This window comes from Pan troglodytes, chromosome X (assembly GCF_028858775.2).
Source record: "Pan troglodytes isolate AG18354 chromosome X, NHGRI_mPanTro3-v2.0_pri, whole genome shotgun sequence".
In the NCBI taxonomy this organism is placed as follows: Eukaryota; Metazoa; Chordata; class Mammalia; order Primates; family Hominidae; genus Pan; species Pan troglodytes.
This window is the reverse complement of record NC_072421.2, coordinates 133197613-133269000: the sequence shown is the minus strand read 5'-3', so window position 1 is coordinate 133269000 and position 71388 is coordinate 133197613. Positions and strand designations below refer to the sequence as shown.

General features: G+C 42.6%; 3 protein-coding genes across 12 annotated transcripts; 1 reads left to right on the top strand and 2 right to left on the bottom strand.

Moving 5' to 3' along the window:
• Positions 1–2084: 2084 nt before the first annotated feature.
• Positions 2085–10170, bottom strand: LOC129138625 (cancer/testis antigen family 45 member A6). Of its 3 annotated transcripts, none has more exons than XM_054676336.2 (5): positions 9894–10170; positions 6215–6389; positions 4050–4298; positions 3577–3670; positions 2085–2359 (listed from the first exon to the last, which is right to left on the bottom strand). In XM_054676336.2, the coding sequence occupies exons 2-5, from the start codon at positions 6381–6383 to the stop codon at positions 2302–2304; spliced, it is 570 nt and encodes a 189-aa protein (XP_054532311.1). In that variant the 5' UTR covers positions 6384–6389; positions 9894–10170; the 3' UTR covers positions 2085–2301. The 3 variants fall into 3 exon arrangements, with proteins under 3 accessions (XP_054532311.1, XP_054532313.1, XP_054532312.1); XM_054676338.2 differs by having other exon boundaries at positions 9877–10131; XM_054676337.2 differs by having other exon boundaries at positions 10049–10131.
• A 9182-nt stretch (positions 10171–19352) lies between these two features.
• LOC738391 (cancer/testis antigen family 45 member A10) lies at positions 19353–31894 on the bottom strand. 5 transcript variants are annotated; one of them, XM_063804878.1, is made up of 5 exons: positions 31712–31894; positions 23505–23679; positions 21320–21568; positions 20849–20942; positions 19353–19626 (listed from the first exon to the last, which is right to left on the bottom strand). In XM_063804878.1, the coding sequence occupies exons 1-5, from the start codon at positions 31763–31765 to the stop codon at positions 19569–19571; spliced, it is 630 nt and encodes a 209-aa protein (XP_063660948.1). In that variant the 5' UTR covers positions 31766–31894; the 3' UTR covers positions 19353–19568. The 5 variants fall into 5 exon arrangements, with proteins under 5 accessions (XP_063660948.1, XP_024208900.1, XP_024208901.1 ...); XM_024353132.3 differs by lacking the exon at positions 31712–31894 and adding an exon at positions 31626–31705; XM_024353133.2 differs by lacking the exon at positions 31712–31894 and adding an exon at positions 27132–27398.
• LOC129135417 (sarcoma antigen 1) lies at positions 28506–51366 on the top strand. Of its 4 annotated transcripts, none has more exons than XM_054676334.2 (20): positions 28506–28758; positions 34525–34611; positions 39863–39995; positions 42768–42908; positions 43545–43685; positions 44317–44457; positions 44704–44844; positions 45219–45359; positions 45606–45746; positions 45994–46134; positions 46393–46533; positions 46781–46921; positions 47168–47308; positions 47943–48083; positions 48334–48474; positions 48720–48860; positions 49497–49637; positions 49884–50258; positions 50628–50721; positions 51105–51366. In XM_054676334.2, the coding sequence occupies exons 2-20, from the start codon at positions 34525–34527 to the stop codon at positions 51202–51204; spliced, it is 2763 nt and encodes a 920-aa protein (XP_054532309.1). In that variant the 5' UTR covers positions 28506–28758; the 3' UTR covers positions 51205–51366. The 4 variants fall into 4 exon arrangements, with proteins under 4 accessions (XP_054532309.1, XP_063660947.1, XP_063660946.1 ...); XM_063804877.1 differs by lacking the exon at positions 28506–28758 and adding an exon at positions 31988–32064 and having other exon boundaries at positions 42768–42860; XM_063804876.1 differs by lacking the exon at positions 28506–28758 and adding an exon at positions 31988–32064.
• The last annotated feature ends 20022 nt before the right edge of the window (positions 51367–71388 follow it).

The following is a 71388-nucleotide window of genomic DNA, read 5'->3' as shown; positions in this document are numbered from 1 at the left end:
CTTCTCAAAAGAAGACATTTATGCAGCCAACAGACACATGAAAAAATACTCATCATCACTGGCCATCAGATAAATGCAAATCAAAACCACAATGAGATACCATCTCACACCAATTAAAATGGCAATCATTTAAAAATCAGGAAACAACAGGTGCTGGAGAGGATGTGGAGAAATAGGAACACTTTTACACTGTTGGTGGGACTGTAAACTAGTTCAACCATTGTGGAAGTCAGTGTGGCAATTCCTCAGGGATCTAGAACTAGAAATACCATTTGACCCAGCCATCCCATTACTGGGTATATACCCAAAGGATTATAAATCATGCTGCTATAAAGACACATGCACACGTATATTTATTGCGGCACTATTCACAATAGCAAAGACTTGCAACCAACCCAAATGTCCATCAGTGATATACTGGATTAAGAAAATGTGGCACATATACACCATGGAGTACTATGCAGCCATGAAAAATGATGAGTTCATATCCTTTGTAGGGACACGGATGAGGCTGGAAACCATCATTCTCAGCAAACTATCCCAAGGACAAAAACCAAACACCGCATGTTCTCACTCATAGGTGGGAATTGAACAATGAGACCACATGGACACAGGAAGGGGAACATCACACACCGGGGCCTGTTGTGGGGTGTGGGGAGGGGGGAGGGATAGCATTAGGAGATATACCTAATGTTAAATGACGAGTTTATGGGTGAAGCACACCAACTTGGCACATGTATACATATGTAACAAACCTGCACGTTGTGCACATGTACCCTAAAACTTAAAGTATAATAATAAAAAAAAGAAAAGTACCTGGAACAATTAATATTTGTTGAATCAATGAATGAATGAATTAAATAAAAGCATAGAATGGGCTGGGTGCAGTGGCTCATGCCTGTAATCCTAGCACCTTGGGAGGCTGAGATGGGCAGATCACTTGAGGCCAGGTTTCGAGACCAGCCTGGACAACATGGCAAAACCCCATCTCCACTAAAAATGCAAAAATTAGCAGCGTGATGGCACCTGTGGTGCACCTGTAATCCCAGCTACTTGGGAGGCTGAAGCACAAGGATCGCTTGAACTGGGGTGAGCTGGAGGTTGCAGTGACTTGTGATCGTGACACTGCACTCTAGCCTGGGCAACAGAGCAAGATTCTGTCTTAAAAAAATAAAATAAAAAGCATAGAATGTGCAAGTCATATCTGGAGACAACAGTCTTAAAGGGACTGCTACTGAAGCTCCAAATTATTGTTATCAGGCCAATCCTATCTAGGAACTACCTTTACTATATATATTGGATATACCACCCCACCTGCATAGATATACATATATATATATGTATATATATATATGGGGTGTATATATATATATATATATGTGGGGTGTATATATATATATATATGGGTTGTATATATATATATATGGGGTATATATATATATGAATAGGGGTGTATATGTAATATGTGTAATGTGTATAATGTGTATTATATGTATAATGGGAGATTACAAAGTGTGTGTGTGTATGTATATATACCCCCACCAACACAAACACACACACACAGGTATAATGTGCATTACATGTATAATGGGAGATTTTAAAGTGTGTGTGGATTTTAATGTGTGTGTGTGTAAAATACACACACACACATTAAAATCTCCCATTAGTTCTGCCTTTCCGTTGAAGGCTGACTGATACAGATTTCAACATTGAGATCGGGTTCCCACTACACCAGGGGCTAAGGAAGAGTATGTGTGATATGTCTAGAGAGCTTCTTAGTCCTCCCGTGTTTTTCGATTAGAGTTAATGGAAAATCACAGCAACCCCATCCAGGCAGGACATCTAATGGTTCAGACTCTTCCGTAATGAAGGTTTGAGTCATCCTGCCAGGCCAAGCATCATGACCAACTGACATGCTATCTTAGGGCAAAGGGAATGCGAAATGGGTAGCGAAAGAAGGTAGTTATAAACGCCAGCTACATCAGTGTGAGCTGCTGCAGAAACCACGACTGTAATAGTATTTACCTAATGGGTTAATAATATCTACCAGCACAGGTGGGAATACAAAATAACCAAAACACAAGTTATCCTTTCAAATAAAATGCTTTGGGAAAAAGAACATCTTTTACTAACAGAAATTTCTTAGCCTCTGGAAGGCTATTTGATTCGGTAACATATGCCAGGAGACTTCAGCAATATCCTGCTCCATTGTAGAAAACAGCAATCTGATCCTTTTCTCTCCTCAATCATTAACGAGATTATGCATTTGGGGGTGTGATAATCCTCCAGGGACAAGTATTCTCAAATCATACGTTTCAGTTTCTTCTTAAGGTGCTTAACAAAGTCTCGTCTCATACATCTGAAGAGAAAGAGACATGTCATTAACCAAAAGATAGCTAAAGAACCTATGCTGTACGAAGCACTGTGATGGATAGAAAGATGAAGTAACAGCATGGAAATAGAAATGTATCTGCATGGTAAGAGGTAGTCTAGCCGGCAATAACAAATGCTGGCAAGGGTGTGGAGAAAAGGGAACCTTCATACACTGTTGGTGAGAATATAAATTACTACAACAACTATGAAGAACAGTTTGGAGGTTCCTCAAACAACTAAAAATGGAGCTATCATATGATCCAGCAATCCCACTGCTGAGTATATACCCAAGAGAAAGGAAGTCAGTGTACCGAAGAGACATCTGCACTCCCATGTTTGTTGCAGCACCATTCACAGTAGCCAAGATTTGGAAGCAACCTAAGTGTCCACTAACACATGAATGGGTAAAGAAAATATGGTACATACACACCATAGAGTACTGTTTAGCCATAAAAAAAAGAATGAGATTCAGTCATTTGCAACAACACGGATAGAACCGAAGGTCCTTATGTTAAGTGAAATAAGCCAGGCACAGAAAGACAAACTTCACATGTTCTCACTTATTTTGGGGAGTAAAAGTGTAAAACAACTGAACTAATGGAGATAGAGAGTAGAATGACAGTTACCAGAGGCTACAAAGGTTAGTGGGGGTGGAGGGTGCGGGAAGTGGGGATGATTAATACGTAGAAGTAGGGAATAAATAAGATGTCGTATTTCATAGCCCAACAGGGTGACTATAGTCGGTAATAATTTAATTGCACATTTAAAAATAATGAAGAGTATAATTGTATTCTCTGTAACGCAAAGGATAAAAGCTTGAGGTGATAGAAACCCCACTTACCTTGATGTGATTATTACACATTGTTGTCTGTATCACAATATCTCATATAGCCCAGAAATATATGCATCTGCTATGTGCCTACACAAATTTTTTAAAAAGAGGTAGTCTAGCAAATACAAAGAGTGTCAATTGAGGGACAATGCGCACCTCAGACTATGGTGAAAATGGAAGTCTCCATAGTCTTCGAAGAATGAGTTAGACTCAGATAACATTAGCCTAAGTAACTGTGGAGACAGCCATAACTGTGAGTGAGGCCCAGGGTTTGAGAAACGCAAGGCAGGGGCTGTTCCCCAACGCTCACCCCCAGTACTCTATTGAGCCCAAGTGCTTAAAGAAATTGGACAGTTCCTATTTCTACCCACCTTGCTGCTTCCTTGATGATGGATTCAAAAAATCGTTTCCTGACTGCAGTAGGTCCTTGCACTCCTTCAAGCATTTCGAAGATTTTTTCATATTCTGAAGATGTTGAAAAAAAAAACTTCAGTATTATCAAATATAAAGAAGAATAGAAGTGAATCTACACCTCAGCAATCATGCTTCAGAGGCTGAAATGTTTTAAATGCTTAAATCAAGATACCTGCACATACAAAACCTAAATAATAAAAAAGACACCTGCACATACATGCGAATGTAACTCCTTTAATCATAACCAAGTAAGAAAAGAAAAAGAAAAAATGTACATGCTTTAGTCAAAGAAAAGAGGAACCACCATAAATTATGTGCAATCTCAACTCTGGCAAAGAATGAAACTCAACAGGCAACATGAATATCTTCTGAATCATAGAAAGAGAGACTTCCTATAGTTTTATAAAACAGACATTCTTATACTACTTACTTTGTCCAACGCATCGGAGTTCCTTCCCTAATTGACGTTTTATATCAGCATTAATTTCTTGTTGGCTTTTGGGAGAGGAGGCTATTCCTCTGCATTCTAGGTCATCTCCAGAGAAACTGCTGGTAACGTTTCCTCCCACAGGTGCATTGCTACCAGGTTTCCGCATCATCCCATCTTTGCTGAAACCAGTGAAGTCATCAATCTGAGAATCCAATTGGCTGGGTGGAATAGCATCTCCTGTCATAAGCTCTGGTGAAACAGATTTTGAGTAAAAGCCATCAGTTGGTGTTTGACCACTTTCTTTCCCCTCCACATAGACCTCATGAATGACAGCTCTGGAAATCAAACTGAGAAGTTGAGCTGTGAGATACGTGTGTTTCATCACCCCTCTGGGTACATCTATGTGCTCCTCAGTTTCTAGGGAATTATTTATTTCATAAATGGGAGGATACACCAGGGAGAAATCCCAGGCCTGACAAACGGAGGCCAGGACACATAATACAATAAAACCACCTCTTATTTTCTGGCCCTATGAATAGACATGGAAACCAAGTAAGACAGTACAACTCTAAAGCAACATTCACAGATCCCTGGTACTCATGGGACAGTTTCAGCTTGTTATGCTTTACAAGTTGAAAGCAGCAAGTCTCACTTGATATCATGATTTCTCAAATTCACTTACAAACTGCCATGCTTTACTGAGCTGGAACCCAGGCAACTGGGATACAACTCAACCGGTCTCCTGTTATATCAAACACATTCTGAGAAAATAGAGGCGGCCATTACTGCTGAAAGTTCTATACACACTCCATCACCAAAAAGTCCCTTTTACTGTATGATTTTCCTCATCCTTCCTTTCTGTCTCACAAAAGTGACTTTCTTTTCACTCCAGGTCTGACACCTCTCATTTATTCATCGTCTGTGGCAGGCAGCATGCCGGTAGCTGGGGATCAGCAGTAAACAGCCCAGAGAGCAACATTCCCTGCCCTTGTGGAGCTCACATCCTCATGGGGCGGTCAGACAGTACGTGCACAATGAGCAAATGAAACATACAGTGTTGGGCTAGTGGTAAGGAAGCAGTCCACAGGCCTGTGGGCAACAGCAGCAGAGGGAGCCCCAGGAGCTGCTGCTGGTTGGGCAGAGCCTTCTGTGGAGGTACCCTTGGGCAGGGCTTGAAGGAAAAAGCAGAGCTGCCTGCGCAGAGGCAGAGGGGGAGTTCCAGGCTGCGGTGAGGCCAAGGATATGGGCTGGAGCGGGGATGGACCGGGCACTACGGGGTGAAGGACAGTAGCAGAGAGACTCAGGAGATGATGGGGCCCGTGTGAGGAGAGGGTGACGGAGGCCAGGCCACGCAGAACCTCGCAGACCAAAGCTGCTTCGCAGTCGGTTCTGAGTGCTTAGGAGTGTTGAGGATGGGTGTTCAGGAGCGACATGGCATCACGTGATTTACATGCCAACATCATGACCCGGCTGCAGGGTTGGAGGGTATGTGTTTGATGCGGGAAATAATGGGAAACATGGAGGTATCTCAGGAGCTCAGTGATTGATCGTGGCAGAGTGGAATAGAAGGAGAGAGAGAGATGCTGGGGTTCAGGAATTTTTTACAGTATTTAGAGAAGAGAAGAAAAAGAAATGTAGAAAAAAACAATGATGGGGTCGGGGGTGGTGGCTCGTGCGTGTAATCCCAGCACTTTGGGAGGCCGAGGTGGGTGGATCACCTGAGGTGAGGAGTTCCAGACCAGCCTGGCCGACATGGCGAAACCCCATCTCTACTAAACTTACAAAAATTAGCTGGGTGTGGTGGCTGGTGGTTGTAATCCCGCTACTCGGGAGGCTGCGGCAGAAGAATCACTTGAACCCAGGAGACGGAGATTTCAGTGAGCCGAGATCACGCCACTGCACTCCAGCCTGGCTGAGAAGAGCGAAACTCCATCTCAAGAAATAAATGATAGGGATTCACCAATACGGACAAGAAATTAAAAAAAAAAAGATTGTGGGAAATGGAAATCCTAGAAGGTTTTCATGAAGAAGCGAGTGAACAACTGTCAAATGCTGCTGAGAAATTAATGGCAATGTCAGCCGAAACTGTTAACCTTGACAAGGACAGTTTCTCTGGAGGGGATGAGGCAGGAGCATGAAGAGGAGGTGAGGACAGGCTTACTTACTCTTTTCTTTGGACATGGCAGAGCCTGCAATAAGGCTGTCTCCTGCTCCTTGTTTCCTTGCCAACATGGCCATCCTCTGCCTTTTCTGATACGAAGGACTGTCACATTCCCTGGGACGTTTAAACACAGTTTCAGGATCTACAGCCACCTTCTCTGTTTTATCGGTCATTGTTTCCTGAAAAACATCAATGAATATATTCTATTCACGACAAAAATATAACAATCACAAAATGGCAAGCAATCCGCATATGTGTATACAACCAAGACTTTGAATCATTAATTTCACTTTTAATCATGAGCCAAGATTTACCAAGTCTGAACAAACACTCTGTTCTCAGGAAAAGAAACCTAATTTTAATGTACACAAAGTAAAACAGAAGAAAGATGGTATAACCAAATCAATCAGAATGCTTGTGGAATAAGCAGCTGTCATCAACCAAAAATAGATAAAAATATTATTACCTATTTGAAGATGTATAAGCCAATCTGTATTAACGCTTATTAGAAAAAATGGATGTATAAACCAATCTGTATTAACCCTTATTATACATTATATTTTAAATTATATATCATATATCATATATATTTAATATATAAGTATTTATGCTTATATATTCAAATAGATGTATAAACCAACGTGTATTAACCCTTATTAGGAACCCTTATTAGAAGATTGATACAAAACTGATAACAACATCTGACAAGGAATTTAGAAGGAAGAAAAACTACAAGATCAAGCCAAAAATACAAGCCAAGATCACCCTGAACTTAGACACAAAAATTCCAAACTAAGGGTGAGCAAATAAAATGTACTGGTACTTAAAAAGGACATACATCAGCCATGGTGGAGTATATTGCAGAAAGGCAACACTGATTTAACATTTGAAAATCGATAAACGTAGTGCACCACATTAACAACAACAACAACAACAACAACAAAAACAGGGAAACACCACATGATCATTTTCATACATGGATCAATGTTTAAAGTCCATTCGTGATAAAAACTATCACCAACTTAGGAAAAAGGGCAACTTTCCTATTCTGGTTAGCATATGTACAAAAAATTTTTAAATGCCATACTTCATAGTGACATATCAGTATTTTCTCCCTGAGTTTGAAAACAAGACAAAGATGTCCACTATCCATTCAACAATTTACTGGAGGTTCTAAAAAGTGCCATAGCATCAGGAAAATACAATAGGTTTAAAATTTGGAAAGAAATAAAACTGTCATTATTCACAGATGACATTGTTCTGTACATAGAAAAATGCAGCAGAATAAAATCATTACAGTTAATAAGCAAATTTAGTCAACTTTCTAGATATAATGAAAACCAATGGCATTTCTGTGTAATGAATAGCAATTCTGTATAATGAATGGCATTATACAGAATGGCAATTCTGTATAACGAATAATTAGAATATGAGATTTCAAATGTCATTAAAAACAGTTCCAAAAACATCAAATATTTAGGAATAAATCTAATCAAGATGTGCTAGAGTACTTCACAAAAATTATAAAACATCACTCAGAGAAATTCAAGACTGCAGTAAATGGAGAAAAATATTCTTTCCATGCATTGGAAGACATTGCTATTTTTTTTTTTTGAGTCGGAGCCTCGTTCTGTCACCCAGGCTGCAGTGCAGTGGCACAGTCTCTGCTCACTGCAACCTCCACTTCCCAGGTTCAAGCAATTCTCCTGCCTCAGCCTCCTGAGTAGCTGCGATTACGGGCGCCTGCCACGACGCTGGATAAAGAAAATGTGGTACATATACACCACGGAATACTATGCAGCCATAAAAAAGAATGAGTTCATGTCCTTTGAAGGGACATGTGTCAGCAAGCTAACACAGGAACAGAAAACCAAACACCACGTGTCCTCACTCATAAGTGGGAGTTGAACAATGAGAACACATGGACGCAGGGAGAAGAACATCACACAGTGGGGCCTGTCAGGGGTTGGGGGGCTAGGGGAGGGATAGCATTAGAGAAATACCTAATGTAGATGACGGGTCAATGGGTGCAGCAAACAACCATGGCATGTGTCTTCCTATGTAACAAACCTGCACGTTCTGCCCATGTATCCCAGAACTTAAAGTATAATTTTAAAAAAAGGAATATTATCGTAATGGCATTGGGTGAGTCAAAGATGTTTCTTAAAATAATAAAAAGCACTATCCATAAATAATACACTAATTAATAAAATTAAGAGAATCTGTTCATCTACAACACATTATTGAGATCGTGTAAAAGCAAAAAAGATTTATAGAAGATACTAAAATTGTATATGTATTTTTATATAGGTACATATACGCCTGTGTGCCTGTGTGTATAATTCAAATACAGAATATATGGAAACTACAAATCCATTTTTAAAATACAAACATCTCAGTAAAAGCTGGGGGAAAATACCTGAAAAGGAACTTCATAAAAGGCATAGTTAAATGACCAATAAACACATAAAATGGTGCTAAAAAAAAAAAAAAAAGAAAACAATAAATAGCTGGGTGCGGTGGCACTGCAATCCAGTCTGGGTGACAGAGGGAGACCCCGTCTCAAAAGACAAACAAAAATCAATAAATAAAAACAATTTCTTAAAAAGGTGCTTGATCTCATTGATCAGCAGAGAAATGCGAGTGTAGACATAAGGAGAGATCACTGCACACCCATCAGAGTGGCTGGAATGAAAGACTAACTGTACTGCGACTGTTCAAATGTGGCACAGCTGGAACTTTTGAATATTTCTGGACTCCCATTCCCACACAGACACCTGAGGCTGTGGCTGAAAGGTCAGATAGAATCCCAGTAAAGAGCTCCTTCAGAATTGCGATCAACCAACCGAGGAAAAGCACCCCAACCTGGGTCGAGACAAGAGTTCCCAAGGTCACGTGGCCTCCTTCATGGCTGACACAGAGCTCCCTGAGTCCCACCATAGGCTTAGAGAATCCAAGGAACATTACCCCATTCCCCGGCGGCACCGGGAGAGAGCACCTACAGATAATAATTTTAAAAACCCAGCACCAAGAGAAAGCATCCAGTAAGCGTCCACAACGGGGATAAGCAGAACCAAAGAAAAGCCAACACATTGTAACTGAGAGCGAGCAACATCCGAGGACAAATGCGCCTCACGGCCGACATCAGTACCCAAGGAAGAGTCCACCAGAGGTTGAGATAAAGCCCCCGACAGTGACCCCACAGGGCTACGATCATGTGTCCGGGGCACAGCCACCCCCACCACGTTCCATGAGCACAGATAGTGTCCCCAGGGCGGAGTCCCCCTCAGGACAGTGACTGAGTGGGAAAGAAACACCGTGGCACCCGAGGCCGACACAGGCAACCAAGGCATGGCCCCCACGCCCCGGGCTCAGGTCATTTCAGCAGGAAAAGTCGCCTTTTCCATCACCGACAGAGAGCCCCCAAGAAGAGCCCCCAAGAAAAGCCCCCTGGCCCCACAACATAGCCGAGACGGGGTGCCCAAGGAAAACGCTCCCCCGCGGCTGACACAGGCGCCCATGGCGGTGTCCCCAGAGCTAAGCCACTTCCCCAAGGGAGCCCTCCCACACACCGGACAGAGAACACCACAGAAAAGACTCTTTCTGAGGAAAAAGGACACTTTCCAGGGCGAAATTAAAGCATCCAGGGAAAAACTGCCCACTCACAGTCCTGAAGTCCTGACCTTGCTGGAGGAGAGACGGCGGCACCTCACAAAATGGCAGTGAAGTTGTGGCGCCTCCCCACCGGTGGCACTTTCTAGAAACCTGCCCTCTGGGAGTTGTGGGAAATGTGCCCCCTAGGGCACCTGGGAGTGATGTGCATGGGGAGGCGTCTCACCAGAAGCACTGATCCCGTTTGGCCCAAGGGAGATGGGAGGAAGGGAAGTAGCCAGCCACAGCGTGCCTGCCCCAGCCGAACACAGGGAACCTGTTGGGGGCGCCAGAGTGCTGAGGAGAAGCCTCGTGCCCCAGAGAACCAGGAAGCGCAGCCCTCCCCTTCGCTGACTCTGGCGCCCTCTACAGGCGACCTTCAGTAACAACTGCACAGCAACGTATGCGGAGGAATGCAGAACCTTCTCACACAGTGGGATGAAATCGCCTGGGTAACATAGTGAGACCCCGGCTCTACAAAGCAACCAACTAATCAAAAAAGAAAGAAAGAAAGAAACACACAAATTAGCCGGGCCTAGTGGCCTTGCACCTGTGGTCCCAACTACTCGGGAAGTTGAGGTGGGAGGATGGCTTGAACCCAGGAGGCGGAGGTAGCAGTGAGCCACTGCACTCCAGCCCAGGCGGTAGAGGAGACCCCATCTCAGAAAAAAAAAAAAAAAAAGAAAGAAAGAAGGAAAAGAAAAGAAAAAGAAAAACAACAACAACAAACTGAAATTTTCATTTGAGGGGGTTGTGTTTTAAAGTCAACCCCGACCCGCCGCAGTGGCTCACGCCTGTAATCTCAATACGTTGGGAGGTCGAAGGGGCTGGACCACCTGAGGTCAGGAGTTCGAGACCAGTCTGTCTGACCAACATGGTGAATCCCGTCTCTACTAAAAATACAGAAAATTACCGGGCGTGGTGGCATGCACCTATAATCCCACCAGCTACTTGGGAGGCTGAGGCTGGAGAATCGCTTGAACCGGGCAGGCAGAATTTGCAGTGAGCTGAGATCATGCCACTGCACTCCAGCCTGGGTAACAGAGTGAGACTCTGTCTAAAAATAAAAATCAATCAATCAGTAAATAAAGTCAACCTCTATCTGTTAAAGGTAACCATTATTGTTAATTGATAAGAAAAATGAGGGCCCCAGTGCGGTCGCTCACGTCTGTAATCCCAGCAATTTGGGAGACCAAGAGGGGTGGATTCCTTGAGCCCAGGAGTTCAAGAGCAGCCTGGGCAGCATGGTGAAACCCCATCTTAACACAAAATACAAAAATTAGCTGAGCGTGTAACTGTGGTCCCAGCTGCTTGGGAGGCTTGACACCAGGAGGTTGAGGCTGCATTGACCTTTGTTCGCACCATTGCACTATAGCCTGGGTGACAGAGTAAGACTGTCTACAAAAAAAAGAAAGAGAGAAAGAAAGAAAGAAAGAAAGAAGGAAAGAAAGAAAGAGAAAGAAAGAAGGAAGGAAGGAAGGAAAGAAAGAAAGAAAGAAAGAAAGAAAGGAAGGAAGGAAGGAAGAAAGGAAGAAAGGAAGGACGGAAGAAGGGAAGAAAGGAAGAAAGAAAGAGAGAAAGAAAGAGAGAAAGAAAGAAAGAGAGAAAGGAAGGAAGGAGGGGAAACCTTATTATATTGCATCTATTAATCATTTTAATCTGGAACTTTGTATATTTTTCCACCTTTTTTATTTTTTTTGAGACAGTCTGGCTCTGTCACCCAGGCTGGAGTGCAGTGGCATGATCTTGGCTCACTGCAACCTGCGCCTCCCAGGTTCAAGCAGTTCTCCTTCCTCAGCCTCCCGAGAAGCTGGGATTACAGGCATGCACCACCATGCCCGGCTGGTATTTGTATTTTTAGCAGAGACGGTGTTTCACAATGTTCTCCAGGCTGGTCTCAAACTCCTGACTTTAAGTGATTCATCTGCCTTGGCCTCCCAAAGTCCTGGGATTACAGGGGTGAGCCACCATGCCCGGCCCATTTTTCCACTTTCACAACTTATTTTAAGTGCAGCAAAATTTACTTGAATTGTCCATAGTGGTAAAAAATATTACAGCGAAATTTTTAGAGTTTTAATGGAACAGGCAGTTTCACTATTGACACAATTATTTGGAAGGGATTACTTCACTGGTTTTGTAATTCAAAAGTTACGTTTGTAAAAAAATTAAAATTAAAATTAAAAAATATAGCCAGGCATGGTGGTGGGCACCTGTACTCCCTGCTACTAGGGCAGCAGAGGCAGGAGAATCACTTGAACCTGAGAGGTGCAAGCTTCAGTGAGCAGAGATCGCGTCACTGCACTCCAAAGGAGCAGAGATCCATTGTCACTGGGGGACAAAGGGAGAGTCCGTCTCAAAATAAATAAATTAATTAAAATTAAAATTAAAAATTATGTTTGTTAAGAACCCTGTTAGAAGAGAGTCATATTCAGTATTACAGCTTCTTAGCCTATTGTGTTAATATTTGCCTGTGCTTCAGAGCCTTCATAGAACACATTTTCTTTTGGAATATATTTGATTGATAGGAAAGCTTAAACATTGTTTTCACTTTGATGTAGGAACAGTTGTTTTGTTTGTTTCCTCTAGTGCTATCAAAATAAAATACTCATTTTTTGCATTAAAAAAATCCCACCAGAGCAGTACTCATAGGAGTATTTGATTGAATAACCATGAGACTGGAATCTTGGTGGGGCTTAATTAGAATCCTGCCTACCACACAAGCCACAAGTGGACAGCTGCATACGACAGTCCTGACTGGGACAGCCCTGAAGGACAGTGATGAAGGGAAATCCTCCCAGAGGGAAGAACTTTGAGCAGTGCACCTTCTTGGAGGAGGCATATCCAGACGTGTAAGTATGTATCATGCATAGGCTGTGTCCCACTCATTCGCTGAATTGTCAGGGACTTTGAGAACACACGATTAAAAATGTGTGACAAAGAAGTCTGAGAAAAAAAAATATGTGGACAGGCCTGTCCAAACGGACATACAATGTGAAGATATTGGGGTCTCATGAGAGTTCTCAGCAAAGGGTATCCTCAGCAGAGCAGAATTTTAATAATCAGATGGATAAGGTACTTATTATCTAGGTATTAATCAGCCTCTTTCCCTAACACGTGTGTCACAATCTTACCGGCTCAACAAACAAAGTGGTCAAACTGGCAGGGTTGGAGATTATGCGCAGTAGCATGGACCTCCACTCACCATGCATGGCAAACCTGGCTACGGTCATTGCTGAGTGAAAAATCTTCCAGGAATGGAGACCAACACTAAGCCCCCAATTTGGCACCAGACTCCAGAATGATCTGCCAGCCACTAGTTGGTATGTGGATTACAATAGATCACTTGTATCATAAAAAGAGAAGTGCTTTCTTCTTACCTGAACAGACATTTAGTCTAGATATGGATTTTCCTTCCCACTTGCAGTGCTTTTGAGAAAACCAATGTTTGTATCTTGGCTTCCAAAATTCTGGAAAGCGCTAGTTCCTCAAGTTCCTAGGGTTATTCATTCTGGAGACTCCAGTATACTCTGCAAGAAAACCTGTAGGCCATCCACCAAAATGCCCAAATGGAGTCACTCTTAAATAACGAGCCCTGCATGTTTCCAGAAACTCTAATTATCAGTGAAAAGTTTACTATGACAGCGATTTCGCCACCCAGGGCAATTGGAGAATGGCAGATACTAGGGACCATTAACTCTGTGAAAGCTGTAGAAGACTGCAGTCAAGAATCACAGTTACAGAACCAAAAGTGACAGTCTTCTATTTTCGATGTTTGTACAAAGAGGACACACAATTAATAAAGTGGTCGAGGAACAGGTTTCTGCTTTAATACCAAAAACTAACATAGAAACCTGTAAAGATGTCCAAGTATAGTAATCCTTTTCCTGTGTATTTGGTTAAGATTTAAAACTGAAGCTTTCTTTGTTAGCTTTTTTAAAATTATAGATGCCAGAAGGGTACATGTACAGATTTCTCACTTGGATATAATTGCACAGTGCCGGGGTTTGGGCTTCTAGTGAACCCATCACCCAAATAGTGAAGAGAGTATCCAATAGGTAGTTTTTCAACCCTCCGACCCGCTCCCTCCCTCCCCTCTACCTCCATTTTGGAGTCTCCAGAGTCAATGGTTTCTACCTTTATTTTCATGTGTACCCATTGTTTAGCTCCCACATATGAATGAGAACACGCAGTATCTCATTTTCTGATTATCAGATTTTGCTTCTGTGTTTCACTTAAAAGTGAAGTTTTCACCGGACACAGTGGCTCACGCCTGTAATCCCAGGATTTGGGAGGCAGAAGCGGGTGGATCACTTGAGGTCAGGAGTTCCAGACGAGGCTGGCCAAAGTGGCGAAACCACATCTCTACCAAAAATACAAAAAATAGCCGGGGCCCTGCGCAGTGGCTCGCACTTGCACTTTGGGAGTCTGAGGTGGGCATATCACTTGAGGTCAGGAGTTTGAGACTAGCCTGGCCAACATGGTGAAACTCTGTCTCTACTAAGAAATACAAACAATTAGCCAGGTGTGATAATGCGTTTCTATAGTCCCAGCTACACAAGGAGGCTGAGGCAAGAGAACTGCTTGAACCCGGGAGGTGGGGGTTGCAGTGAGCCGAGATTGCACCACAAACTTAATCAAATTGTTGTTCCAACTGCAGCTGCTGTACTACAAGTGGTTTTGTTGTGTCAGCAACTGTGACATCCCTCGGAACCTGATATACAATATTGATTAGGTGAATGTTTGGCTTTCTTTCAGTAATTGTCGTAAACAAGAATTTCGATTCAGCTAGAAAGGACAGCAATGTACTATCATTTCCTGTTTCAAGCTTATATCAACTCTCTAGGTTTATATCCTAAACGAGTTCTTAGGGAAAATGGCCACCTTTCTCTTAAACCAGATGTGACACCATTCTTTGCAGTGATGACATTATGCTGACTGAAAAGGAGGTAGCAACTAATCCAGACACGGTAGCAACACACTTGCAAGACATTATGTGAGAAATAATTCTCACACAAAATCAGGGGCCTTCTAACTGAGTGAAGCGTTTAACAATCTGGTAGTCTGGCATGTCAAGATGGTGGTTATAAGGTGAACAGCAAGTTCTTACATCTTGCCTTTCTTACTACTAAATAAGGAACATGAAACGAGTTGCATAATAGATGCTTGTTTTAGCATATACCTAAATGTTGTGCAGTACCGTGGACCCATTGACAAGTGACTGAAACCCTGCTAGCATGGACCGGGGCCCAGAAAAAGAGAAGCTTCCCTAATCCTGCACCTGTGGTCTCATGTGGAGTTCCCTGAGACCAGTTGACTAGAAAATAAAAAACATCATGCCTGATTTTCATTTGTTACTTCAGAATATGCAGGCACCACATCTATTAGGTTTGTTACTAATGCAAAAGAAATTGTCCCCGATTCAGCAGCTTAAAATAACACAAATATATAAGCAGTTCTGTAGATCAGAAATCCATGCAGCCTGGATTGGTTTCTCTGCTTAGGATCTCACAAAATCAAAGTTAGGGTATCAACCAGGCTGCTGACTAACTAAGGACTCAGAGAGAACCTGTTTTCAAGCTCATTTGGGTTACGGGCAGGTCTAACTTCTTAAAGTTGTGGAACTGAGGTAGCCGTATACTTGCGGTCTTGGCTGAGGCCACTCTAAGCTACCTGAGACCCCTCCATACCTACTTGGGTGCACCCCTCTATCTTCTAAGCAGTAATGGTGCATCATGATTATGGTGGCTGAGATAAAGCTTATTTACGGGTTTGGCAACATGAACTTTCATTTACCAGGTCCATCTCACTACAGCCACTGCTCACTATTCAATCTGACAGCAGCAGAGACCAACACTGAGTCCCCAATATGGCACCATGTCCCAGAGTGGTCAGTCAGCTTCCAGGTAGCACTGTGATTACTTGGGTCTGCTTCCACGATTGAAGGGGTATCACTTTGATCTTGCTCAAATAGACACTTATTCTGCATATGGATTTTCATTCCCACCCATGGAACTTCAAGGAAATCGGTACTGTGGTATGAGGAAAGGCTGTATCCACCATCGTGGTATTCCACACTGCACCAGTTTTAAACATCAAACTCACTTTACAGGCAATGAAGTATGGGAATGGGCTCATGCTAATGTACTTCACTAGTCTTGTGATGTTCTTCAACATCCTGAAATGGCTGGCTCAATAGAACATTGGAGGACCTTTTAAAGCCTGAGTTGTCATTGCAGCTTTGTGGCAGTGCCTTGTGGGGCTTGGCTGACAATCTAGAAAGTGGCAAAGCTGAATCCTAGCCTCAAGTATATGGAACTATTTCTCCCATAGCCACATTTATGACTTCAAGAATGAAGGAGGCAATATGTGGGCCTTCTCTCACTATTCCTCCTGGGTATCTAGTAACAAAATGTTGCTTCTTATGCTCAAGAAGCAAACTGTGCACCAAGAAGCCAACTTTTGGCTCTGCTGGACTAGAGGACTTAGTTACACATTGAGGAATTTTTTCAACAGGGGAAACCAAAGTGATTCCACCAAAATGAAAGTTGTTCCATATGAACTTTAAAGTAGTTTTTTTCCAATTCTATGAAGAAAGTCATCGGTAGCTTGATGGGGATGGCATTGAATCTATAAATTACCTTGGGCAGGAGGCCATTTTCACGATATTGATTCTTCCTACCCATGAGCATGGAATGTTGTTCCATTTGTTTGTGTCCTCTTTTATTTCATTGAGCACTGGTTTGTAGTTCTCCTTGAAGAGGTCCTTCACGTCCCTTGTAAGTTGGATCCCTAGGTATTTTATTATCTTTGAAGCAATTGTGCATGGGAGTTCACTCATGATTTGGCTCTCTGTTTGTCTGTTATTGGTGTATAAGAATGCTTGTGATTTTTGCACACTGATTTTGGAACCAAAAAAGAGCCCGCATTGCCGAGTCAATCCTAAGCCAAAAGAACAAAGCTGGAGGCATCATGCTACCTGACTTCAAACTATACTACAAGTCTACAGTAACCAAAACAGCATGGTACTGTTATCAAAACAGAGATATAGACCAATGGAACAGAACAGAGCCCTCAGAAATAATGCTGCATATCTACAACTATCTGATCTTTGACAAACCTGACAAAAACAAGAAATGGGGAAAGGATTCCCTATTTAATAAATGGTGCTGGGAAAACTGGCTAGCCATATGTAGAAAGCTGAAATGGGATCCCTTCCTTACACTTTATACAAAAATTAATTCAAGATGGATTAAAGACTTACATGTTAGACCTAAAACCATAAAAACCCTAGAAGAAAACCTAGGCAATACCATTCAGGACATAGGCATGGGCAAGGACTTCATGTCTAAAACACCAAAACCAATGGCAACAAAAGTCAAAATTGACAAATGGGATCTAATTAAACTAAAGAGTTTCTGCACGGCAAAAGAAACTACCATCAGAGTGAACAGGCAACCTACAGAATGGGAGGAAATTTTTGCAATCTACTCATCTGACAAAGGGCTAATATCCAGAATCTACAACGAACTCAAACAAATTTACAAGAAAAAAACAAACAACCCCATCAACAAGCGGGCGAAGGATATGAACAGATACTTCTCAAAAGAAGACATTTATGCAGCCAACAGACACATGAAAACATGCTCACCATCACTGGCCATCAGATAAATGCAAATCAAAACCACAATGAGATACCATCTCACACCAGTTAGAATGGCAATCATTAAAAAGTCAGGAAACAACAGGTGCTGGAGAGGATGTGGAGAAGTAGGAACACTTTTACACTGTTGGTGGGACTGTAAACTAGTTCAACCATTGTGGAAGTCAGTGTGGCGATTCCTCAGGGATCTAGAACTAGAAATACCATTTGACCCAGCCATCCCATTACTGGGTATATACCCAAAGGATTATAAAACATGCTGCTATAAAGACACATGCACACGTATGTTTATTGTGGCACTATTCACAAGAGCAAAGACTTGGAACCAACCCAAATGTCCAACAATGATAGACTGGATTAAGAAAACGTGGCACATATACACCATGGAATACTATGCAGCCATGAAAAATGATGAGTTCATGTCCTTTGTAGGGACATGGATGAAGCTGGAAACCATCATTCTCAGCAAACTATCGCAAGGACAAAAAACCAAACACCGCATGTTCTCACTCATAGGTGGGAACTGAACAATGAGAACACATGGACACAGGAAGGGGAACATCACACACTGGGTCCTGTTGTGGGGTGTGGGGAGGGGGGAGGGATAGCATTAGGAGATATACCTAATGTTAAATGATGAGTTAATGGGTGCAGCACACCAACATGGCACATGTATACATATGTAACAAACCTGCACGTTGTGCACATGTACCCTAAACCTTAAAGTATAATAAAAAACAGTACCTGGCACAATTAATATTTGTTGAATAATTGAATGAATTAACTTTTTTTAAAAAAGCATAGAATGGGCTGGGTGCAGTGGCTCATGCCTGTAATCCTAGAACCTTGGGAGGCTGAGATGGGCAGATCACTTGAGGTCAGGTTTCGAGACCAGCCTGGACGACATGACAAAACCCCATCTCCACTAAAAATACAAAAATTGCAGCGTGATGGCACCTGTGGTGCACCTGTAATCCCAGCTACTTGGGAGGCTGAAGCACAAGGATCGCTTGAACTGGGGTGAGGTCGAGGTGGCAGTGACTTGTGATCGTGTCACTGCACTCTAGCCTGGGCAACAGAGCAAGATTCTGTCTTTAAAAAAAATAAAAAGCATAGAATGTTCAAGTCATATCTGGAAACAACAGCCTTACAGGGACTGCTACTGCAGCTCCAAATTATTGTATCAGACCAATCCTATCTAGGAACTACCTTTATTATATATATTGGATATACCCCCCCTCCACACGCATACATATATATATATGGGGGTGTATATATAATATGTGTAATGTGTATTATATGTATAATGGGAGATTAGAAAGTGTGCATGTGCATGTATATATACCCCCTACCAACACACAAACACACACACACACACACACACACACACACACACATTAAAATCTCGCATTAGTTCTGCCTTTTCGTTGAAGGCTGACTGATACAGATTTCAACATTGAGATCGGGTTCCCACTACACCAGGGGCCAAGGAAGAGTATGTGTGATATGTCTAGAGAGCTTCTTAGTCCTCCCGTGTTTTTCGATTAGAGTTAAAGGAAAATCACAGCAACCCCATCCAGGCAGGATATCTAATGGTTCAGACTCTTCCGTAATGAAGGTTTGAGTCATCCTGCCAGGCCAAGCATCATGACCAACTGACATGCTATCTTAGGGCAAAGGGAATGCGAAATGGGTAGCGAAAGAAGGTAGTTATAAACGCCAGCTACATCAGTGTGAGCTGCTGCAGAAACCACGACTGTAACAGTATTTACCTAATGGGTTAATAATATCTACCAGCACAGGTGGGAATACAAAATAACCAAAACACAAGTTATCCTTTCAAATAAAATGCTTTAGGAAAAAGAACATCTTTTACTAACAGAAATTTCTTAGCCTCTGGAAGGCCAGTTGATTCGGTAACATATGCCAGGAGACTTCAGCAATATCCTGCTCCATTGTAGAAAACAGTAATCTGATCCTTTTCTCTCCTCAATCATTAATGAGATTATGCATTTGGGGTGTGATAATCCTCCAGGGACAAGTATTCTCAAATCATACGTTTCAGTTTCTTCTTAAGGTGCTTAACAAAGTCTCGTCTCATACATCTGAAGAGAAAGAGACATGTCATTAACCAAAAGATAGCCAAAGAACCTATGCTGTAGGAAGTGCTGTGACAGATGGAAAGATGAAGTAACAGTCAGCATGGAAATAGAAATGTATCTGCATGGTAAGAGGTAGTCTAGCCGGCAATAACAAATGCTGGCAAGGGTGTGGAGAAAAGGGAACCCTCATACACTGTTGGTGAGAATATAAATTACTACAACAACTATGAAGAACAGTTTGGAGGTTCCTCAAACAACTAAAAATGGAGCTATCATATGATCCAGCAATCCCACTGCTGGGTATATACCCAAGAGAAAGGAAGTCAGTGTACCGAAGAGATATCTGCACTCCCATGTTTGCTGCAGCACCGTTCACAGTAGCCAAGATTTGGAAGCAACCTAAGTGTCCACTAACACATGAATGGGTAAAGAAAATATGGTACATATACACCATAGAGTACTGTTTAGCCATAAAAAAAAAGAATGAGATTCAGTCATTTGCAACAACACGGATAGAACCGAAGGTCCTTATGTTAAGTGAAATAAGCCAGGTGCAGAAAGACAAACTTCACATGTTCTCACTTATTTTGGGGAGTAAAAGTGTAAAACAACTGAACTAATGGAGATAGAGAGTAGAATGACAGTTACCAGAGGCTACAAAGGTTAGTGGGGGTGGAGGGTGTGGGAAGTGGGGATGATTAATACGTAGAAGTAGGGAATAAATAAGATGTCGTATTTCATAGCCCAACAGGGTGACTATAGTCGGTAATAATTTAATTGCACATTTAAAAATAATGAAGAGTATAATTGTATTCTCTGTAACGCAAAGGATAAAAGCTTGAGGTGATAGAAACCCCACTTACCTTGATGTGATTATTACACATTGTTGTCTGTATCACAATATCTCATATAGCCCAGAAATATATGCATCTGCCATGTGCCTACACAAATTTTTTAAAAAGAGGTAGTCTAGCAAATACAAAGAGTGTCAATTGAGGGACAATGCGCACCTCAGACTATGGTGAAAATGGAAGTCTCCATAGTCTTCGAAGAATGAGTTAGACTCAGATAACATTAGCCTAAGTAACTGTGGAGACAGCCATAACTGTGAGTGAGGACCAGGGTTTGAGAAACGCAAGGCAGGGGCTGTTCCCCAACGCTCACCCCCAGTACTCTATTGAGCCCAAGTGCTTAAAGAAATTGGACAGTTCCTATTTCTACCCACCTTGCTGCTTCCTTGATGATGGATTCAAAAAATCGTTTCCTGACTGCAGTAGGTCCTTGCACTCCTTCAAGCATTTTGAAGACTTTTTCATATTCTGAAGATGTTGAAAAAAACCTTCAGTATTATCAAATATAAAGAAGAATAGAAGTGAATCTACACCTCAGCAATCATGCTTCAGAGGCTGAAATGTTTTAAATGCTTAAATCAAGATACCTGCACATACAAAACCTAAATAATAAAAAAGGCACCTGCACATACATACGAATGTAACTCCTTTAACCATAACCAAGTAAGAAAAGAAAAACAAAAAATGTACATGCTTTAGTCAAAGAAAAGAGGAACCACCATAAATTACGTGCAATCTCAACTCTGGCAAAGAATGAGCCTCAAGAGGTAACATGGATATCTTCTGAATCATAGAAAGAGAGACTTCCTATAGTTTTATAAAACAGACGTTCTTACACTACTTACTTCGTCCAAGGTATCGGATTTCCTTCACTACTTGATATTTTATATCAGCATTAATTTCTTGTTGGCTTTTGGGAGAGGAGGCTATTCCTCTGCATTCTAGGTCATCTCCAGAGAAACTGCTGGTAACGTTTCCTCCCACAGGTGCATTGCTACCAGGTTTCCGCATCATCCCATCTTTGCTGAAACCAGTGAAGTCATCAATCTGAGAATCCAATTGGCTGGGTGGAATACCATCTCCTGTCATAAGCTCTGGTGAAACAAATTTTGAGTAAAAGCCATCAGTTGGTGTTTGACCACTTTCTTTCCCCTCCACATAAACCTCATGAATGACAGATCTGGAAATCAAACTGAGAAGTTGAGCTGTGAGATACGTGTGTTTCATCACCCCTCTGGGTACATCTATGTGCGCCTCAGTTTCTAGGGAATTATTTATTTCATAAATGGGAGGATACACCAGGGAGAAATCCCAGGCCTGACAAACGGAGGCCAGGACACATAATACAATAAAACCACCTCTTATTTTCTGTCGCCTTGAATAGATATGGAAACCAAGTAAGACAGTACAACTCTAAAGCAACATTCACAGATCCCTGGTACTCATGGGATAGTTTCAGCTTGTTATGCTTTACAAGTTGAAAGCAGCAAGTCTCACTTGATATCATGATTTCTCAAACTCACTTACAAACTGCCATGCTTTACTGAGCTGGAACCCAGGCAACTGGGATACAACTCAACCGGTCTCCTGTTATATCAAACATATTCTGAGAAAATAGAGGCGGCCATTACTGCTAAAAGTTCTATACGCACTCCATCACCAAAAAGTCCCTTTTACTGTATGATTTTCCTCATCCTTCCTTTCTGTCTCACAAAAGTGACTTTCTTTTCACTCCAGGTCTGACACCTCTCATTTATTCATCGTCTGTGGCAGGCAGCATGCCAGTAGCTGGGGATCAGCAGTAAACAGCCCAGAGAGCAACGTTCCCTGCCCTTGTGGAGCTCACATCCTCATGGGGCGGTCAGACAGTACGTGCACAATGAGCAAATGAAACATACAGTGTTGGGCTAGTGGTAAGGAAGCAGTCCACAGGCCTGTGGGCAACAGCAGCAGAGGGAGCCCCAGGAGCTGCTGCTGGTTGGGCAGAGCCTTCTGTGGAGGTACCCTTGGGCAGGGCTTGAAGGAAAAAGCAGAGCTGCCTGCGCAGAGGCAGAGGGGGAGTTCCAGGCTGCGGTGAGGCCAAGGATATGGGCTGGAGTGGGGATGGACCGGGCACTACGGGGTGAAGGACAGTAGCAGAGAGACTCAGGAGATGATGGGGCCCGTGTGAGGAGAGGGTGACAGAGGCCAGGCCACGCAGAACCTCGCAGACCAAAGCTGCTTCGCAGTCGGTTCTGAGTGCTTAGGAGTGTTGAGGATGGGTGTTCAGGAGCGACATGGCATCACGTGATTTACATGCCAACATCATGACCCGGCTGCAGGGTTGGAGGGTATGTGTTTGATGCGGGAAATAATGGGAAACATGGAGGTATCTCAGGAGCTCAGTGATTGATCGTGGCAGAGTGGAATAGAAGGAGAGAGAGAGATGCTGGGGTTCAGGAATTTTTTACAGTATTTAGAGAAGAGAAGAAAAAGAAATGTAGAAAAAAACAATGATGGGGTCGGGGGTGGTGGCTCGTGCATGTAATCCCAGCACTTTGGGAGGCTGAGGTGGGTGGATCACCTGAGGTGAGGAGTTCCAGACCAGCCTGGCCGACATGGCGAAACCCCATCTCTACTAAACTTACAAAAATTAGCTGGGTGTGGTGGCTCGTGGTTGTAATCCCACTACTCGGGGGGCTGCGGCAGAAGAATCACTTGAACCCAGGAGACGGAGATTTCAGTGAGCCGAGATCGCGCCACTGCACTCCAGCCTGGCCGAGAAGAGCGAAACTCCATCTCAAGAAAAAAATGATAGAGATTCACCAATAAGGACAAGAAATTAAAAAAAAAAAGATTGTGGGAAATGGAAATCCTAGAAGGTTTTCATGAAGAAGCGAGTGAACAACTGTCAAATGCTGCTGAGAAATTAATGGCAATGTCAGCTGAAACTGTTGACCTTGTCAAGGACAGTTTCTCTGGAGGGGATGAGGCAGGAGGCCGACTGCACTGGATACAGCATGAAGAGGAGGTGAGGACAGGCTTACTTACTCTTTTCTTTGGACATGGCAGAGCCTGCAATAAGGCTGTCTCCTGCTCCTTGTTTCCTTGCCAACAGGGCCATCCTCTGCCTTTTCTGATACGAAGGACTGTCACATTCCCTGGGACGTTTAAACACGGTTTCAGGATCTACAGCCACCTTCTCTGTTTTATCGGTCATTGTTTCCTGAAAAACATCAATGAACGTACTCCATTCACGACAAAAATCTAACAATCACAAAATGGCAAACAGTCTGCATATGTGTATACAACCAAGACTTTGAATCATTAATTTCACTTTTAATCATGAGCCAAGATTTACCAAGTCTGAACAAACACTCTGTTCTCAGGAAAGGAAACCCAATTTTAATGTACACTAAGTAAAACAGAAGAAAGATGGTGTAACCAAATCAATCAGAATGCTTGTGGAATAAGCAGCTGACATCAACCAAAAATAGATAAAAATATTATTACCTATTTGAAGATGTACAAGCCAATCTGTATTAACCCTTATTAGAAAAAATGGATGTATAAACCAATCTGTATTAACCCTTATTATACATTATATTTTAAATTTTATATTATATATATTTAATATATAAGTATTTATGCTTATATATTCAAACAGATGTATAAACCAACGTGTATTAACCCTTATTAGGAACCCTTATTAGAAGATTGATACAAAACTGATAACAACATCTGTCAAGGACTTTAGAAGGAAGAAAAACTACAAGATCAAGCCAAAAATACCAGCCAATATCACCCTGAACTTAGACGCAAAAATTCCAAACTAAGGGTGAGCAAATAAAATGTACTAGTACTTAAAAAGGACATACATCAGCCATGGTGCAGTATATTGCAGAAAGGCAACATTGATTTAACATTTGAAAATCGATAAACGTAGTGCACCACATTAACAACAACAACAACAACAACAACAACAAAACAGGGAAACACCGCATGATCATTTTCATACATGGATCAATGTTTAAAGTCCATTCATGATAAAAATTATCACCAACTTAGGAAAAAGGCAACTTTCTTAACCTGGTTAGCATATGTACAAAAAAATTGTAAATGCCATACTTTATAGTGATGTATCAGTATTTTCTCCCTGAGTTTGAAAACAAGACAAAGATGTCCACTATCCATTCAAGAATTTACTGGAGGTTCTAAAAAGTACCATAGCATCAGGAAAATATAACAGGTTTAAAATTTGGAAAGAAATAAAACTGTCATTATCCACAGATGACATTGTTCTGTGCATAGAAAAATGCAGAAGAATAAAATCATTATGGTTAATAAGCAAATTTAGTCAACATATTAGATATAATGAAAACCAATGGCATTTCTGTATAATTAATAGCAACAAATAATTAGAATATGAGATTTCAAATGTCATTAAAAACAGTTCCAAAAACATCAAATATTTAGGAATAAATCTAATCAAGATGTGCTAGAGTACTTCACAAAAATTATAAAACATCACTCAGAGAAATTCAAGACTGCAGTAAATGGAGAAAAATATTCTTTCCATGCATTGGAAGACTTTTTTTTTTTTTTTTTTTGAGTCAGAGCCTCACTCTGTCACCCAGGCTGCAGTGCAGTGGCACAGTCTCTGCTCACTGCAACCTCCACTTCCCAGGTTCAAGCAATTCTCCTGCCTCAGCCTCCTGAGTAGCTGCGATTACGGGTGCCTGCCACGACGCTGGATAAAGAAAACGTGGTACATATACACCACGGAATACTATGCAGCCATAAAAAAGAATGAGTTCATGTCCTTTGAAGGGACATGTGTCAGCAAGCTAACACAGGAACAGAAAACCAAATACCACGTGTCCTCACTCATAAGTGGGAGTTGAACAATGAGAACACATGGACGCAGGGAGAAGAACATCACACAGTGGGGCCTGTCAGGGGTTGGGGGGCTAGGGGAGGGATAGCATTAGAGAAATACCTAATGTAGATGACGGGTCAATGGGTGCAGCAAACAACCATGGCATGTGTCTTCCTATGTAACAAACCTGCACGTTCTGCCCATGTATCCCAGAACTTAAAGTATAATTTTAAAAAAAGGAATATTATCGTAATGACATCGGGTGAGTCAAAGATGTTTCTTAAAATGATAAAAAGCACTATCCATAAATAATACACTAATTAATAAAATTAAGAGAATCTGTTCATCTACAACACATTATTGAGATCGTGTAAAAGCAAAAAAGATTTATAGAAGATACTAAAATTGTATATGTATTTTTATATATGTACATATACGCCTGTGTGCCTGTGCGTATAACTCAAATACAGAATATATGGAAACTACAAATCCATTTTTAAAATACAAACATCTCAGTAAAAGCTGGGGGAAAATACCTGAAAAGGAACTTCATAAAAGGCATAGTTAAATGACCAATAAACACATAAAATGGTGCTAAAAAAAAAAAAAAAAGAAAACAATAAATAGCTGGGTGCGGCGGCACTGCAATCCAGTCTGGGTGACAAAGGGAGACCCCGTCTCAAAAGACAAACAAAAATCAATAAATAAAAACAATTTCTTAAAAAGGTGCTCGATCTCATTAATCAGCAGAGAAATGCGAGTGTAGACATAAGGAGAGATCACTGCACACCCATCAGAGTGGCTGGAATGAAAGACTAACTGTACTGCGACTGTTCAAATGTGGCACAGCTGGAACCTTTGAATATTTCTGGACTCCCATTCCCACACAGACACCTGAGGCTGTGGCTGAGAGGTCAGATAGAATCCCAGGAAAGAGCTCCGTCAGAATTGCGATCAACCAACCGAGGAAAAGCACCCCAACCTGGGTCGAGACAGAGTTCCCAAGGTCACGTGGCCTCCTTCATGGCTGACACAGAGCTCCCTGAGTCCCACCATAGGCTTAGAGAATCCAAGGAACATTACCCCATTCCCCGGCGGCACCGGGAGAGAGCACCTACAGATAATAATTTTAAAAACCCAGCACCAAGAGAAAGCATCCAGTAAGCGTCCACAACGGGGATAAGCAGAACCAAAGAAAAGCCAACATATTGTAACTGAGAGCGAGCAACATCCGAGGACAAATGCGCCTCACGGCCGACATCAGCACCCAAGGAAGAGTCCACCAGAGGTTGAGATAAAGCCCCCGACAGTGACCCCACAGGGCTACGATCATGTGTCCGGGGCACAGCCACCCCCACCACGTTCCATGAGCACAGATAGTGTCCCCAGGGCGGAGTCCCCCTCAGGACAGCGACTGAGCGGGAAAGAAACACCGCGGCACCCGAGGCCGACACAGGCAACCAAGGCATGGCCCCCACTCCCCGGGCTCAGGTCATTTCAGCAGGAAAAGTCGCCTTTTCCATCACCGACAGGGAGCCCCCAAGAAGAGCCCCCAAGAAAAGCCCCCTGGCCCCACAACATAGCCGAGACGGGGTGCCCAAGGAAAACGCTCCCCCGCGGCTGACACAGGCGCCCATGGCGGTGTCCCCAGAGCTAAGCCACTTCCCCAAGGGAGCCCTCCCACACACCGGACAGAGAACACCACAGAAAAGACTCTTTCTGAGGAAAAAGGACACTTTCCAGGGCGAAATTAAAGCATCCAGGGAAAAACTGCCCACTCACAGTCCTGAAGTCCTGACCTTGCTGGAGGAGAGACGGCGGCACCTCACAAAATGGCAGTGAAGTTGTGGCGCCTCCCCACTGGTGGCACTTTCTAGAAACCTGCCCTCTGGGAGTTGTGGGAAATGTGCCCCCTAGGGCACCAGGGAGTGATGTGCATGGGGAGATGTCTCACCAGAAGCACCGATCCTGTTTGGCCCAAGGGGGATGGGAGGAAGGGAAGTAGCCAGCCACAGCGTGCCTGCCCCAGCCGAACACTGGGAACCTGTTGGGGGCGCCAGAGTGCTGAGGAGAAGCCTCGTGCCCCAGAGAACCAGGAAGCGCAGCCCTCCCCTTCGTTGACTCTGGCGCCCTCTACAGGCGACCTTCAGTAACAACTGCACAGCAACATAAGCAGAGGAATGCAGAACCTTCTCACACAGTGGGATGAAATCGCCTGGGTAACATAGTGAGACCCCGGCTCTACAGAGCAACCTACCAACCAGAAAAACACACACACAAAAATTAGCTGGGCATGGTGGCGTGTACCTGTGGTCCCAACTACTTGGGAAGTTGAGGTGGGAGGATCGCTTGAACCCAGGAGGTGGAGGTAGCAGTGAGCCAAGATCGTGCCAGTGCACTCTCCATCCCAGACCATACAGAAGACTCCATCAAAAAAAAAAAAAAAAGAAAGAAAAAGAAGCAACAACAACAACAAACTGAAATTTTCATTTGAGGGGGTTGTTTTTTAAAGTCAACCCCGACCGGGCGCAGTGGCTCACGCCTGTAATGTCAGCACCTTGGGAGGCCGAAGTGTCTGGATCACCTGAGGTCAGGAGTTCAAGACCAGCATGGCCAACATGGTGAATCCCGTCTCTACTAAAAATACAGAAAATTAGCCAGGTGTGGTGGCACGCACCTGTAGTCCCGCTAAGGAAGGAGACCACTACTACTCCTGCTGCCCTCCTCCCCCTACCTTGCCTAGTTCACAAGACAGGAGGAAAGAAAGAAAGCAAAAAGTTGGAAAAAAAAAAAAAAGTAAAATAAATAGCCAGACAACCTTGGCACCACCACCCAGCCCTAGGAGTTAAAAAAAGTAATAATAATATCAACCCCTGACCTAAACTACTTGTGTTATCTCTAAATTCCAGACACTGTATGAAAAAAAGCATTGTAAAACTTATTGTTCTGTTAGCTGCTGCATGTAGCCCCCAGTCACATTTCCCACACTTGCTCAATTTATCACGACTCTTTCACGTGGACCCCTTAAAGTTGTAAGCCTCTAAAAAGGCCAAGAATTTCTTTTTCGGGGAACTCAGCTCTTATGACGCAAGTTGGCCGATGCTCCCAGCCGAATAAACCACTTCCTTCTTTAATCCGGTGCCTGAGGAGTTTTGTCTGCGGCTCATCCTGCTACATTTCTTGGTTTCCTGATTAACGGACAGTCGAGGCAGCCCCTTAGGCAGCTCATGCCTGCCCTGTAGAGCATCCCTGCTGGGAACTCTGGCCAGCTTGAGCGATGTGGATCCTGAGAGCGCTCCGGGGTAGGCATTTGCCCCTGTGGAACGCCTTGTCAGAGCAGTGCACAGCAGGCCCCCGCGGAGGATCAACGCAGTGGCTGAACACCAGGAAGGAACTGGCACTTTAAGTCTGGACATCTAAAACTTGGTAAGACTGGTCTTTGGAACTTGCCGACTCCATTTGAGTGGAAGCATGGCCAGATCACCCACGGTGTACCTGTACCAGCCCTTTGGTTTTTGTTTTTGACTTGACTTGAATTGCTTGATAATTTTAGTTTTGATTTTGACTTGACTTGAATTGCTTGATAAAAAGGCGTGCCTTTATTGGCACTTTGGTTTACTTTCCATGGAATGGAAGACATTATTAAGAGACATTATTGTTAATTCTCTCAGAATGAACATACCAATCATTTAAAATTCCACCGTGTTAACAAAATTTTTTCTGAAAATTGACAAACAGATAATTGTTTTAAGTATATGCAAATCGAAGATTTGGTAAAGCTAAGACAATCTTTAAGAAAAAGAACTAAGTTGGTAAATACACACTACTAAATATGAGATTTACTATAAAGGTAGAGTAATTAAAACCGTGTGGTATTGGAGCAATGACAGGTAAATACACCAAGGGCAGAGGACACAGAGGCCAGAAACAATCTGGAAATGGAAAATAGCTAGATTTACCACAGGAGAGCTCCTGTAAATCATTGTGGAAAGACTAGTGCTTTTAATAAATGCACTTCATAAATGCAGGGAAAATACAAACTTTGATTCTTACCCCATCCCACTGCAGAAAACATTATTAAAGATAGATAGTGAATCCAGTAAAAAATATAAGATATTAGCTTTACAGCTTTAGAATAGGCCAAGGTGTTTTTGATTAGGATAAAAAAGCTCTAACCATAAAGAATACATTGTTTAATTAGACATAATTAAATGTAAAACTTCTATTCCTCAAAAGACACTCTTAAGAGAGTGGAAAAGCAAAGCATAAATGTAGATTACATATTATATAATGTATAGGATAGGTTATATATAAAAATATACATTAATCATATATAAATATATATAATATATATAATATAATATTTTATATATATACATATATATGTATCTGGCAACAACTGAGTGGAATCCAGAGTATATCCAGAACTACAAATCAATTTTAAAAGCAAACATCACAATAAAATTTGGGGGGAAAAGCTGAATACGCATATCATAAGAGTCATACTCAAATATACCTTTAGTAATCACATAAAATATACCCGGACTCTGACTTTACTCCATTCCATGAAAATTTATTTGAGGTGAATAGGAGATCTAGAAGAAAACTTAGAATATTATCGTCATGGCATTGGGGGAGGCAAAGATTTTCACTTAAAATAATAAAGAGCTCTAGCCATAAACAAGACTGATTAATAAGATTAAGAGAATCTGTTCATCTAAAACACATTATTGAGATACTGTAAAAGCAAAACAGATTTGTAGAAGACATTCAAATTGCATATGTATTTTAATACATGTACATATATGCCTGTGTGCATGTGTGTATAACTGAAACCCAGAATATATGTAAACTACAAATCCATTTTTAAAATACAAACATCTCAATAAAATTTGGCAGAAGAGACCTCAAAGGGAACTTCCTAAAAGACATGGTTAAATGACCAATAAACACATGAAAAAGTGCTCCGAAAAAAAAAACAATAAATAGCTGGGCGCAGTGGCTCACGCCTGTAATCCCAGCACTTTGGGAGGCCAAATTGGGCAGATCACTTGAGTCCAGGAGTTCGAGACCAGCCTGGGCAATTTGGCAAAACCCCGTCTCTACTAAAAAATACAAAGATTAGCCAGGCTTGGTGGCATTCGCTTGTAGTCCCAGCTACTGAGGCACGAGAATCGAGCGAGCCTGGGAGCCCAAAAAACAATCAAAAATCGATAAATGAACACTTTAAAAAAGGGTGCTCAATCTCATTAATTAGCACAAAATTGCAAGTGTAGACATAAGGAGAGATCACTACACTCCCAAAGAGTGGCTGGAATGAAAGAATAATTGCACAGTGAGTTGTGTGCATGTGGCGAATCTGGAACCTTCAAACATTTCTGGACCCCGATTCCTGCACAGACATCTGAGGCTATGGCTGAAAGGTCAGATAGAATCCCGGGGAAGAGCTCCCTCAGGACTGAGAACCAACCAAGGAAAAGCACCCAACCCTGGGGTGAGACAGAGCTCCCAAGGTCAGCTGGGCACCCTCGTGGCTGACACAAGAGTTCCCCGAGTCCCACCACAGGCTCAGAGAATCCAAGGAACAGCACCCCACTCCCCGACAGCACCAGGAGACAGCACCCACAGATAATAATTTGAAAAACCCAGCACCAAGAGAAAGCGTCTGGTAAGCGTCCCCATCAGGGATAAGCAGAACCAAAGAAAAGCCAACACATCCTAGCTGAGAGCGAGCAACATCTAAGGACAAATGTGCCCCACAGCCGAGAACAGCACTCAAGGAAGAGTCCCTCACAGGCTGAGGTAAAGCCCGCGACAGAGGGTGACCCCATAGGGCTGTGATCATGTGTCCAGGGCACAGCCACCACCACCCCGGCCCTTGAACATAGACAGAGCTCCCAAGGCAGAGTCCCCCCTCAGGGCTGCCACCGAGCAGGGAAGAAACACGGCCACACCCGAGGCTGACACAGGCAACCAAGGCAGGGTCCCCAACCCTGGGCTTAGGTCATTTCAGCAGGAAAAGCCCCTCGCATGAGTGAGGGAGCCCCCAAGAAAAGCCCCCCGGACCCGCAACACAGCCGAGATGGGGTGCCCAAGGAAAACGCTCCCCCATGGTTGACACAGGCGCCCATGGCGGTGTCCTCAGAGTGGAGCCACTTTCCCAGGGAACCCTACCACACACCCGACAGAGAACACCTCAGAAAAGACACTTTCTGAGGAAAAAGGACACTTTCCCGGGCGAAATTAAAGCATCCAGGGAAAAACTGCCCCACTCACAGTCCTGAAGTCCTGACCTTGCCAGAGGAGGGGCGGCAGCACCTCTCAAAATGGCAGTGAAGTTGTGGCGCCTCCCCACTGTTGTAACTTTCTAGAAACTTGCCTTTTGGGAGTTATGGGAAACGTGCCCCCTCGCGTGCTTGGGAGTGATGCTCATGGGGAGGCGTCTCACCAGAAGCACCAATCCGGAAAGGCTCAAGGCGGATGGAAGGAAGGGAAGCTGACCGCTATCGCGTGACCTGCCCCAGCCTAACACTGGGAACCTGTGTGGGGCGCCAGAGTCCGGAAGAGAAGTTTTGCGCTCAGCAGGACCGCTGGCGCCAGCGGGAGAACCAGGAAGCGCAGCTCTCCCCTTAGCTGACTCTCTGGTGCTCTCTACAGGTGGCCTTCACTATCAACTGCACAGCGGGCAGAGGCAGAGGAACACAGAACCTTCTCACACAGCGGGATAAAAGGGTGAATTTGGAGCTGACAGGCAAATATATCTTGTGATATATTTCTCTGGCTTTGATATCAGGGTAATATTGGCCGCATAGAATGAAGTAGTGTTCCTCCGTTATTTTTTGGAAGACATTGCTAAGTACCGGTATTATTTCTTCCTTAAATGTTTGATAGAATTTACACGCGAAGCCATCTTGGCTTGGCTTGTATTTCTGGGGAGATTTTAAATTACTAATTAAATCTCTTTTCATGCTATAGTCCTAAGTCGATTTTCTACTTATTATTTATTTATTTATTTATTCATTTATTTTGAGATGGAGTTTCACTCTTGTTGTTCGCTCTTGTTGCCCGGGGTGGAGTGCAATGGCATGATCTTGGCTCACCCAACCTCCGCCTCCCGGGTTCAAGTGATTCTCCTGCCTCAGCCTCCCAAGTAGCTGGGATTACAGGCATGCGCCACCACGCCCAGCTAATTTTGTATTTGTGGTAGAGACGGAGTTTCTCCATGTTTGTCAGGCTGGTCTCAAACTCCCGACCTCAGGTGATCCGCCTGCCTTGGCCTCCCAAAGTGCTGGGATTACAGGCGTGAGCCACTGCACCCAGCCTGTTTCTTCTTGAGTCAGTAATTTGTCTTCCAAGAATTTTTTCCATTTTACCTAAGTTGTTTAGTTTGTTGGCGTAAAGTTGTTCATAATGTATTCCTTTTAATTTCTGTAAGGTCAGTATTAATAACCCCCCTTTCATTTTTGATTTTGATAATCTGTGTAGTCCTTTCTATTTTTCTTGGTCAGTCAAGCTAAAAGATTGTTAGATTTTTTTTTCACCTTTTCGGTGAACCAACTTTTGATTTCATTGATTTTTCTGTTTCTTATTTCATTGATTTTCTTCTACTCTAATTGTCATCATTCCCCTCCTTCTGCTTGCTTGTATTAAATACATCAGTTTAAAACTTCAGGAATAACAAAAGATTTGTTTCGCAAAGGAAGATTTGAAATGTTAGACATGTAGAAATGCTTATGATATTGCAAGTAGCAGTCATTTCGACCAGTTAACCAGAAGGAAATTCGGTGTGCTGAAACCAAACAAGTTTTCTTTTGTGCCGGGCTTTTACTGATTTTGAAAATATCAAGTCTAGTTTGTGGGAAGCTGTTTATTGCATGAGCAGTTTATTTTTTTAATGTTTTAATATAGAGAATGCCCATGTTCACTAAATCCCACAAGTTTGTTTGTTTGTTTGTTTTTTAACTTAAAGGAAAGTATGTATTAACCAGCACATACACTATCCTCTTTGTGCTTTATCTCTGGTAATCCTTATAAGAGCACCATGAGTTAGATACTGTTTTATGCCCTTTTTATGGAAATAGAATCTTAGAGTGTACATTTAAGTAGCTCTCCCAGGTATAACCAGCTGGAAAAGTGACAGAACCTAGGTCTCTCAGATTCCAGAGACTGCACACACGAATACTATATCACACTGCTTACTGCTGTGAGTTCAGCAGAGAATTCCTTGTTTATATGGAAATAACAAAATTGATAGTATCCAGGATAATTGGCAACAGTTTACAAACCCTCTTTACCCCCACTTTGGTGATTTTAAGTGGGGTCATCTGTCCACTAAATTAAACAGATCTTAGGCTGGTCACACTTCTAAAATTGTACACCAAGTTTGTGTGTAAAGGTACTTTCCCAGGGAAAAATATCTGTAGATTTAATCAAATTATCCAAAGAGGGTTAGGCCCACTACCCAGCGTTCCCTGGATGATAAGAGAATGCCATGGAGCCTACACCCTTCCAGTGGGAAGAATAGTGCCAATTTATTTGCCATTTATGTTCTAGTTTTTAATCAGAGTGTTCTAGTCACACACACATAGTTAGCTATGAGGAATATCTGCAGATGCTGGTTCCTCCACTTCAAACGAGTCAGCTAACTCTAGGTGAAGAGCTTTATACTTTGGACTATGTGGTTATAAATGATGGGCAGGTAGGATAACTAGAACAGTGTATATGCTCATTAATACATACTTATCCTTTAAGTCTGAAAAAATGAACTTGTGGAATTCAGTGAAAATTGGCATTCTAAATATTAAAGTATTAATATTTAGAATTATAGATTTTTAGTTGGGATGGTGGTATAAGGAAGGTCAGCCCATTCTCAAACTGGGGTGGAGGCATAAGGGACTTGTTTAACCTAACCTAGTGGTGTGAACCTACAGGAAGTAGTGATGGTGGACTGAGTCATGACTTAGGTAAAGGGAGATGATTCTAGATCATGGAACATGATATAGATTCTAGACATGAGATTCTAAACTCTGTTTGGTACCAAGGCACACATTGCTAAGACAATCTGTGATCATGTACTCTCAAGAGGATCATATATTTCAGCTGTATAGCGCCAATTTATGTGCCAGTTACGTTCCAGTTATAAATCAAAGTGTTCTAGTAACACACATAGTTAATTATGAGGACTATCTGCAGATGCAGGCTTCTCCACTTCAAACGAGTCAACCAACTCCACCTGAGGAACTTCATGCTGCTGCCTATGTGTTTACAAATGATGGGCAGGTAAGATAACTCTTTCTATTTCTGCCCTAATTGTGACATTCTTCGTATAATTATTTTCTCATTGGAAAGATGAATATAAACTATATGTGTTAATTCTCTTGATTTAAAAGATAAAATATGACACAGGAACTCTTATGTGAACATAAAATGGGAACTTTTTGATCCAAGAGTGGATTGGTTGTACTAGGAACTGATTTATTTTATTTTATTTTATTTTATTTATATCTTTTTTTTTTTTTTTTTTTGAGATGGAGTTTCACTCTTGTTGCCCAGGCTGGAGTGCAATGGCACGATCTCAGCTCACCGCAACCTCCACTTCCCGGGTTCAAGTGATTCTCCTGCCTTAGCCTTCTGAGTAGCTGGGATTACAGGCATGCGCCACCACACCCAGCTTATTTTTTGTATTTTTAGTAGAGACAGAGTTTCTCCATTTTGGACAGGCTGCTCTCGAACTCCCGACCTCAGGTGATCCGCCCACCTCGCCTCCCAAAGTGCTGGGATTACAGGCATGAGCCACCGCACCTGGCCGAACTGATGTTTTTAATTATCACATTCAATGCTCATAGTTGTTCTGCAGATATGTATTACTATCTACCCTTTAATAAGAAATCAAGGCTGACAGTGGTCAAATGGCTTGCCCCATGTGACACATGATAGGAGGTAGAGCCAGGGTTTGAACGCATATCTTTCTGACTCCAGAGTCTATATTCTTTCCCACTCCCCACAATAACTCCTTTAATATCGAGATTGCAGTCTACAGTCTCTCTTTCTGTTATCCAAGTCACTAGTGCTCTGCCTAAAAAAATGACTAAGTATTCCTCGTGGAATATGAAGCACTAGGTGATGTTGCCATGATTGGATTGTCCTGATGGAGATCTTAATGTGAGTTTTGTGTTGTGTATGAGAGAGACTTACTAACTTCACCATTAAAACATGAAGACAAAGGGAATTGCATCTGCACTAGGACACAATTAGGCAATAATCTCTTCTGTAACAAAACCAGACTAAAGTTATTCCACCACATTCCCAAAACTCCTCAATTAATTAGGCTTTTCCTTAATTTTCTGTGCCTTTATTTTCTCTTTTTTAACAATAGTCATAAGAATCACACCTCACTCATAGGGATTGGCCAAGGATTGAGTTAATACATGTAAAGCATTGAGAACAGTACCTGGAGGGTAGTAAATGTTCAGTAAAAATGTTTTCACACATTCTCCACTCTGCTTTTATAGGAAATGAAAATGGTTTGGAAAATTTTTTAATCAAAATTATATATTTGAATATAATTTTCATTAAATATGCTCCTGCATATTTAATGCAAGAGCATATTCTTTATTTCTTCAACTTTTACTTTAAGTCCTGGGGTACATGTGCAGGATGTGCAGGTTTATTACATAGGTAAACGTGTGGCATGGTGGCTTACTGCACCTATGAACCCATCACCTTGGTATTAAGCCCAGCACCCAGTAGCTATTTTTCCTGATGCATTCCCTCCCCCAACTCCTCCCCCAACAGGCCCAGTGTGTGTTGCCCTGCCCGACGTGTCCATGTGTTCTCATCATTCAGCTCCCACTTATAAGTGAGAACACGTGCTGTTTGGTTTTCTTTTCTTGCGTTAGTTTCCTGATGATAACGGCTTCTAGCTCCATCCATGTTTCTGCAAAGGACATGATTTCATTCCTTTTTTTTTTTTTTTTTTCTTTTTTTTGAGACGGAGTCACGCTCTGTCGCCCAGGCTGGAGTGCAGTGGCATGATCTCGGCTCACTGCAAGCTCTGCCTCCCGGGCTCATGCCATTCTCCTGCCTCAGCCTCCCGAGTAGCTGGTACTGCAAGCGCCTGCCACCACGCCTGGCTAATTTTTTTTGTATTTTTAGTAGAGACGGGGTTTCACCGTGTTAGCCAGGATGGTCTCGATCTCCTGACCTCGTGATCCGCCTGCCTCGGCCTCCCAAAGTGCTGGGATTACAGGCGTGAGCCACCGCACCCGGCCGATCTCATTCCTTTTTATGGCTGCATAGTATTCCGTGGTGTATATGTACTACATTTTCTTTATCCAGTCTATCATTGATGGGCATTTGGGTTGATTCCACATCTTTGCTATTGTGAATAGTGCTGCAATGAACATACACGTGCATGTATCTTTATAATAGAATGATTTATATTTCTCTGGGTATGTACCCAGTAATGGGATTGCTGGATCAAATGATATTTCTGCCTCTAGATCTTTCAGGAATCACCACACTGTCATCCACATGGTTGAAGTAATTTACACTCCCACCAACAGTGTAAAAGCAGTCCTTTTTCTCCACAGCCTTGCCAGCATCTGTAGTTTTTTGACGTTTTAGTAATCGCCATTCTGACTGGCATGAGATGTTATCTCATTGTGGTTTCGAGTTGCATTTCTCTAATGATCAGTGATGTTGAGCTTTTTTTCATATTTTTGTTGCCCGCGTGAATATCTTCTTTTGAGACGTGTCTGTTCATGTCCTTTGCCCACTTTTTAATGGGGTTGTTTGGTTTTCTTTTGTAAATTTGTTTAAGTTTCTTGTAGACTCTGGATAGTAGACCTTTGTCAGATGGGCAGATTGCAAAAGTTTTCTCCCATTCTGTAGGCTGTCTATTCACTCTGATGATAGTTTATTTTGCTATGCATATGCTCTTTAGTTTAATTAGATCCCATTTGTCAACTTTTGCTTTTGTTGCCATTGCTTTTGGCATTTTTGTCATGAAATCTTTGCCGGTGCCTATGTCCTGAATAGTATTGCCTATTTTTTTTTCTAGGGTTTGTATAGTTTTGTGTTTTACATTTAAGTCTTTAATCCATCTTGAGTAAATTTTTGTATAAGGTGTAAGGAAGGAGCCCAGTTTCAAATTTTGCATACAGCTAGCCAGTTCTCCCAGCACCATTAATTAAATAGGGAATCCTGTCCCCATTGCTTGTTTTTGTCAGGTTTGTCGAAGATCAGATGGTTATCACCGTGTGATCTTATTTCCGAGTTCTCTATTCTGTTCCATTGGTCCATGTATCTGTTTTTCTGCCAGCACCATGCTGCTTTGGTTACTGTAGCCCTGTAGTATAGTTTGAAGTTAGGTAGCGTGATGCCTCCAGCTTTGTTCTTATTGCTTAGGATTGTCTTGGCTATTCTGGCTCTTTTTTCGTTCCATATGCATTTTAAAATAGCTCCTTCTAACTTGGTGAAGAATATCAATGATAGTTTAATGGAAATAGCATTGAATTTCTAAATTACTTTGGGCAGTATGGCCATTTTCACAATATTGATTCTTCCTATCCATGAGCATGGAATGTTTTTCCATTCATTTATTTACTCTCTGATTTCCTTGAGCAGTGGTTTGTAGTTCTCTCTGAAGAGGTCTTTCACTTCCCTTGTTAGCCATATTCCTAGGTAATTTATTCTTTTTGTAGGAATTGTTAATGGGAGTTCATTCATGATTTGTCTCTCTGCTTGCCTGTTTTTGGTGTAGAGGAATGCTAGCAATTTTTGCACATGGATTTTGTATCCCGAGACTTTGCTGAAATTGCTTATCAGCTTAAGAAGCTTTTGGGCTGAGACAATGGGATTTTCTAGATATAGGGTCATGTCATCTGCAAACAAAGGTAATTTGACTTCCTGTCTCCCTTTTTGAATACTCTTTATTTCTTTGTCTTGCCCGATTCCCCTGGACAGAACGTGTAATACTATGTTGAATAGGCGAGGTGAGGGAGGGCATCCTTGTTTTGTGCCAGTTTCAAGGGTAATGCTTCCAGGTTTTTCCCATTCAGTATGATATTGGCTGTGGGTTTGTCATATATGGCTCTTATTATTTTGAGGTATGTTCCTTCAATACCTGGTTTATTGAGAGCTTTTAATATAAGGGGATGTTGAATTTTATCAAAGGCCTTTTCTGCATCTATTGAGATAAGCGTGTGGTTTTTGTCTTTAGTTCTGTTTATATGATGAATTACATTCATTGATTGGCCTATTCTGAAATGACCTTGCATCCCGGGGATGAAGCCAACTTGATCATGGGGGATAAGCTTTTTGATGTGCTGCTGGATTCAGTTTTCCAGTATTTTATTGAGGATTTTGCATCGATGTTCATCAGGAATACTGGCCTGAAGTTTTTTTTTGTTGTATCTCTGCCAGGTTTGGGTATCAGGGTGATGCTGGTCTCATAAAATGAGTTAGGTAGGAGTCCCTCCTTTTTAATTTTTTGGAATAGTTTCAGTAGTAATATTACCAGCTCTTCTTGGTACCTCTAGTAGGCAGGAACATATTCTTGGGTTATCCTTTGATGAAAACAGCTTTTAGTTAACATACATACTATACCCTTCATTTTCATGTTTTATTTACCACTAACATTGTAAAGCACGCCCTACCCCTGCCTGATTCCAAGATCAACATATTGGAATCTCCATAAGGTTGGAGGTGGGAAAATTTATCTTTTCAATCTATCCTACCCTTCATTATCTATATGTATCATCTAATAAAGTATTAATGAGTATTGGTTAATAACTAACTTTAAAGCACTAAAAGAGGCCGGGTGTGGTGGCTCGCACCTGTAATCCCAGCACTTTGGGAGGCCGAGGTGGGAGGATCAGGAGGTCAGGAGATCAAGACCATCCTGGCTAACACGGTGAAACCCCGTCTCTACTAAAAATACAAAATAGCCGGGCGTGGTGGCGGGTGCCTGTAGTCCCAGGAACTCGGGAGGCAGAGGCAGTAGAATGGCGTGACTCGGGGAAGCAGAGCTTGCAGTGAGCCGAGATCATGCAATTGCAATCCAGCCTGGGCGACAGAGCAAGACTCCGTCTAAAAAAAAAAAAAAAAAAAAAAAAAAAAAAAAAAAAAAAAAAAGCACTAAAAGATAAAAAAGGTATTTCTTTTTTTTTCTCCCCTAACAAGGGCTGAGACAAAATGATGTGTACTTCATGAGAGAGATAACCATATGTTTATACCTTTGGATGATGAAAGCCACTCATTCCCCAAGCATTCTGATTTATCATGACTGTACCATGTTTGACTTTGGATAACACCTTGCATTTTACCTTCCCTTGTTTCACTGAGACTTGATTAAAATTAGCTTGCCTTTTCTGAGAGCATCGTGTATGTTCAGGGATGAGAAATCTTTGACCTGTGACTAAAACTTACATTAATGATATAAATGCATGGCTGTGTATGCATATGAAGACTGTGACTTTGCAGTGGTTGGATTTGTCTTTAATGGAATATGTTCACTGATGTTTTTCAGCAAATGAGGAGTGATGAAGTAAATCTGGTTGCAACAGGGCATCAAAGCAAAAAGAAGCATTCCAGAAAATCCAAGAGACACTCTTCATCTAAGAGAAGGAAGAGTATGTCCTCGTGGTTAGACAAACAGGAAGGTGAGGGGGAATCCAATCTTTGGGCCTCAACCATGTCAAAGGACATTTGTAGTCATGTCCTTGAGGGATGAACAGATACGAGCACATTTGCAAGTGGAAGGGCAAGGTTCTAATTAGGTGCAACAATTTGGAGTTGTTGCAAGCGTTAGATGAATGAAGCAGGTTCCTGAGGCAGAAGGAGATGGTGGGCTCAACAAGAGGATGGGTCTGCTCACTTTCTGCCTGTCCTCACATTCCGCTCTAACCCAGTGTGGTCTGGCTTCTTAGTGTACTCCAATGAAACTACTATCATCAAGGTCACCAGTGTTTGCTACACTTTGGCGTTAATGTCTCAGCAGCATGCGACACAGTTGTTTACTCCCTCCTGCACGGAAAGCTTCTTGGGTCCCCAGACACCTGGATTTCTTACCCTGTTACTAGAGACTCATTTTCCTTCTCTTTTTTGTTTTTCTCCTCTCCCTTCCCACCTCTAAATATTTCGGAGCCCCAAAGCTTAATCCTAGACTCTCTTCTCTTCAATATACTATCTCCTTAGGCGATGCCATGCTGTCTTAGAATTTTAAATGATTCACACTATAAGAATTCTCACCATTATACTTCTACACTACAACTTGCTCCTGAAATCCAGACTCAAATACGACTACACTCGCGGTATCTTTACTGGGTGTCTAATAGGCATGTAAAATTCAACTGACTCTACATGCTCAAATTTCTGACCTCCCTCTCTCCAAAAATACTCTACTTTTATCTTTCACTATTTCAATTAAAGATACTGTCCATTAGGTGAAACATCCACAAATGTGTAACAACCAGCTGTTCACAGGTATGGGGGATTGAGGAATCCTGGTTTTTACAGTTTGCAGCTATCCATCGGGCAAATAATCCCACCATGGCCTAGTTCAAGCTGTCAACATAAGGTCACTGAACCAGATTCAGGAAGAGTTGGCAGCACTCAGCTCTCATGGTCGGTTGCCTAACACCTCCTGAACACCCCTGGTGTACTTTTACTTAGCAGTTCTAGTCAAAATACTTAAAGTCACTTATGAGTTATCTCATGATTCTTTTATTACTCTCTCATTTCCCATTTCTTAGCAAGTCCAGCAGTAGATGCCCAGTATAAATTCTGCATCCAACCATTTCTCTCTATGCCTCCAGTGCACGCTGCCGTGATCTGTCTCCAGGCTAGTACAATGCCTTCTTAGCTCTGTGTTTCTAATCTTCGCTCATCTATCGCATACTCTCTAACCCTGTGGCTAGATAATTATTTCAGCACGTAAATCACATCATGCCATGTCCCTCCTGAAAACCCATCCTCATCTCTCCTAAGCACTCAGAACGGACCCTGAACCGGCTTTGGTCTCCAAGCCTCTGCACGGCCTGGCCTCTGTCACCCTCTCCTAACATGGGTCCCATCCATTTCCTCCTGGCTCTCTCTGCCTCTGTCCTTCACCTCTGTAGTGCCCGGTCCATCCCCACTCCATTCCCTACCCTTGGCCTCACTGCAGCCTGGAACTCTCCCTCTGCCTCTGCACAGGAGGCTCTGCTTCTTTCTCCAAGCCCTGCCCAATGGCACTTCTTCAGAAGCCTCTGCCAAACCAGCTGCAGCCCCGGGGGCTCCCTCTGCTGCTGTCTCCCACAGGCCTGTGGACTGCTTTTCCAACACCAGCCCAATGCTGCTTGTTTCATTTGCTCATTGTGCATGTACTGTCTGACTGCCCCATGAGGATGTGAGCTCCACAAGGGCAGGGAACGTTGCTCCCTGGGCTGTTTACTGCTGATCCCTGGGTCCTGGCATGCTGCCTGCCACAGATGATGAATAAATGAAAGAGGCGTCAGACCTGGAGTGAAAAGAAAGTCACTTTTTCTAGATAAAAAGGGAGGATCTGTAGAATCATATAAAAATACAGATGTGTGATGATGGAGTGGAGATAAGAGTGTTCAACTCCAATAGCCACGTGTATTTTCTCAGAGTATTTGGGGTAGAAAGGAGGCAGGTTAAGGAGGGCTCACTTAGTCTGGCTTCCTGCTGTGCACAGCATGGCATTTATAGGTGAACTATACAAATAATATCAAGTGAGAATTGTCTAAAGGGCAGCAAGATGATACAAAATGACGAATACAAAAACTTGTGAATGTTTATTCTGCTGTCGTACTTCTTTACTGCATATATTCATTATGCCAAGAGGTAAAAAGGTAGTTTTATTGTATTATCTGACCTGATCTCTGTCACAAGATCTGAGATTTCCACGTGGTAAATCCTTCTGTTTCATGAAATAAATAATTCTTTAGAACCTGATTAATACATAGCTGTCCCTCTGGGGGAGGATGGGACAAAACACACCTATCTTGCAGCTCAACCTCTTCATTTGGTTTCCAGCTGCTAGCATCACTCACAATGTCGATGAAGAGAAGGTAAAAAATGGCCAATCTGCACACAATAATGTCATTGCAACTGTTCCATCAGTGCTTATTAGTATGGCAGCAGCTGGTATTTCATCCATGAGTACCAGGGACCAGTGTAAATTTGCTCACTTGTTATACTGTCCTACGAGGATTCCACTACGCACCATATATGCATAGTGTCGTGAGGGAAGAAGGTGATTTTGTTGTATTATCTTTTCTGGCCTCAATTTTAGGGTTCTCAGATTGCTACCTGGTGTATCCTTCTTCTTTATGAGATAATTTCCTAGATACTGAGCATCAGTGGGGCATGCCTGTGCCATTGACATAATGCACTTACCTCACAGCTCAACCACTTCATTTGGTTTCCAGATGCTGCAGTCACTCACAGCATTCGTGAAGAGAGGATAAATAACGGCCAACCAGCAGCTGATAACGTCTTGTCAACTGCTCCACCATGGCCTGGTAATATGGCAGCAGCAGGAATTTCATCCATAAGTATGAGAGATCTGTGTATGTCTACTTATTAATTGTACTGTCCTATTTGGTTTCCATAAGCAGGCATATTTTCATGAATTATAGAAGGTGGTTTTGTTGTATATTCTTTCCTAGCCTCAATTTGAGGGGTATCAGATGGCCAGCTGGCATATCCTCCCCTGCTTTTTTAGACAATTTCCTAGAAATTGAACACAGAGGAATATACCTGTGGGGTTGACATAATGCACTTACCTCACAGCTCAACCTCTTCACTTGGTTTCCACACGCTACTGTCAATCACAGTGTCCATGAGGAGGGGATGGAAAATGGTCAACCCCAATGAGATAATGTCATGTCAAATGTTCTATCAGGGCTTATTAATATGACAGGAGCTGGTATTCCAGCGATGAGTACCAGGGATCTGTGTGTGTTTGTTTATTAGTTGTAGTGTCCTCCTTGGTTTCCATATGCATGCGTAATGTCATGAAGGGAAGAAGGTGGTTTTGTTGAATTATCTTTCGTGACCTCAACTTAAGTGGACTCAAATCATTATATGATGTATTCTCCTGCATTAGGGGATAATTTCCTAGAAACCGAGCATCAGTGGGATATACTGGTGCAATTGTCATAATGCACATACCTCACAACTCAACCTGTTCCATCGGTTTCCAGATGCTACCATCGCTCACAATATCCGTGAAGAGAGGATGGAAAATGGCCAATCTCGAACTGATAAAGTCTTGTCAACTGCTCCACCACAGCTTGTTCATATGGCTGCAGCTGGTATTCCATCCATGAGTACCAGGGATCTGCGTATGTCTGCTAATTAGTTGTACTGTCATACTTGTTTTCCATAAGCATGGATATTTTCATGAAAGGTGGAAGTCACTTTTGTTGCATATACTTTCCTAGTCTCAATTTGAGGGGTCTCAGATGGCCACCTGGCATATCCTCCCCTGATTTCTTAGATAATTTCCTAGAAACTGAGCATCAGAGGGATATACCTGTTGGGCTGACATAGTGGACTTACCTCACAGTTCAAACTCTTCGTTTGTTTTCCAGATTCAACTGTTACTCACACTATCTGTGAAGAGAAGATAAAAAATGAACAAATGGCACCTGATAAATTCTTGTCTACTATTACAGCGGGGCTTATGAATTTCACAGGGGCTGGTATTCCACCCCTGAGTACCAGGGATCAGTGTGTGTTTACTAGTTGTACTGACCTACTTGTTTTTCGTACGCATGCAGTGTCATGCAGGGAAGAAGGTGGTTTTGTTTTATTATCTTTTCTGGCCTAAAATTCAGGGGTCTCAAATCACCACCTGATATGTCCTCCTGGTTTATGGGATAATTTCCTAGAAACTGAGCGTCAGAGGGATATACCTGTGGCACTGACGTAATGCACTTACCTCACAGCTTGAACTCTTCATTTGGTTTCCAGATTCTACCGTCACTCACAATATCCATGAAGAGAGAATGGAAAATGGCCAACCCCAACCTGATAACGTCTTGTCAACTGGTCCCACAGGGCTTATTAATATGGCAGCAACTCCTATTCCAGCCATGAGTGCCAGAGATCTCTGTATGTCCACTTATAAATTGTACTGTCTTACTTGGTTTTCATATGCATACATAGTGCCATGAAGGGAGTAAGGTGGTTTTGTTGTGTTATCGTTTCTGGCCTAAATCTGAGGGGTCTCACATCACCACCTGATATATCCTACTGCTTTATGAAATAATTTCATAGAAACTGAGCACCAGAGGGATATACTTGTGAGTTGGCATAATGCACTTACCTCACAGCTCAACCTCTTCCTTTGGTTTCCAGATGCTACAGTCACTCACAATGTCTGTGAACAGAAGATGGAAAATGTCCAACCAGCACCTGATAACGTGTTGTTGACTCTTCGACCACGGCGTATTAATATGACAGACACTGGTATTTCACCCATGAGTACCAGGGATCCATGTAAGTTTGTTTATTTGTATTACTGTCCTACTTGGTTTCCATATGCATGCATAGTGTCAAAAAGCATACAAGGTGGTTTTGTTGTATTGTCTTTCCTGGTATTTCACCCATGAGTACCAGGGATCCATGTAAGTTTGTTTATTTGTATTACTGTCCTACTTGGTTTCCATATGCATGCATAGTGTCAAAAAGCATACAAGGTGGTTTTGTTGTATTGTCTTTCCTGGCCTCAATTTCAGGGGTCTCGTATGGCAACCTGGTATATCCTCCTGTTTATGAGATAATTTCCTAGAAACTGAGCATCAGAGGGATATACCTGTGGGGTTACCATAATACACTTACCTAACAGCTCAGCCTCTTCATTTGGTTTCCAGATGCTACCATCACTTACAATGTCCCTGAGGAGAAGATGGAAAAGGGCCAACCCCAACCTGATAACATCTTGTCAACTGCTTCAACAGGGCTTATTAATGTGGCAGGAGCTGGTACTCCAGCCATCAGCACCAATGGCCTGTGTATGTTTGCTTGTTAATTGGATTATCCTGCTTGGTTTCCATATACGTGCATATTGTCATGAAGGGGAGATGGAGGTTTTGTTGTACCATCTATCTTGAGCTCAATTTGAGGGATCTCAGATCACCACCTGTCATGTCCTCCTGCTTTATGCAATAATTTCTTAGAAGCTGAGCATCATAGGGATATACCTGTGGGGCTGACATAATGCACTTACTCACAGCTCAACCTCTTCATTTGTTTTCCAGATTCCACCGTCCCTCACAACGTCTGTGAAGAGAAGATGGAAAATGACCAACCGCAACCTAATAACGTATTGTCAACTGTTCAACCAGTGATTATTTATTTGACAGCAACTGGTATTCCGGGCATGAATACCAGGGATCAGTGTATGTTTGTTTACTAGTTGTAGTGTCCTAGTTGGTTTACATATGAATGCACAGTGTCATAAAGGGAAGGAGGTTGTTTTATTGGATTCTCTTTCATGAGCTCAATCTGAGGTGTCTCAGATCATCACTTGCTGTATCCTCCTGCTTTATGAGTTAATTTCCTAGACCCTGAGCATCAGAGGGATATACCTGTAGGGCTGACATAATACACTTAGCTCAGAGCTCAAGCTTTTCATTTGGTTTCCAGATGCTACCATCACTCACAATGTCTGTGAAGAGAGAGTGGTAAATAACCAACCACTACCTAGTAACGCCTTGTCAACTGTTCTACCAGGGCTTGCTTATTTGGCAACAGCTGATATGCCAGCCATGAGTACCAGGGATCAGCGTAAGTTTGTTTACTTGTTACAACCAAGTTGTGGTGTCCTACTTGGTTTCCATATGCATGCATATTGTCATCAAGGGAAGAAGACGGTATTGTTGTATTATGTTTTCTGGCCTCAATTTTAGGGTTTTCAATTGCTCCCTGGTATATCCTAGTTCCTTAGGAGATAAATTCCTAGATAGTGAGCATCAGAGGGGGTATTCCTGTGGGATTGACATACTGCACTTACCTCACAGCTCATCAACTACATTTGGTTTCCAGATGCTACCATCATTCACAATCTGCGTGAAGAGAAGAAAGATAACAGCCAACCAACCCCTGATAACGTCTTGTCAGCTGTTACACCAGAGCTTATTAACTTGGCAGGAGCTGGTATTCCACCCATGAGTACCAGGGATCAGTGTATGTTTGTTTACTAGTTGTACTATCCTACTTGGTTTCCATATGAATGCAGTATCATAAATGGAAGAATGTGGTTTTATTGTATTGTCTTTCGTGAGTTGAATTTGTGGGGTCTCAGATCGCTGCCTGGTATATCCTCCTGCTTTATGTGATAAATTCCTAGAAACTGAGCATCAGAGGGATATATACATGTGTGCTTGGCATAATGCACTTAACTCACAGCTCGACCTCTTTATTTGGTTTCTAGATGCTACCGTCAATCACCATGTCCATGAAGCAAGGATGGAAAATGGCCGACGAAAACAGGATAACGTCTTGTCAAATGTTCTATCCGGGCTTATTAATATGGCAGGAGCTAGTATTCCAGCAATGAGTTCCAGGGATCTGTGTATGTGTGTTTTTTAGTTATACCATCCTCCTTGATTTCCATATGCATGCATAGTGTCATGAAGGGAAGAGGGTTGTTTTGTGAATTATCTTTCCTGGCCTCAATTTGAGGGGCCTCAGATCATCATATGATGTATTATCCTGCTTTATGGGATAATTTTCTAAAAACTCATCATCAGTGGGATATATCGGTGGGGTTGACATAATGCACGTACCTCACAGCTTGACCTCTCCCTTTGGTTTCCAGATGCTACCATTACTCACAGTGTTCGTGAAGAGAAGATGGAAAGTGGCAAACCCCAAACTGATAAGGTCATATCAAATGTTGCACCACAGCTTGGTCATATGGCTGCAGGTGGTATTCCATCCATGACTACCAAGGATCTGTGTATGTCTGTTAATTAGTTGTACTGTCATACTTGGTTTACATATGCATGCATATTTTCATGAAGGGTAGATGTGGTTTTGTAGTATATTCTTTCCTAACCTCAATTTGAGGGATCTCAGTTGTCCACATGGCATATCCTCCCCAGCTTTCTTAGATAATTTCCTAGAAACTGGGTATCAGAGGAATATATCTGTAGGGCTGACATAATGCACTTACCTCACAGCTCAACCTCTTCATGTGGTTTCCAGATTTTACCATCACTCACAATGACTGTGAAGAAAAGATTAAAAATTAGCAAAGAGCACCTGATACATTATTGTCAACTGTTACAGCAGGGCTTATGAATGTCACAGGGGCTGGTATTCCACCCCTGAGTACCAGGGATCAGTGTATGTTTGTTTACTAGTCGTACTGTCCTACTTGACTTCCATACGCATGCAGTGTCATGCAGGGAAGAAGGTGGTTTTTTTGCATGATCGTTTCTGGACTAAATTTGAGGGGTCTCAGATCACCACCTGTTATAGCCTCCTGTGTTACGGAACAAGTTCTTACAAACTGAACATCAGAGGGATATACCTGTGGTATTGACATAATGCACTTACGTCACAAGTCAACCTCTTTATTTGGTTTCCAGATGCTACCGTCACTCAAAATGTCCATGAAGAGAGGATGGAAAATAACCAACCACAACCTAGTTATGACTTGTCAACTGTTCTACCAGGACTTACTTATTTGACAGCAGCTGGTATTCCGGCCATGAGTACCAGGGATCAGTGTATGTTTGCTTATTCAGTTGTACTGTCCTACTTGGTTTTCATATGCATGCCTAGTGTCATGAATAGGAGAAGGTGGTTTTGTTGTATTATCTTTCATGAGTTCAATTGGAGTGTTCTCAGATGGCCATCTGGCATATCCTCTCCGGCTTTACGATATACTTTTCTAGAAGCTGAGCATCAGGAAGATATACCCGTGGGGTTGACATAATGCACTTAACTCAAAACTTAACCTCTTTATTTCTGTTCCAGATGCTACCGTCACTCACAATGACCATGAAGAGAAGATTAAAAATGGCCAAGCAGCATCCGATAATGTCTTCTCGACTGTTCCACCAGCACTTATTAATATGGCAGCAACTGGTGTTTCATCCATGAGTACCAGGGATCAGTGTAAGTTTATTCACTTGTTGTACTGTCATACTTGGTTTCCATATGCATGCATAGTGTCATGAGGGAAGACTGTAGTTTTGTTGTATTACCTTTTCAGGCCTCAATTTTAGGGTTCTCAGATTGCTACCTGGTATATCCTCCTTCTTAATGAGATAATTTCCTAGATACTGAGCATCAGAGGGGTATGTCTGTGCGGTTGACATAATGCACTTACCTCACAGCCCAACCTCTTCTTTTGTTTCCAGATGCTGCAGTCACTCACAACATCCGTGAAGAGAAGATAAATAACAGCCAACCAGCACCTGGTAACATCTTGTCAACTGCTCCTCCATGGCTTCGTCATATGGCAGCAGCTGGAATTTCATCCACGATTACCAGGGATCTGTGTATGTCTGCTTATTAGTTGTGCTGTCCTACTTGGTTTCCCTAAGCAGGCATATTTTCATGAATGGTAGAAGGTAATTTTGTTGTATATTCTTTCCTAGCCTCAGTTTGAGGGGTATCATATGTCCACCTGGCATATCCTTGCCTTCTTTCATTGATAACTTCCTAGAAACTGAGCATCTGAGAGATATACCTATGGGGTTGACATAATGCACTTACCTCACGGCTCAATCTCTTCATTTGGTTTCCAAATGCAACCGTTACTCACCATGTCCGTGGAGAGAAGATAAAAAACGGCCAACCAGCATCTCATAACTTCTTGTTAACCCCTCCATCATGGCTTATTAATATAGCAGGAGCTAACATCCCAGCCATGAGTACCAGGGATCTGTGTATGTTTTCTTATAAGTTGTACTTTCCTACTTGATTTCCATATGCATGCATAGTGTCATCAAGGGAAGAAGGTGGTTTTGCGGTATTACTTTTGCTTGCCTCAATTTCAGGGTCTCTGATTGCCACCTGGTGTATCCTCCTGCTGTATGGGGTAACGTCCTGGAAACTGAGCATCAGCAGGATATCCCTGTGGGGTTGTCATTATGCACTTACTTCACAGCTCAACCTCTTCATTTTGTTTCCAGATGTCACCACCACTCACAATGTCCATGAGGAGAAGATGACAAATGGCCAACAGGCACCTGATAACTCCTTGTCAGCGGTTCCACCTGGTTGTATTAATCTGTCAGGAGCTGGTATTTCATGCAGAAGTACCAGGGATCTGTGTATGTTTGTGTATTGGTTGTACTGTCCTACTTGGTTTCCATATGCATGCATAGTGTCCTGCAGGGAAGAAGGTGGTTTTGTTGTATTATCTTACTCGAACTTAGTTTGAGGGGTCTTGGATCACCACCTGGTGTATCCTCTTGCTTCATGAGATAACTCCCTAGAAACTGGGCATCAGAGGGATATACTGTGGGGGTGACCTAATGCACTTATCTCACAGCTCAATTTTTTCATTTGGATTCCAGATGCTACTGTCATTCACGATATCCAGGAGGAGGAGATGGAAAATGATCAAACCCCTCCTGATGGCTTCCTGTCAAATTCTGATTCACCAGAGCTGATAAATATGACAGGACATCGTATGCCACCCAATGCATTGGATTCTTTCTCTCACGACTTCACAAGTCTCAGCAAAGATGAGCTGCTTTACAAACCTGATAGTAATGAATTTGCGGTAGGCACCAAAAACTACAGTGTCTCTGCAGGTGACCCACCAGTTACAGCAATGTCTTCGGTGGAAACTGTGCCAAATACACCACAAATATCTCCTGCCATGGCAAAGAAAATTAATGATGATATAAAATATCAATTAATGAAAGAAGTTCGAAGGTTTGGGCAAAGTAAGTACTGCAAGAATGTCTATCAATGAAAGCATGAGAAGTGTCTCATTCTATGATTTAGAACAGAATTGAGCTGCCTCTTGAGCTCATTGTTTGGCTGAATTGGATCTATATATAATTTAGCATGGCTTTACTTTAATTTCACTGAAAATTGCTAATATGTCTGCTTAAGTGTTTTGTTTTCCTTTGTTAGTGTTCACAATAGTTTCCTTAGTAATATACAGATGTCGTGATTTAAGCATTCAAAACACAAACACTATGTAACATTGTAGCCCATGAAAAATGTATACTGTGGTAGTGGATGCACTAAGATTGAGGTATATTTCATTTTTGTAATTGTAGAAATACTAATTTTTAAAATATCTTCAGATTATGAAAGAATTTTCATTTTGCTTGAAGAGGTACAAGGATCTATGAAAGTCAAGAGACAATTTGTTGAATTTACCATCAAGGAAGCAGCAAGGTGAGTGCAAAAAGGAACTGTGCTATTGTTTTAAGCACTTGCGCCCAATTTGGGACAGGGGCAGGAAAAAATCATGGTTTGTTCCTCCTAATCCCTGGCCCTCAATCATAGTTCATGCTATTTCCACAGGCATTTAGGTTGATACTATCTTATTCTAACACTTTCTTCCAATACCATGGAGGCTTCCAAATTTATCAAAATCTGGGAGTGTATGTGGGCCCTCAGTTGACTCACTTTGTATTTTTCTAGTTTGTATCTTTCAATGAGGATGCATTTTCTGTTTGCATGTAGATGGTAAATTCTATTTTGTATCCACTCTACCTCTTACATCTCATAGATCCTGTAGGTATCCTCTGGTGAATGGAATACCTCTTTAATTTCAGGTTTAAAAAAGTTGTCTTAATTCAGCAACTTGAGAAGGCGCTTAAAGAAATAGATTCCCACTGCCATCTCAGAAAAGTTAAGCACATGAGAAAAAGATAATTGTGTTAGTGCAAAGACCAAGGAGAAACAAGGACATATGCTGTAGGATGGAACAGGTTATTGCTGAAGCTCCCTATAATCCTGAAACGAAGAGAATTCCCTTCCAGAAGCTACGAAAAAGGGAGCTGTTTAAATTTAATAAATCTCTGTTAGTAAAAGCTGCACTTTTCTTGTTTGTTGGTTTCTTCTTCCACCTGAGGAGGGATATGAGTTAACAACTCACCAAGATATTTAGTATTACAGTCCTGGTTTCTGCAGCACCTCACATTGCTGTAGCTGGTACTTATAACTGCCTTCTTTCACTACCCGTTTCTCATTCCCTTTGCCCTGAGATAGTATGTCAGCCAGTCATGGTGCTTGGCCTCGCAGGTTGACTCAAACCTTCATTACTGAACATTCTGGACCATTCGATATCCTGCCTGGATTGGGTTGCTGTAATTTTCCATTAAGTGTAATCGAAAAACATGGGAGGGGCCAGGCGCAGTGGCACCTGCCTGTAATGCCAGCACTTTGGGAGACTGAGGCAGGCAAATCACAAGGTCAGGAGTTCGGGACCAGCCTGGCCAGCATGGTGAAACCCCGTCTCTACTAAAAAAAACCAAAAAATTAGCCGGGCATGGTGGCCCGCGGCTGTAATCCCAGCTACTCAGGAGGCTGAGGCAGGAGAATTGCTTGAACCTGGGAGGTGGAGGTTGCAGTGAGCTGAGATCACGCCACTGCACTCCAGCCTGGGCAACAGAGTGAGACTTCATCTCAAAACAAACAAACAAACAAACAAACAAAATGGGAGGTCTAAGCAGCTCTCTAGACATATCAGACATACTCTTTTTTAGCCCCTGGTGTAGTGCAATTAATCCCCCTTTCATCATCAGGTTCATCACCCCCAGCCACTAGATGACCCCCTCCTTTGATTCTGGATGGAAATTGATGAAGACACCAAAATGGCCAGCTGGCAGTATCAATCTGTTCTCAATAGAATCACTGTTGTGTCGCTTGGTGAAAGCATTTCTTCCTTTGGAACTAAGACTTCTAGTTCAGCAGAGCCTAAAGTCAGAAGGATAAGAAGCATTTTTGCTAGTCGATCACTGGGGTGAATAGTGAATAGAGACACCCCCAGTTTTACTTCTTGATTCTAGGACCCATGAATCCTAACTATGGGAGAGAAAGCAAAGTATGCTGGATGCAGATATACTGCAAACACTGCTTCCTAAAAGTAATTTCTCTGACCTGCAAGGTATTGCCACCTAGCTAGCACTGTAACTGAGTTCCACAAGGCCATTCCACTGTTCTGTTGATCCAGTCATTTTAAGATAATGGGGGGCACTTTGGGAGGCTGATGTGGAGTCACAGACCAAGTGGGCAAGGCACTACCATCTCTTGAAAAAATGATGGGGGATATGGGGATATACGTAATAAGAACAGTGAATTTCTATGAGCATGGGCCCATCACTGCACTTTTTATATTCTGTGAAGTGAGGGCCTTTTTTCGAGGTGATGCTGTGTGGAATACCATGATGGTAAATAAGGCATTTTTCTAAGTGCACAAATGTTGCTTTTCTCAAAGTACTGTGGGTGGGAAGGAAGATCCATAATCAAAGTAAGTGTCTATTTGAGGAAGAACACAGCCCTGTCCCTTCCATAGTGGAAGTGGTCCAGTGTAATCACCTGCCATCTGGTAGCTGGCTGATAACTCTGCAGGCAGGTGTCATATAAGAGGCTCAGTGTTGCTCTCTGTTTCTGGCAGATTGTACACTCAGCAATGACTATGTTGCAGAATTTTGCTTCTTAGATAAGCTAAAACCAAGTTCTTGTCACACGACCAGGAAAGATTAGGTTCGCGGATGCATTGAAGGGTGAGGAGCGGAATTTATTGGTTGAAAAGAAAAAATAGGAAGGAAAAAAACTCGGCAAAGCGAGAGGGAGTCCTGCTAACAGGACCCCATCTCACATATTGATTCTGGGCCACCACACAGGAACCGAAGAGACCAGGCTCCCCACCGCCACCCCTGCACAAGGTGCAAACTTCCCGTGGCTCCACATCCTTCCCCCAGTACATGTCGCCATTATTAAGAAAGAATCAGTTGGGAAAGGGCGAGCAAACAGTGACGGTTCTCCCTCTGGATCGCAGGTTACATTCGGGACCAGCAGTCTGGTTTTTCAACCTTCAGGCCATTTTAGGCTTGAAGGCAGGTTTCTCCAGGAATCCTTTGCTGTCTCATGTCTTTATTAACTGTAGCCAGGTTGGCCCTGGTGAGTGGAAGTCCATGCTACTGAAGCATAATCTCTATCCCTGGTCACCTTAGCCACTTTGTGAGCCCATGAGGTTGTGACACAAGTGTTGGGGAAAGAGGCTGATTAATATCTAGATAATAGGTAACTTATCCTTCAGATTATTAAAATTCTTCTCTGCTGAGGTTACCCTTTGCTGAGAACTCTCATGAGACCCAAATATCTCATAGGCCTGGCCATCTCTCCTCCACACAGGAGCACTGCTCAAAGTTCTTCCCTCTGAGAGAATTTCCCTTCACCACTGTCCTTCAGGACTATGCAGCTGTCCACTTTTGGCTTTTGTGGCAGGCAGGCATTGTGGACCGACTGAATATTTGTGTCCTCTGAGAAGTCATACCATGAAACCCTGACTCCCAATGGGATGATATTTGGAGGTGGAGCCTTTGGGAAGTAATTAGGTTTAGATGTGGTCATGATATTTGGGTCCCTATGATGAGATTAGTGCCCTTATAATTAGAGAAAAGAGAATTTGTTCTTCCATGCTTCTTCAACATGTGAGGATACAGCAAGGTGGCTGACTACAAGTTAGGAAGAGGACGCTCACCAGAATTTGAGCATGCTGGCACCCTGATCTTTTACTTCTAGCCTCCAGAACCTTGAGAAAGAAATGTCTGGTGATGAAGCCACCCAGTCTGTGGTATTCTGTGATAGTAGCTCAAGCTGACACAGCTGTAGTCTGATTCCCCAGATTCCCATCTCCTGTATACTCAATCAAGCACTAATCCAAATACTGCTATGGTGGGATTTTGCTGGATAATTAAACTCTCAAGTCAGTTGACCTTGAGACATGGAGGTGGTGTGGGTGGGCCAGACCTGGCAGGGGAATCCTTGAAAAGCAGAGCATTTTTCTTACCAAGGAGCAGAAGAAGAGGTAAGAAAGTCAAAGCACAAGAAGGATGTGACACAACAGGCCCGCTTTGAGGATAATGCCGTGCTCCTGAGAAGGTATATGGGGTGGCTCTCGGCGTTTAGAGAAGTCTCTGGATGACAGCCAGCAAAAAAAAAATGGGAACCACATTCCTACCACCTCAAGGAACTAGATCTAAATGGGCAATAACCTGAATAAGCTTAGAACTGGATTATTCCACAGTCTCCACATCAGCACCCAGCCGGCCTGACATTTTGAGTTGGCCTTGGGAGACACACAGCAGAGAGGCCGGTTGAGCCTTCCCGGTCTCGATTTGCAGAGCTGTAGATAATAAATGTGTGTTGTTTTAAGCTGCTCAATTTGGGGTAATTTGTTATGTGGCAATAGAAAACTAATACAGGTGCTGCCAGCCCATTATAAAGAAAGAATAGTAAGTAAGCCAGGCCTAGGGATTTTCTGATTGTTTCTTTTTTAGACAACTCTGTTCATAAGGAACCCCCCTCGGAGCCATAGGTGTGGGTTCAGAGAGCTTTTCCTTGTACTAAGCCAAACTCAGAAGTAGCAGATTTTCCAGTCATTAGCAGATAAGTCACAGCAGCACACGCCAATGAGGTACATGTTACCACCATCAGAACCTAAAGAGGCCCACTATTTTTTGTATCCCCTTTGAGTGGTAGGAAGGGTGAGATGTACCAACTTGCTGTTCACCTGATAAGTATGATGTTGACATGCCTCTGAGCGCTTGACCATTAAATATTTCACTAAGTTTAAAGGCCCCTGATTTTCTGTGCGAATTCATACTTAGGTTGTCATGTCAGTATGTTACCAGTGTGTCTAGAGTAGTTGCTAGGTCCTGCCCAATCAGCATAATGTCATCAATGCAAAGTAATGGTGTCACACGGTTGGAGGGAAAGGAGATCAAGATCCCTACGGATTAGTTTGGGACATAAGTTTATGATGCAGGATACTTTCTTGACCCCTTCACAGGACTCATGACAGGGGTGCCGAGCCACTTTGGCACCAGCAGGAGCAAACTCCTTTTCCTCGGGCCCACCGCACACCACCCCTCATGGGAGGGAATACGTAGGCAAGTGAGTGTGGGAACTGGCCAGCTGCTTTGGCACTGGCAGGAGCAAACTCAGTCCAGGCTCTGTGGCAGCATCCAGATAGGAATGCCTGCGACCCCAAGGCCCCAGAGTGCGTGTTACAATGCTCTCCTAGCTCTACCATCCACGGGCAGCAGTGTGTTATCAGCTCAGTGGGACCTTTGCCTCATTGCTTGGGGTGGCTGCCCTCTGTCAGCAAGGGCAAAGGCCCAGTGCGACAGCCTTTTTGGGTACCCACACATGGTGGGTCCCAAATTCTTGTCTGGTGCCCAAGAAGAATGAGGCCACACAGATGAATTGAAGGATGGTGAGTGCAGAGAATGTTATTGTGCAATAAAAGCAGCTCGCAGCAGAGAGGGGAGCTGGAAAGCGTATGGGAAGGGCAGGTCGCTCTCCCCTGAAGTCAAGTCGCCTCTCTGCCTCTCTCCTCCGAAGTCAAGTTGCTTCTCCCGGACGTGCAGCCATCATCTCTGAAGTCAAGTCACCTCTCCCTGATGTCCAGCTACTTCTCGTCTCTACTGGCTGAATCTGGAATCTTTATAGGCGTGGGACCGGGAGCAAGGCAGGCTGTAGGTAGTTATGGAAAAGGCAACATTCGATTGGTAAAAAGACATTATTCAGAAAGAACCAATTGACAGAGCGGCCAAACTGGGATAGAAGTTCTCACTTCAGGCTTTTCAGCTTGAAGATGTGGTTTCACCAAGGAACCACCCTTGTCTGCCTAGAGTTTCTCTGCCTCCTGCCTCTATCACTTAGAGAGTTGATATAAGACTGAGGTAGGAAGGAAAAGGGGTTTTGCTGGCCTTGCCAGCTGAAAGCAAACAGTTCCTCATGATCTTTAAAAAACATGTATAGAGTAAAAGGCATTCGCATGATCTGACACACACACACACATATAAATATATGTATGTATATATGCATATATAATGTTAAATACCTATCTAATTTTAAACATCTATCTGTCTACATAAAAGGGAGTTGCCATGTAGAATTGGTCTGATATAGTATTTTTACATGACTATTCCGTCTCTATCAGGCTCTTATCTCACGTATAATACTGGATAAGGGGACAAACATTTCTGGACTTGCCAAACCATATTTTGTGCTTGAAGAATAGAGTGGAAGCACCCAGTGACGGTGCGTTCGCTGAAATACTGCCCTTAGTAAGCGGAGAGGCTCTCACCCCAAATACTCGAGGCTCCTGGGTCTGGGCACGGAGCAGCCCTGTGCAGCAGGCAGGCTGGATATTTGGCTTCTTAGACTCTGTTCCAACCCTAGCTGCTTACGACCTGGGATGGGTCTTTTCCTTCTTGGGGTCTCATTTGTATCTCTGGAAAATGACAATCCTGGGATAACTGATCTCTGATGTTCCTTGTGGCCTTGATAGTCCTGTCTGGGTAGATTGCTATCCCTGGCCACAAGAGTGGTGTGTTTCTGTAATTCCTTTATTCAAAGACTTCGAGCTGGTCTCGAACTCCTGACCTCAGGTGATCCCCCCGCCTTGGACTCCGAAAGTTCTGGGATTACAGGCATGTGCCAACGCACTCGGCCCATAATTTTTTAAAAATCAAAATTAATAGAAAACTTCCACAATGAACAAAACATTGAAATTTAAAATAAAGACAGGATTTGCCCTTGCACTTGCAGAGCCCTGAGAGTCATGCACGTGGAGGGGACATGTGGGTGCCACAGGCCTGTGACTTAAAAACGTCTCACTTGCAATTTTCTGTGATGACCACTGCTTCCTTCTGAGGGAAGCTGGCAATTGTTCTCTTTCTATGCTCATGCAATCCATAGTGCCACAGGGTGGAAAAAAGAAATCATTTGATTTAATTATAAATATGTCTGTACAATTTTTGAAAATATTCTAAAGAACCCTCAAGTAGGTCATGCAAATTTTATTCATTAAAATATTTGACTTTTCTGAAATGGAATTTCATCAAATAGCAAACATTTTCTGAAATAGTATTCTTTCCCAGGAAAATAGCAATTATCAAAAAACCTTTATACTTTCTTCACTGAAGACAGTTATGAAAATTACACTGGTGTTCACTTCGTTTTTAAAAAATTAATTTTCAAGAATTTTTGACAGTCAGATTTGATAAGCCTGGTGTGAAATTTTTTACGCTTAATAACTATTTTTTATCTTTATATAATTTTTTATGGACATCTGTGTAATGACTACATATTGTAAATCACACAAGTATCCATAATTAATATAAATTACTTGATTATGTATTAGAGAGCACATTTACTCTAAATAGATTGTATTAATTAAAAGTAAATATATTCGTAAATTATACTAAAATTATTTAGACAGGTAAGGCACCAAAGGTAAGTGGTGTAATGTTCAAGAAAGAAGTAAAATGCATGTGGAAATTTATCAAAATTATGGGAGTCATTCAATTATGAGGTTGACTTGAAAAAGTATTGCAGCTGCTGAAAAATGATTTCCTATCATTGACATTATCAGAACACAGTTACCCTCAAATCCACTGAAAACTAAGGAAACTTTTTGAAATGGTAAGAAGAAATTGAAGGGGAGTGTTAGATATTTCAGAAACACATAGTCATGAGTTTGGGCTAATAAAACAAAAGGGGCTTTACTAGACAGAATATGGACAAGACCAAGAGCAACATGCAGATTCTAATGTATTCATATGATGACTGGAGATTTTTAAAAAGATGGGTGTGTGGCTGGGCACGGTGTCTCATGCCTGTAACGCCAGCACTTCGGGAAGCTGAGGCAGGAGGATCACTTGAACCCAGGAGTATGAGACCAGCCTGGGCAACATAGCAAGACCCCATCTCTACAAAAGATATGAAAATTAGATGGGTGTGGTGGTGCACACCTGTGGTCCTAGCTACTCAGGAGGCTGAGGTAGGAGGACCATTTGAACTCAGGAGATCAAGGCTGCAGTGAGCTGTCATCCCACTAGTGCATTCCAGCCTGGGCAACAGAGCGAGTCCCTCTCTAAAAAAAAAAAAAAAAAAGAGTATATGAGAAAATATGCTAACAACTAACAGAGAGTGGATTCATCCTAACTGGATTGTTTATTCCAAATAATGTTTGTCTTTATCTGGCTCTCTGCAAATATTTTTTAGCAGTAATGTGACAGAATCAGATGTATGAAACTCAAAAAAAGGGAGTTCACAGATTGGAAGAACTGAAATAGAATTTGGAAACATGAGAATTTCCTGTTCCAGCACGATGCTTTTCCAAAATAGAAGTATTATGGTATGTATATACAGACTCATAGCTTAATAGACAATGGTTTGCAGGTGATTAAATCAACAAACGTGGTAGAATATTTTGGAGTGTTGTTGACGGCTATTCTGAGACATTGGTTCTTGTTTTCTTAGTTTAAAAGAATTTAAACAAGAGGCACACAGCAAAGGAGATGCAGCATAGAGAAATTTATTGCCAGGGAAAATGAATATTTTGAAAGTTAGATGCAGAATACACACTGAGAGAGACAGAGAAGATTCAGGGCTGGCTGGTCATAAGGATGAGACAGCATTGATTATTACTGGGGAAACTCCCTTTATGGGAGTCTTACATGATTATTCATGAGGAGGTGGGAAGAACTGTTACTAGTAAGCATGTTCTGGGTGGTCCTCTGGGTCCACATGCCCAGTAGCTACCCATGTTTGTTCATACATCACATGTCTCATTAGCATCTTAAATCTCCACGCAGGGGTGTGTTTTTTACTATTATAATGAGCAAAGGGTCAGTTTGAGGACAGGTGAAATCAAAGTGCACATGTTCTCTACAGAGGAAATTCCCTACTGAAGATAGCTTTGCTTGAATGAGCTTAACTGCAATGTGAATGCTGAGGCTTATTGTGTTGGCTGTACGGTCCCCACGGTTGCTGCGTGCCAAGGACATGGTCACTTCCTTCACTGCCTACCCTGCCTCAATTCCCCCCTAAGAGATCTTAGGGCCTATAATCATATGGGAGGTTGAGGGGCTAGGTCATTTCTTCTGAAGCTGCTTCCTGCTGAGTGGGGTGTTGTCCCTGCCTAACCTGGGCCCTAAAGTCTCTTCCTGCCTGATCTAATGCGGTGTAAACCTTGTTGTTCACGGGACTGGTGGGCAAAGCATGAGATAGCTCATTAGCAGCTCAAGGTTGAAAGCCTTGTGAAACCATCCTGTGGACTTGGAATTGCTGTAAGCAGGAGAGTAAGAAATCAGCATTATAAACAAAGTTGGACCAAAAGTTAAAGTATGTTAATGACCGGCACTATTAAAGGGAGCAAGGCAGACAATAGCTACTGCTTCCTAATTCCCATGGAAGTTCCTAAAGTGTTAATTTCGTTTGATATTAACGAATGATATTTTTAATCAAATATCATTAAATAACGAATGATATTTTTAATATTTTCTTGGACTAAACCAGACTGATTGATGTAAAAAGAGCATTCCTCTTTCAAATACAAACATGTTTCTCTTTGTCCAGCTGTGAGAAGATTTAAGGCTTTTCAGTTTTGTAGGATTATACTGGCGAGGGAGTCCAGCTGTTGTTGAAGTCCAGTGAGGCCCTCTTCCATTTGTTGGAGAGCCACCGTGATCTCCTAAAACAGTTTATGCTGGATTCCCAAGGCTCCACCTCCCATAGCTGACCCTGATAATCCCAATAGAGAGGGCAATACTAAACATAGGGGAATATGGGGTCTTGCTCAGAGGTGAATCTTGCTGTGCTGGTACATGGGGAAAGGGAGAGATGTGTTAGCCCATGCGAAAGTTAGATAAGGGGAAATGTAAGCGATGGAGCATCGCCCCTTCCACAGTGGAGGTAATTGTAGATATGCTGAAGATCCACAAAACCCCAAAATTTTTTATGATGGTGAAATTTCTGCTGCAAAAGTATTTTGCATTAAAGTGGTGAATGCAGTGGAGGTTCTCTAAAAGGGGTCTCCTATTTTCTGGCCTGTAAGTGAAAGGTTTTGTGCAGATAAGTTGGCAATGGTTACTGGGTCTATTAATGAATGGTAGAGTTGGATGGTGGCATTAATAAATTCTTTAAATAAAGTTCCCCCTTTAGGGTTCCACCACAGAACATAGTTATCTTGTGATAGAATATGTTGACAGTCCTTGGCGGATGTATCGAGATAAGGTGAATAGGGGCTTCCCGTGAGAGGATGGCCTCAGCAAAAACTAGAGGTTGTAGTTTGGTTGATAGGAAATAGAGGTGATGCCAGTCCGAGGACATAATAGAGCAAAAAATTGGTTGTCTGGATGAGGTGTCCATTTATTATTAGTTTAATTCCCGTAGAGGTATTGACTAAAATATGTGACCCAGTGATAAAGGGTCAGCTACACTGACTCTCTTGGAGTTCTATGAAAGTGGCAGAACTGCCATGATTAATGTAAAGGCAGAAGGGGAATTGCTCTGGATAAAAGGTATGTAAGAAAGCATTTTTTCCTTTTGAGATATTTGAACTACTGTTGATAATTAGGAGGAGGAGCTTAAGGAACCCAGGACCTGACCTAATAAAATCCCTTTGTATTGACTGTTGGGCCTGATATCTCCACTCTGTGGGCCAGTGAGTTTGTCCCTGGAGATGTGCTGGGATGCCAGGCCAGTCTTCTCAGGGCCCAGGTCTGGCATATCCCCAACATTTGGTAGTTATGCAAAGTCAACAAGGTTAAGTTTTTTTGTTTTGTTTTTGTTTGTGTTTGTGTGTGTGTTTGTTTTGTTGTGTTTTGTTTTTGTTTTGTTTTGTTTGAGACGGAGTTTCACTCTTGTTGCCCAGGCTGGAGTGCAATGGCACAAACTCACCTCACTGCAACCTCTGCCTCCCGAGTTCAAGCAATTCTCCTGCCTCAGCTTCCCAAGTAGCTGAGATACAGGCATGCGACACCATGCCTGGCTAATTTTGTATTTTTAGTAGAGACGGGATTCACCATGTTGGTCAGGCTGGTGTCGAACTCCTGACCTCAGTTGATCCACTTGCCTCGGCCTCCCAAAGTGTTAAGATTACAGGCGTGAGCCACCATGCCCAGGCCTGAGTTAAGTTTAATAGACTAACAGTATGGTTAATTACTTCCCCAGCAGACAGGCCAGTGTCTCTAAACATACTCTAAACAGTATGGCAGGCAAGTACCAAGAAAATGAAGACGTTACCTATCTTCCAGATTGGCTTTATCTGGAATTGTGTTCTAGAATAGAAAGTTTAGAGCCTCTATGGGCTGGCAGTTATAATTAGTAGCTTCCTCTGGTTCGTGTAAAGATTTATTGCAAAGTTGAATTCTGATCGTGTGAACCCGACTGGCTATTCCTTGCAGCTCGACAGCCACTGGGGTGGTGAGTAGTACTTGCTAAGGTCCCTTCCATTTAGGAAGAAGTGGATCTGCCAGGTGGCCTTCCTTCCAAGTTTTTAATAGGACCCTGTCTCCAGGTAGGATTTGGGGAATGTTTTTCACTTGTCCAGGTGAGGGCAGCACTGCATTGCCATACTCCTGGATAGCTTGCTGTACCCAGGTTAGTTTTTTGTTTTGTTTGTTTGTTTGTTTTTGACATCAGACTATTTCTCTGTCACCCAGGCTGGAGTCTAGTGATGCAGGCTCGGCTCACTACAACCTCCGTGATTCTCCTGCCTCGGCCACCTGAGTAGCTGGGATTATAGGATGGCCACCATACCCGGCTCGTTTTTGTATTTTGGGGGTTTCACTATATTGCCCTGTCTGGTCTTCAACTCCTGACCTCAAGTGATCCACCTGCCTCAGTCTCCCAAAGTGATGAAAGTACAGATGTGGATCACCGCAACTGGCCCCTGGCTTAGATTTCGATTATATTGTATAGTAGACAGGGTTTCTAGTTTGATTAACAGGTCTAAGGTAAGGAAGGGTCTCCCAGAAGTCATCTCAAACGGACTAAGTTTTGTCTTTTCTTTGGGTGCCACTCGTATTCTCATGAGGGCTATAGGCAACAGAGTGTACCAAGACTCAGAAGTTTCCTGGCACAGTTTTGCCAGTGTCTGCCTTAAAGTTTGATTAGTCCTATTAACCTTGCTGGAGGATTGTGGCCTCCATGAGGAGTGGAGATGAAATTTAATTTCCAAAGCTTGGGCTATCTATTGGGTTACAGTTGCAAGAAAACAGGGGCCTTTGTCGCTCTGCAAGGAGCAGGGGAGGCCAAATCTGGTATGACCTCTCTTGGCAGTGCCTTGGCCACTTCTGTAGCTTTCTCTGTTCTGGTGGGGAAAGCTTCTACCCATTCAATAAAGGTGTCTACAAAAACTAAAAGGTATTTAAAAACCCGAAAGGAGGGCATTTGGGTGCAGTGAATTTGCAATTCCTCACCAGGATAGGTTCGTTACCACTGGACTGAGGTTAATAAAGGAGGAGACCCTTGTTTTTTGTTTGTTTGTTTTGTTTGCCCCCAAGGTAATTTTGAGAGCAAAGTTCACAAGCCCGAGTGACCTTTTTTATTGTGGTTGCCAGGCCTTTACCTGTAAAAACATGGTTCATCCAGGCGGGTCATAGCGTCCTGCCATATGGAGGGAATTATGTAAACTTTTAACAATTTGCCACGGTGGGACTGAAGAAGCAATAGCTTTTGGCGTATGAGTCACCAACCCTCAGGTGTTACGGTCTTCGATTTTCTTAACCCATACTCTTTCTTCTATAGTATAGGATGGATTTATAGCAAGAGAATGGGACGGGGCATGGTGGCTCATACCTGTTATCCAGCATTTTGGGAGGCTGAGGCGGGCAGATCAACTGAGGCCAGGAGTTTGAGAGCAGCCTGGACAACATGGCAAACCCCTTCTCTACTAAAGTACAAAAATTAGTGGTGTGATGGCACATGCCTGTAGTCCCAGCTACTCAGCAGGCTGAGGCAGGAAAATTGCTTGAGCCCAGGAGGCAGAGGATGCAGTGAGCCGAGATCATGCCACTGCACTTCAGCTTGGGTGACAGAGCAAGACTCAGTCTCAAAAAAATAAAAAATAAGATAAAATATAGAGAATGGGCAGAGAGGAATAAGGCCAGCGGGGCTACAGCTTCCGTGATTGCCCTGCTATCTTGCCTGCCAGCCTTTGCATTGTCCAATGAGACTGAGGAGTTTCCTTTTTGATGTCTCTCACAGTGAATGACCGCCACTTGCTTAGGATCATTCACAGCCCCTAAAAGCTGCAGTATTTCTTTACTATGTTCAATGGGGGAATTCCTTGCATTTAGAAGACCCCGTCCTTTACAGATAGCAACATGTGCATGAAGGACAAAGCAGGCATCCTTGGAGTCAATATATATGTTTAGTATCTTTCCCTGACCTACAGCCAGGGCCCTAGCGAGGAGAATTAGCTCTGCTTTTTGTGCTGAGGCATTAGGTGGCAGTGCCTGGGCATCTATTGTTTGCTGTAGACTATCCACATTATATCCTGCCCTTCTTTTTCCATTTTCCGTAAAAATACTTCCATCAGTGAACCACTCAGCATCAATGTGATTAGATATCGACACATTTGTATGTGAAATAATTTACCTCACAAAAGATAACAGGAAATTATTGAAAGTCCAAATGTTTTAATATTTCTAAATTTAGGTGAACTTACAGGTGTTTATAATGATGCTATGGTTAACAACAGAGCAATGGTCATGTGTCTGATTGGTCTTAAAAATTCAGAACAAATACTTAATGCTTCTGGGAAATCAAATCTTTTGAAAACCAAACAAGCAAACTGTGTATTCCCAATTTTTTAAATTTTACTTTGTGTTCTGGGATACATGTGCAGAATGCGCAGGTTTGTTACATAGGTATACATGTGCCATGGTGGTTTGCTGTACCTATCAACCTGTCATCTAGGTTTTAAGCCCCACATGCATTAGGTATTTGTCCTAATGCTCTCCCTCCCCTCGGAGCATCTATGGCAGGTGTATACAAGCGTACATACCTGCCAGAATTTAATCAAAAATCATTATGCCAAACATGAGACTCATTGGGTTCATTTTTTTGTGTGAATTCAATGAGTATATGGAAGTTCTTATATCTGTTCAAAATAATACATCAAAATATATCTGGAAAATTATATATTTATATAGAGACATACTGGGCTTCAAGATAACATGCAATGAAGAAACTGAAAACTAATTAAAGATGGTTATCAAATATTAAAAGACATGGCCGGGCGCGGTGGCTCAAGCCTATAATCCCAACACTTTGGGAGGCCAAGGCGGGCAGATCATGAGGTCAGGAGATCCAGACCATCCTGGCTAACACGGTGAAACCCTGTCTCTACTAAAAACACAAAAAATTAGCCGGGTGTGGTGGCAGGCGCCTGTAGTCCCAGCTACTCAGGAGTCTGAGGCAGGAGAATGGCATGAACCCGGGAGGCAAAGATTGCATTGAGCCGAGATCATGCCACTGCACTCCAGCCTGGGCGACAGAGCGAGACTCCCTCTTAAAAGAAAAAAAAAAAGACGTAGTATGAAATAACATAAAATATTATGCCAAGTAGAAAGTGTCTTTTCACATGCAGATTACAAATATGTGTGCAACATTTTGGTTTAATAATATTTTCAACCAAGTAGAAAAATTTAATAAAGCTCTACAATTAAAAAAAAAAAACCATATCTAGGCCAGGTGTGGTGCTGAGGTGGGTGGATCGAGAACAGCCTGGCCAATATGGTGAAACCCTGTCTCTACAAAACAAAATAAAAATTAGCCAAGTGTGTTGGCATACACCTGTCATCCCACCAGCTACTAGAGAGGCTGATGGGGAAGGATCACTTGAGCTCAAGAGGTCGATACTGCAGTGAGCCGTGATTGTGCCACTGCACTCCATCTTGGGCAACAGAGCGCAACCCTGTCTCAAGAAAAACACACATAACTATACATACAAAAAAGCAAAACTACCTTTGCTTACAGAAAGTGGAAGAAAGTGTGTGTGTATATATATATATATGTATATTATATATGTAATTATATGTATATTATATATGTATATATGTATATTATATATGTATATATATACACACACACACATGTGTATATGTATGTGTGTATATATAGTAAATAACAAAAATAAATTAAAAAATAATATTGTAAGGTTTGTGCACCTACTTTCCAATTTTTCAATACATTTGCAACAACTTTAATGTTCTGGAAACACTAATTGTTTAAAAATTTATGAAAATATGTTTATCGAGGTGCACATTTCCCCCGTGCCTTGGGCTCCAGTGTGACTGCACAGCACTAAGTAAGGGCTCTTACTTAGGATTAGGGCTCTCCACATCCAGGCATTGTGAGTGACTCTTCCCAGAATATAAAAAGGAGAGAAGTGGAAGAAGGTAGGGGTGGCTCTGAAAGCAGAGGTTTTTCAGCACCATCTCAGCTGACATCTCACTGTCAACAACTGGGTCAGAGGACCACACTTACTGAAACAGAGTCCAAGACGGAAAATATTTTTTTAAAAGGCTGCCCAAAACAAAATCAGGGTTACAATAGAGAGGAAGAAAGGGGAATGGATAGCAGGTAGTCAGGTAGCAATGCCTGCCCACAAATGAGACACTGAACCATGACACAGATAGACTGTCTGCAAGTGGTAGTGCTATGATGAAAACAAGGGGCAGAAATTACTGAGGGTCTTACTTTAGATTAGATGACAGAAAGGTCTCTCCGAGACAGTGGTATTTAAGGAGAGATGGAAAAGATGACCAGGAGCAGTGGCTCACATCTGTAATCCCAACACTTCAGGAGGCTGAGACAAGAGGACTACTTGAGACCAGGAGTTCAAGACCAGCCTAGGCAAAATAGAGACTCCATCTCCACACAAAAAAATAATAATTAAAAATAACATAAAATAAAGAAAAATAACAAAATGGGAAACAGTTATTTGCGCAGAGGAAAGAGCAACTACAAAGGCTCAGTAATAGACACATGCCTGTCATGTTTGAGGAACAACAAAGAGGCTGGAGTCACTTCAGCACAGGGATGGATGGGACAGGGACAGGTGGGTGGCACCAAGTGTGGTTGGGAATATGAAGCAGGGGCCTCATGATGCAAAGCTCTTCCAACTGCCCCTTCTGTGATTGCATCATCAGTCTTTCTTGGATGAAAAGTTTAAGAATATGATTTGGGTTTTTGTTTTTGTTTTTTGGCCTCCATCCACAATATCCTCCCTGCCCATCGTGGAGTTGGGGCTGGCCAAGGCAGAAGCCCATTATTCCTCCAGTTCCTTCAGCAGCCACAGCCTGGGATTGGTCTTGCTGCCAACCTCCTAGCTGATGCACAGGGGATGAGCCCTCAGCCTGTGTTCACAGAATTCCTTAAAGCCCTTTTACCTAGACATGGTCCAGCTTTGTGGGACTGCACTTCTGCTCAGCTTCCTTGAAAAACACTCCTGGACCCTGTAAAACCTGGAGTCTACAGAACCTTCCATGTATTTTTCCAAATTCCACAATTTACAAAACCTTGCACATATTTTTCCATAGGAGGCCCAAACCTCCTCTTTGTATCTCCTTTTCTTCCCCGTTTCTTAAAGAGATTGCCCAAGGGGCACCAACTGGATTGGACTCTTCTAGTAAGCCTCCTTCTTGGACTCTAGGCTCTCCCCTTGGAAACTGCAATATTGAGGCTCTAGGACCTGCTAGCAAGCTCTGGCCTTGTAGATGACAGATTCCGGTGTCCCAGGAGCACCAGTCCATCCTAAGTCCTTCCATCCCAGTTCAGAGAAAACCCACAGTGGCTAAGCTGAGTTCTGATGCAGGCACTACCTCTTTGGGTTCAAACACAGGTCTGTACACCCCACTGCTGGCTGCATAGCAGACACTAGGAAAAGGCAAATATCTATATTCCCTTTTTTACATTTCCTTGGGAATCACTTTTACTAATCTCCCTCACAAGACTTGCAGAGCACTTGGAACTTTCTCAAATGGAAAGATCTCTGTATACATAATTTTATGATCTGTAACAACTTATTCAGAAACTTCTTCATTCTGGTTCTGAGACTAATGCATTACATACATTGGATATCACACTTGTGAAAGTCAGGTTTAAGCAGAATATCAAGTATATTCATGGACCCCCCTACACATCTGTGAGCAAAACCTTGTGGAAACCATGCTTTTCCACCATCAGAGAAGACCTACTTTAAAGCAGAAGCTCTTTGGGGAATCATCAGGTTGTGTTTGGCATGGCAGCAGGGGCAGGGACATTAGAACACAAGTTATTGTCATTCCCCCCTCACCAAGGCCCCTAAAAGCATTGGCTGGCTCCGTTGGGCCCGTCTGGTTGTCCTCAACTCTCAAGATTTGGATTTGCCATTTACTGACAGTGGGACTTGGGTCGTCCCCTCATCTTCTGTGGCCTGAACTTCCTCACCAGTAAAATGGGGTGAGCAATTTCTACTCCCTGGAATCCTCAGCAGGAGTGAAAGAGATGTAACATTCCAAGTGTCTGTACCATGCCAGGGCATAGTCAGAAAATTCGTGGGCTAACGATGAGGGCAAAGATGAATGATACTGGCTGGGCTCATCAGTGCTGCGTGACACCTACAGGGAGACAGACTCTGGTGACCCCTAACCCCCAGGAGAAACTGAAAAGGTACAGAGATGTCCGCCATGGAGCACAGCCTGTGAACAGGGAAACATGCACTTTGGAGGCAGGAAGATAGCCCGATTTAAGATGCTCTGCATGAGCTTTAAGCAGAATCTCCACTGTCTAGTGTGAATTGATTTTCTGAGTATCTCCCCCAGAAAAGAGACTGTTGTTCTAGGTGCAGGTTTTCAAAAGAAAGGACGTCCCTTTTTATACAAGCTCCATGTTGCGGGAATATCAAGCGTCTGCCAAGGGACACTTAGCCTTGTATTACGGGCTCTTGAAACTGATACAGAGTTGCATCATATTTTAAGATGAAAGGGGTTTCTGCCATGGGCTTCTCCACTTGGCAAGGCAAAATCTTCGCACATTTTAGTTTGGGGATCTCAGTTTACTAAGGAATTTAGTCGCCCTTTTGTGTAGTACAGTCACATTGCAGTAGAGTTCTTAGAGCATTGGCAGTGGAGTTAGAAACACCTGGGTTTAAATCTGGGCTTAGCTACCAGCTAGTTGTCTGTCCTTGGGCAAGTGACTTAATCTCTCAAGGCTCAGTCTCCTCAGGTGTTATTTAGAAACCATAGCTCCTATCTCAAAAGGTTGTGTGGGGATTGAAGGTGAGCATGAACGTAAGAAGTCATAGGCAATGCCCAGCATGTTTTCATTGCTCATGCGATGTCCTTCCTGGGTTGGTACGGCATACAGGAAGCGGACATGGCCAAGTACCTAGTAGATGTTGCAGCTCTGGGGCAGAGCAAAGTTCAAGGTGGGTCATTTGCTGATTTTCAGTGACCTGTTCTGGGGTACACAGAGTGAAGACTAGCCCGGAAGGCCAGCAATAAGCTGAGTGAGGGTAATTGGGCCCTGACAGGAGACAGCTTCCTAGGAGTACTCAGAGCTGACAGGCTGAGGCAGAGGCAGAAGCAGAAGATGGGAGCTAAGCCCTCATTCTCCTGAGAGGCCCATGTAAGAGACGACAAGTGAGTAGAGAAAGTTCTGGAGTCAGGGTCATGTGATGAGTAGAACACAATGGGAGGCTGTGGGTCAGGAGGAGTCTAAAGCTGGAGAGTATGATGAGGCTGCACTGGATGAGTGGAAAGTGCTTTGGGTTCAAGACAGAGCTGGAGATGAGGTGCTGCTACAGGTATGCACTTATGTGCCTATGACCTGGCACTAGTTACTTAACCTCTCTGTGTTTCCATATCCTCTTCTGTAAACAGAGGATGATAACAGCAGCTATTCCCTAGGATTATTGCGAACAGTAAAAGAATTAATTCATTTATTCAATATTGACTAAAAACCCTCTAAGTGCCAGGCACTAATATCGGCATGAAAAAAACAGTGAACTAAACTGTTCTCGTGGATCTTACATTCCAGTGGAGGGCAAATGCACTAAACAACCAGAGCAACTACAGAACATGTTATTCACCAAAAGCAGAAATCAGGTGAAGAGATGGTACAAGAGTGGATGGTACTTTGAACTTGGTAGTCAAGGAAGGCCTCTCTGAGAAAGAGACATCTAACCTGAGACAGGAGTAAAGGACCTTATGCATTTAGTTCGGCCCTGAAAGGCTCAGCTTCTGCAGAGTCCCCTCTCCTCCAAGGTCAGAGAAAAAGGAGGGACACGGATTTTAGTAAGTCTTCCTAAGGCTTTCCAGCTCATATCTTTGGGTGCAGTCTGCATGTAATCTTTTCTTCTGCATGTCTGCCCTGCTCCAGCACCGGAGGAGGAGACAGCAATCTTACAGAGACTGCTTAATGAGCTCCTACCATTGCAGAAGGCCCTTTCATTATGAAAAATCTGTACACACAGATATTATCGCCTATTGGTTCTGCTTTCCTGGTTGAAGTTTGGTTGATATAGATTTTGGTATTAAGTGTGATTTCAGAAGAACAGAATTTTAAGAAGAAATTCTCTGAAATTGTTCTGGGTTTCTGGAGTTCTCTCTTTTATCTAATTTGATTTAAAGGCCTTCGTGACCCTGTTTCTAATGGTAAAAGAGCACTGGTAGTCTACAGCAAGAAGTGGCAAGGGATTTTCTTAAATTATCACTTTTAGTTATTTGCACTCAAGCACCTATAAGAATGCCAGGGTCTAGGTGATCAAGTAGGTGATTTCCGTAAACAAGTATCCCAGAACGTAAAATAAAATAAAAATTTTAAAACTACAAAAAAAGCCTAGTATGGTGGCGCAGGCCTATAGTCCCAGCTACTCTGGGGGCTGAGGTGGGAAGGTCGCTTGGGCTTAGTGTAGGGTCCAGCCCTACTGGGCCTGTGGGTTTTTCTCCTCCTTTGCGGAGACGAGAGATCGTAGAAACAAAGACACAAGACAAAGAAAAGACAGCTAGGCCCGGGGGACCACTACCACCTAGACGCGGAGACCAGTAGTGGCCCCGAATGCCTGGCTGCGCTGTTATTTATTGGATACAAGGTTAGGGAGCAGGGTAAGGCCCAGGCACTGGGTTACCGCTAGACCAGGGAGCCCTCTAGTGGCCCTATCCAGGCATAACAGAGGGCTCACACGTCTTCTGGTCACTTCTCACCGTGTCCCTTCAGCTCCTATCTCTGTATGGCCTGGTTTTTCCTAGGTTATCATTGTAGAACAAAGATTATTATAATATTGTAATAAAGAGTAATGCTACAAACTAATGATTAGTAATATTCATATATAATCATATCTATAATCTATTTCTAGAACATTCTTATTGTATATATTTCCTTTATTGTACTGAAACAGCTTGTGCCTTTGGTCTCTTGCCTCGGCACCTGGGTGGCTTGCCGCCCACAGCTCAAGAGGCGGAGGCTGCAGTGGGCCGGGATCATGCCACTGCACTCCAGCCTGGGCAACAGAGAGACACCTTTTCTCAAAATTTAAATAAATGGATAAGTAAATAAAGTAGAAAAAAATAACATTGTAGTGAAAATGAGGAGTATAATGGAGATGACTGGTTGCCTCTAAATGTGCTGGAGAACATAGGAAAAGAAAATTATGACCTCAGGTCCTTAAAGCCTTATCCATACCAAGATCCACATAAAGAGCTAGAAAGCATCCGTGAAAGAACCCATTATCTCCCGTAGCCACAGACCTGATATTTGGGAAAACCATATCCAAAGCTGAATCTTGCAGTCGGCTGAATTACAACACGAATGCAATTCCTAATCTCTCAAGGTCTCTTCTGTTCATGTAGAGCACTGATTGGGAATGAATGGGATCCTGAACATTTTAATGTGATATATATGCAGACTTTGATGAAGCTGGGTACCTTGAACCCCTAAATTCTGTGAGATATGTCTTTCAGACACCTAAAAAAAGGTGTAAAAAAGTAAAAAAGCACCTTCACTACCGCCCGAGGAGTTTATTTCTCCTCTGCCTGAAGAACCTGC

What these genes read in the sequence shown, in the direction of transcription:
- LOC129138625 (XM_054676336.2), bottom strand. Translation starts at nt 6,383, where the DNA reads ATGACCGATAAAACAGAGAAGGTGGCTGTAGATCCTGAAACTGTGTTT. An exon ending in TGCCATGTCCAAAGAAAAGA is followed by an intron (nt 4,299 to 6,214) that starts GTAAGTAAGCCT and finishes CTGTTTCACCAG; the next exon opens with AGCTTATGACAGGAGATGCT. An exon ending in ACTCCGATGCGTTGGACAAA is followed by an intron (nt 3,671 to 4,049) that starts GTAAGTAGTATA and finishes CAACATCTTCAG; the next exon opens with AATATGAAAAAATCTTCGAA.
- LOC738391 (XM_063804878.1), bottom strand. Translation starts at nt 31,765, where the DNA reads ATGAGCATCACTCCCAAGCACGCGAGGGGGCACGTTTCCCATAACTCC. An exon ending in TGCCATGTCCAAAGAAAAGA is followed by an intron (nt 21,569 to 23,504) that starts GTAAGTAAGCCT and finishes TTGTTTCACCAG; the next exon opens with AGCTTATGACAGGAGATGGT. An exon ending in AATCCGATACCTTGGACGAA is followed by an intron (nt 20,943 to 21,319) that starts GTAAGTAGTGTA and finishes CAACATCTTCAG; the next exon opens with AATATGAAAAAGTCTTCAAA.
- LOC129135417 (XM_054676334.2), top strand. Translation starts at nt 34,525, where the DNA reads ATGCAGGCTTCTCCACTTCAAACGAGTCAACCAACTCCACCTGAGGAA. An exon ending in CATCAGCACCAATGGCCTGT is followed by an intron (nt 45,360 to 45,605) that starts GTATGTTTGCTT and finishes TTTGTTTTCCAG; the next exon opens with ATTCCACCGTCCCTCACAAC. An exon ending in CATGAGTACCAGGGATCAGT is followed by an intron (nt 48,084 to 48,333) that starts GTATGTTTGCTT and finishes TTTCTGTTCCAG; the next exon opens with ATGCTACCGTCACTCACAAT.